A 72,089-nucleotide genomic window follows, 5' to 3' on the forward strand; every position below is an offset into this window, starting at 1 on the left:
CAGTCAGTATAGTAACGCACGCTGCACTTTACAGTCAGTATAGTAACGCACGCTGCACTTTACAGTCAGTATAGTAACGCACGCGGCACTTTACAGTCAGTATAGTAACGCACGCTGCACTTTACAGTCAGTATAGTAACGCACGCTGCACTTTACAGTCAGTATAGTAACGCACGCTGCACTTTACAGTCAGTATAGTAACGCACGCTGCACTTTACAGTCAGTATAGTAACGCACGCTGCACTTTACAGTCAGTATAGTAACGCACGCTGCACTTTACAGTCAGTATAGTAACGCACGCTGCACTTTACAGTCAGTATAGTAACGCACGCTGCACTTTACAGTCAGTATAGTAACGCACGCTGCACTTTACAGTCAGTATAGTAACGCACGCAGCACTTTACAGTCAGTATAGTAGCACATGCGGCACTTTACAGTCAGTATAGTAACGCACGCTGCTCTTTACAGTCAGTATAGTAACGCACGCTGCACTTTAAAGTCAGTATAGTAACGCACGCTGCACTTTACAGTCAGTATAGTAACGCACGCGGCACTTTACATTCCGTATAGTAACGCACGCTGCACTTTACAGTCAGTATAGTAACGCACGCTGCACTTTACAGTCAGTATAGTAACGCACGCTGCACTTTACAGTCAGTATAGTAATGCACGCTGCACTTTACAGTCAGTATAGTAACGCATGCGGCACTTTACAGTCAGTATAGTAACGCATGCGGCACTTTACAGTCAGTATAGTAACACATGCGGCACTTTACAGTCAGTATAGTAACACATGCGGCACTTTACAGTCAGTATAGTAACACATGCGGCACTTTACAGTCAGTATAGTAACACATGCGGCACTTTACAGTCAGTATAGTAACACATGCGGCACTTTACAGTCAGTATAGTAACGCACGCTGCACTTTACAGTCAGTATAGTAACGCACGCAGCACTTTACATTCAGTATAGTAACGCACGCTGCACTTTACAGTCAGTATAGTAACGCACGCTGCACTTTACAGTCAGTATAGTAACGCACGCTGCACTTTACAGTCAGTATAGTAACGCACGCTGCACTTTACAGTCAGTATAGTAACGCACGCTGCACTTTACAGTCAGTATAGTAACGCACGCTGCACTTTACAGTCAGTATAGTAACGCACGCTGCACTTTACAGTCAGTATAGTAACGCACGCTGCACTTTACAGTCAGTATAGTAACGCACGCTGCACTTTACAGTCAGTATAGTAACACATGCAGCACTTTACAGTCAGTATAGTAGCACATGCGGCACTTTACAGTCAGTATAGTAACACATGCGGCACTTTACAGTCAGTATAGTAACACATGCGGCTCTTTACAGTCAGTATAGTAACGCACGCTGCACTTTAAAGTCAGTATAGTAACGCACGCTGCACTTTACAGTCAGTATAGTAACGCACGCGGCACTTTACATTCCGTATAGTAACGCACGCTGCACTTTACAGTCAGTATAGTAACGCACGCTGCACTTTACAGTCAGTATAGTAACGCACGCTGCACTTTACAGTCAGTATAGTAACGCACGCGGCACTTTACAGTCAGTATAGTAACGCACGCTGCACTTTACAGTCAGTATAGTAACGCACGCTGCACTTTACAGTCAGTATAGTAACGCACGCGGCACTTTACAGTCAGTATAGTAACACATGCGGCACTTTACAGTCAGTATAGTAACACATGCGGCACTTTACAGTCAGTATAGTAACACATGCGGCACTTTACAGTCAGTATAGTAACGCATGCGGCACTTTACAGTCAGTATAGTAACGCATGCGGCACTTTACAGTCAGTATAGTAACGCACGCTGCACTTTACAGTCAGTATAGTAACGCACGCAGCACTTTACATTCAGTATAGTAACGCACGCAGCACTTTACATTCAGTATAGTAACGCACGCTGCACTTTACAGTCAGTATAGTAACGCACGCTGCACTTTACAGTCAGTATAGTAACGCACGCTGCACTTTACAGTCAGTATAGTAACGCACGCTGCACTTTACAGTCAGTATAGTAACGCACGCTGCACTTTACAGTCAGTATAGTAACGCACGCGGCACTTTACAGTCAGTATAGTAACACATGCGGCACTTTACAGTCAGTATAGTAACGCACGCTGCAGTCAGTATAGTAACACATGCAGCACTTTACAGTCAGTATAGTAACACATGCGGCACTTTACAGTCAGTATAGTAACACATGCGGCACTTTACAGTCAGTATAGTAACGCACGCTGCAGTCAGTATAGTAACGCATGCGGCACTTTACAGTCAGTATAGTAACGCATGCGGCACTTTACAGTCAGTATAGTAACGCACGCTGCACTTTACAGTCAGTATAGTAACGCACGCTGCACTTTACAGTCAGTATAGTAACGTACGCTGCACTTTACAGTCAGTATAGTAACACATGCGGCACTTTACAGTCAGTATAGTAACACACGCGGCACTTTACAGTCAGTATAGTAACACATGCAGCACTTTACAGTCAGTATAGTAACGCACGCTGCACTTTACAGTCAGTATAGTAACGCACGCTGCACTTTACACTCAGTATAGTAACCCACGCTGCACTTTACAGTCAGTATAGTAATGCACGCTGCACTTTACAGTCAGTATAGTAACGCACGCTGCACTTTACAGTCAGTATAGTAACACATGCGGCACTTTACAGTCAGTATAGTAAGAGCACACTGCACTTTACAGTCAGTATAGTAACACACGCTGCACTTTACAGTCAGTATAGTAACACATGCGGCACTTTACAGTCAGTATAGTAACATGCTGCACTTTACAGTCAGTATAGTAACGCACGCTGCACTTTACAGTCAGTATAGTAACACATGCGGCACTTTACAGTCAGTATAGTAACGCACACTGCACTTTACAGTCAGTATAGTAACACATGCGGCACTTTACAGTCAGTATAGTAACGCACACTGCACTTTACAGTCAGTATAGTAACACATGCGGCACTTTACAGTCAGTATAGTAACGCACACTGCACTTTACAGTCAGTATAGTAACACATGCGGCACTTTACAGTCAGTATAGTAACACATGCAGCACTTTACAGTCAGTATAGTAACACGCTGCACTTTACAGTCAGTATAGTAACGTCAGTATAGTAACGCACGCTGCACTTTACAGTCAGTATAGTAACACATGCGGCACTTTACAGTCAGTATAGTAACGCATGCGGCACTTTACAGTCAGTATAGTAACACATGCGGCACTTTACAGTCAGTATAGTAACGCACGCTGCAGTCAGTATAGTAACACATGCGGCACTTTACAGTCAGTATAGTAACACATGCGGCACTTTACAGTCAGTATAGTAACACATGCGGCACTTTACAGTCAGTATAGTAACGCATGCTGCACTTTACAGTCAGTATAGTAACGTACGCTGCACTTTACAGTCAGTATAGTAACACATGCGGCACTTTACAGTCAGTATAGTAACGCACGCGGCACTTTACAGTCAGTATAGTAACGCACGCTGCACTTTACAGTCAGTATAGTAACCCACGCTGCACTTTCCAGTCAGTATAGTAACACATGCAGCACTTTACAGTCAGTATAGTAACGCACGCTGCACTTTACAGTCAGTATAGTAACGCACGCTGCACTTTACAGTCAGTATAGTAATGCACGCTGCACTTTACAGTCAGTATAGTAACGCACGCTGCACTTTACAGTCAGTATAGTAACCCATGCTGCACTTTACAGTCAGTATAGTAACGCACGCTGCACTTTACAGTCAGTATAGTAACGCACGCTGCACTTTACAGTCAGTATAGTAACCCACGCTGCACTTTGCAGTCAGTATAGTAACACATGCGGCACTTTACAGTCAGTATAGTAACACATGCGGCACTTTACAGTCAGTATAGTAACACATGCGGCACTTTACAGTCAGTATAGTAACACTCGCGGCACTTTACAGTCAGTATAGTAACGCACGCTGCACTTTACAGTCAGTATAGTAACGCACGCAGCACTTTACATTCAGTATAGTAACGCACGCTGCACTTTACAGTCAGTATAGTAACGCACGCTGCACTTTACAGTCAGTATAGTAACGCACGCTGCACTTTACAGTCAGTATAGTAACGCACGCTGCACTTTACAGTCAGTATAGTAACGCACGCTGCACTTTACAGTCAGTATAGTAACGCATGCTGCACTTTACAGTCAGTATAGTAACGCATGCTGCACTTTACAGTCAGTATAGTAACGCATGCGGCACTTTACAGACAGTATAGTAATGCACGCTGCACTTTACAGTCAGTATAGTAACGCACGCTGCACTTTACAGTCAGTATAGTAACACATGCTGCACTTTACAGTCAGTATAGTAACACATGCGGCACTTTACAGTCAGTATAGTAACACATGCGGCACTTTACAGTCAGTATAGTAACACATGCAGCACTTTACAGTCAGTATAGTAACGCACGCTGCACTTTACAGTCAGTATAGTAACGTACGCTGCACTTTACAGTCAGTATAGTAACACATGCGGCACTTTACAGTCAGTATAGTAACACACGCGGCACTTTACAGTCAGTATAGTAACACATGCAGCACTTTACAGTCAGTATAGTAACGCACGCTGCACTTTACAGTCAGTATAGTAACGTACGCTGCACTTTACAGTCAGTATAGTAACACATGCGGCACTTTACAGTCAGTATAGTAACACACGCGGCACTTTACAGTCAGTATAGTAATGCACGCTGCACTTTACAGTCAGTATAGTAACCCACGCTGCACTTTGCAGTCAGTATAGTAACGCACGCTTCACTTTACAGTCAGTATAGTAACACATGCGGCACTTTACAGTCAGTATAGTAACGCACACTGCACTTTACAGTCAGTATAGTAACACACGCTGCACTTTACAGTCAGTATAGTAACACACGCTGCACTTTACAGTCAGTATAGTAACACATGCGGCACTTTACAGTCAGTATAGTAACACATGCGGCACTTTACAGTCAGTATAGTAACACATGCGGCACTTTACAGTCAGTATAGTAACACATGCGGCACTTTACAGTCAGTATAGTAACACATGCGGCACTTTACAGTCAGTATAGTAACGCACGCTGCACTTTACAGTCAGTATAGTAACGCACGCTGCACTTTACAGTCAGTATAGTAACGCACGCTGCACTTTACAGTCAGTATAGTAATGCACGCTGCACTTTACAGTCAGTATAGTAACGCACGCTGCACTTTACAGTCAGTATAGTAACGCATGCGGCACTTTACAGTCAGTATAGTAACGCATGCGGCACTTTACAGTCAGTATAGTAACGCACGCTGCAGTCAGTATAGTAACACATGCGGCACTTTACAGTCAGTATAGTAACGCATGCGGCACTTTACAGTCAGTATAGTAACGCACGCTGCACTTTACAGTCAGTATAGTAACGCATGCGGCACTTTACAGTCAGTATAGTAACGCATGCTGCACTTTACAGTCAGTATAGTAACGCACGCTGCACTTTACAGTCAGTATAGTAACGTACGCTGCACTTTACAGTCAGTATAGTAACACATGCTGCACTTTACAGTCAGTATAGTAACACTCGCGGCACTTTACAGTCAGTATAGTAACGCACGCTGCACTTTACAGTCAGTATAGTAACACATGCGGCACTTTACAGTCAGTATAGTAACGCACGCAGCACTTTACATTCAGTATAGTAACGCACGCTGCACTTTACAGTCAGTATAGTAACGCACGCTGCACTTTACAGTCAGTATAGTAACGCACGCTGCACTTTACAGTCAGTATAGTAACGCACGCTGCACTTTACAGTCAGTATAGTAACACATGCGGCACTTTACAGTCAGTATAGTAACACATGCGGCACTTTACAGTCAGTATAGTAACGCATGCTGCACTTTACAGTCAGTATAGTAACGTACGCTGCACTTTACAGTCAGTATAGTAACACATGCTGCACTTTACAGTCAGTATAGTAACACTCGCGGCACTTTACAGTCAGTATAGTAACGCACGCTGCACTTTAAAGTCAGTATAGTAACGCACGCAGCACTTTACATTCAGTATAGTAACGCACGCTGCACTTTACAGTCAGTATAGTAACGCACGCTGCACTTTACAGTCAGTATAGTAACGCACGCTGCACTTTACAGTCAGTATAGTAACGCACGCGGCACTTTACAGTCAGTATAGTAACGCATGCGGCACTTTACAGTCAGTATAGTAACGCACGCTGCACTTTACAGTCAGTATAGTAACACATGCGGCACTTTACAGTCAGTATAGTAACACATGCGGCACTTTACAGTCAGTATAGTAACACATGCAGCACTTTACAGTCAGTATAGTAACGCACGCTGCACTTTACAGTCAGTATAGTAACGTACGCTGCACTTTACAGTCAGTATAGTAACACATGCGGCACTTTACAGTCAGTATAGTAACACACGCGGCACTTTACAGTCAGTATAGTAACACATGCAGCACTTTACAGTCAGTATAGTAACGCACGCTGCACTTTACAGTCAGTATAGTAACGCACGCTGCACTTTACACTCAGTATAGTAACCCACGCTGCACTTTACAGTCAGTATAGTAACACATGCAGCACTTTACAGTCAGTATAGTAACGCACGCTGCACTTTACAGTCAGTATAGTAACGTACGCTGCACTTTACAGTCAGTATAGTAACACATGCGGCACTTTACAGTCAGTATAGTAACGCACACTGCACTTTACAGTCAGTATAGTAACACATGCGGCACTTTACAGTCAGTATAGTAACGCACACTGCACTTTACAGTCAGTATAGTAACACATGCGGCACTTTACAGTCAGTATAGTAACGCACACTGCACTTTACAGTCAGTATAGTAACACATGCGGCACTTTACAGTCAGTATAGTAACGCACACTGCACTTTACAGTCAGTATAGTAACACATGCGGCACTTTACAGTCAGTATAGTAACACGCTGCACTTTACAGTCAGTATAGTAACGCACGCTGCACTTTACAGTCAGTATAGTAACACATGCGCCACTTTACAGTCAGTATAGTAACACATGCGGCACTTTACAGTCAGTATAGTAACACACGCTGCTCTTCACAGTCAGTATAGTAACGCATGCTGCACTTTACAGTCAGTATAGTAACACATGCGGCACTTTACAGTGAGTATAGTAACACATGCTGCTCTTTACAGTCAGTATAGTAACGCATGCTGCACTTTACAGTCAGTATAGTAACACATGCCGCACTTTCCAGTCAGTATAGTAATGCACGCTGCACTTTACAGTCAGTATAGTAACGCACGCTGCACTTTACAGTCAGTATAGTAACGCATGCTGCACTTTACAGTCAGTATAGTAACACATGCGGCACTTTACAGTCAGTATAGTAACACATGCGGCACTTTACAGTCAGTATAGTAACACATGCGACACTTTACAGTCAGTATAGTAACGCACGCTGCACTTTACAGTCAGTATAGTAACACATGCGGCACTTTACAGTCAGTATAGTAGCACATGCGGCACTTTACAGTCAGTATAGTAACACTCGCGGCACTTTACAGTCAGTATAGTAACGCACGCTGCACTTTACAGTCAGTATAGTAACGCACGCAGCACTTTACATTCAGTATAGTAACGCACGCTGCACTTTACAGTCAGTATAGTAACGCACGCTGCACTTTACAGTCAGTATAGTAACGCACGCTGCACTTTACAGTCAGTATAGTAACGCACGCTGCACTTTACAGTCAGTATAGTAACGCATGCTGCACTTTACAGTCAGTATAGTAACGCATGCGGCACTTTACAGACAGTATAGTAACGCACGCTGCACTTTACAGTCAGTATAGTAACGCACGCTGCACTTTACAGTCAGTATAGTAACACATGCTGCACTTTACAGTCAGTATAGTAACACATGCGGCACTTTACAGTCAGTATAGTAACACATGCGGCACTTTACAGTCAGTATAGTAACACATGCAGCACTTTACAGTCAGTATAGTAACGCACGCTGCACTTTACAGTCAGTATAGTAACGTACGCTGCACTTTACAGTCAGTATAGTAACACATGCGGCACTTTACAGTCAGTATAGTAACACACGCGGCACTTTACAGTCAGTATAGTAACACACGCAGCACTTTACAGTCAGTATAGTAACGCACGCTGCACTTTACAGTCAGTATAGTAACGTACGCTGCACTTTACAGTCAGTATAGTAACACATGCGGCACTTTACAGTCAGTATAGTAACACACGCGGCACTTTACAGTCAGTATAGTAATGCACGCTGCACTTTACAGTCAGTATAGTAACCCACGCTGCACTTTGCAGTCAGTATAGTAACGCACGCTTCACTTTACAGTCAGTATAGTAACACATGCGGCACTTTACAGTCAGTATAGTAACGCACACTGCACTTTACAGTCAGTATAGTAACACACGCTGCACTTTACAGTCAGTATAGTAACACATGCGGCACTTTACAGTCAGTATAGTAACACGCTGCACTTTACAGTCAGTATAGTAACGCACGCTGCACTTTACAGTCAGTATAGTAACACATGCGGCACTTTACAGTCAGTATAGTAACGCACACTGCACTTTACAGTCAGTATAGTAACACATGCGGCACTTTACAGTCAGTATAGTAACGCACACTGCACTTTACAGTCAGTATAGTAACACACGCTGCACTTTACAGTCAGTATAGTAACACATGCGGCACTTTACAGTCAGTATAGTAACACGCTGCACTTTACAGTCAGTATAGTAACGTCAGTATAGTAACGCACGCTGCACTTTACAGTCAGTATAGTAACACATGCGGCACTTTACAGTCAGTATAGTAACGCATGCGGCACTTTACAGTCAGTATAGTAACACATGCGGCACTTTACAGTCAGTATAGTAACGCACGCTGCAGTCAGTATAGTAACACATGCGGCACTTTACAGTCAGTATAGTAACACATGCGGCACTTTACAGTCAGTATAGTAACACATGCGGCACTTTACAGTCAGTATAGTAACGCATGCTGCACTTTACAGTCAGTATAGTAACGTACGCTGCACTTTACAGTCAGTATAGTAACACATGCGGCACTTTACAGTCAGTATAGTAACACACGCGGCACTTTACAGTCAGTATAGTAACGCACGCTGCAATTTACAGTCAGTATAGTAACGCACGCTGCACTTTACAGTCAGTATAGTAACCCACGCTGCACTTTACAGTCAGTATAGTAACCCACGCTGCACTTTACAGTCAGTATAGTAACACATGCGGCACTTTACAGTCAGTATAGTAACACATGCGGCACTTTACAGTCAGTATAGTAACACATGCGGCACTTTACAGTCAGTATAGTAACACATGCGGCACTTTACAGTCAGTATAGTAACACTCGCGGCACTTTACAGTCAGTATAGTAACGCACGCTGCACTTTACAGTCAGTATAGTAACGCACGCAGCACTTTACATTCAGTATAGTAACGCACGCAGCACTTTACAGTCAGTATAGTAACGCACGCTGCACTTTACAGTCAGTATAGTAACGCACGCTGCACTTTACAGTCAGTATAGTAATGCACGCTGCACTTTACAGTCAGTATAGTAACGCACGCTGCACTTTACAGTCAGTATAGTAACGCACGCTGCACTTTACAGTCAGTATAGTAATGCACGCTGCACTTTACAGTCAGTATAGTAACGCACGCTGCACTTTACAGTCAGTATAGTAACGCATGCGGCACTTTACAGTCAGTATAGTAACGCACGCTGCACTTTACACTCAGTATAGTAACACACGCGGCACTTTACAGTCAGTATAGTAACACATGCGGCATTTTACAGTCAGTATAGTAACACATGCAGCACTTTACAGTCAGTATAGTAACGCACGCTGCACTTTACAGTCAGTATAGTAACGTACGCTGCACTTTACAGTCAGTATAGTAACACATGCGGCACTTTACAGTCAGTATAGTAACACACGCGGCACTTTACAGTCAGTATAGTAACACACGCGGCACTTTACAGTCAGTATAGTAACGCACGCTGCACTTTACAGTCAGTATAGTAACGCACGCTGCACTTTACACTCAGTATAGTAACCCACGCTGCACTTTGCAGTCAGTATAGTAACGCACGCGGCACTTTACAGTCAGTATAGTAACACACGCGGCACTTTACAGTCAGTATAGTAACGCACGCTGCACTTTACAGTCAGTATAGTAACGCACGCTGCACTTTACACTCAGTATAGTAACCCACGCTGCACTTTGCAGTCAGTATAGTAACGCACGCTGCACTTTACAGTCAGTATAGTAACACATGCGGCACTTTACAGTCAGTATAGTAACGCACACTGCGCTTTACAGTCAGTATAGTAACACACGCTGCACTTTACAGTCAGTATAGTAACACTTGCGGCACTTTACAGTCAGTATAGTAACGCACGCTGCACTTTACAGTCAGTATAGTAACACGCTGCACTTTACAGTCAGTATAGTAACGCACACTGCACTTTACAGTCAGTATAGTAACACACACTGCACTTTACAGTCAGTATAGTAACACATGCGGCACTTTACAGTCAGTATAGTAACACGCTGCACTTTACAGTCAGTATAGTAACGCACGCTGCACTTTACAGTCAGTATAGTAACACATGCGGCACTTTACAGTCAGTATAGTAACACATGCGGCACTTTACAGTCAGTATAGTAACACACGCTGCTCTTCACAGTCAGTATAGTAACGCATGCTGCACTTTACAGTCAGTATAGTAACGCATGCGGCACTTTACAGTGAGTATAGTAACACATGCTGCTCTTTACAGTCAGTATAGTAACGCATGCTGCACTTTACAGTCAGTATAGTAACACACGCCGCACTTTCCAGTCAGTATAGTAACGCACGCTGCACTTTACAGTCAGTATAGTAACACACGCTGCTCTTCACAGTCAGTATAGTAACGCATGCTGCACTTTACAGTCAGTATAGTAACACATGCTGCTCTTTACAGTCAGTATAGTAACACATGCGGCACTTTACAGTCAGTATAGTAACACATGCTGCTCTTTACAGTCAGTATAGTAACGCATGCTGCACTTTACAGTCAGTATAGTAACACATGCCGCACTTTCCAGTCAGTTTAGTAACGCACGCTGCACTTTACAGTCAGTATAGTAACGCACGCTGCACTTTACAGTCAGTATAGTAACGCATGCTGCACTTTACAGTCAGTATAGTAACGCACGCTGCACTTTACAGTCAGTATAGTAACGCACGCTGCACTTTACAGTCAGTATAGTAACGCACGCTGCACTTTACAGTCAGTATAGTAACGCATGCTGCACTTTACAGTCAGTATAGTAACGCATGCTGCACTTTACAGTCAGTATAGTAACACATGCGGCACTTTACAGTCAGTATAGTAACACATGCAGCACTTTACAGTCAGTATAGTAACACATGCGCCACTTTACAGCCAGTATAGTAACACATGCGCCACTTTACAGCCAGTATAGTAACACATGCGGCACTTTACAGTCAGTATAGTAACACATGCGGCACTTTACAGTCAGTATAGTAACACATGCGGCACTTTACAGTCAGTATAGTAACACATACGGCACTTTACAGTCAGTATAGTAATGCACGCTGCACTTTACAGTCAGTATAGTAACGCACGCTGCACTTTACAGTCAGTATAGTAACACATGCAGCACTTTACAGTCAGTATAGAAACACACGCTGCACTTTACAGTCAGTATAGTAACACATGCGGCACTTTACAGTCAGTATAGTAATGCACGCTGCACTTTACAGTCAGTATAGTAACACATACGGCACTTTACAGTCAGTATAGTAACGCATGCGGTACTTTACAGTCAGTATAGTAACACATGCGGCACTTTACAGTCAGTATAGTAACGCACACTGCACTTTACAGTCAGTATAGTAACACACGCTGCACTTTACAGTCAGTATAGTAACACACGCTGCACTTTACAGTCATTATAGTAACACATGCTGCACTTTACAGTCATTATAGTAACACATGCTGCACTTTACAGTCAGTATAGTAACACATGCTGCACTTTACAGTCAGTATAGTAACACATGCTGCTCTTTACAGTCAGTATAGTAAAACATGCGGCACTTTACAGTCAGTATAGTAACGCACGCTGCACTTTACAGTCAGTATAGTAATGCACGCTGCACTTTACAGTCAGTATAGTAACACATGCGGCACTTTACAGTCAGTATAGTAACACATGCGGCACTTTACAGTCAGTATAGTAACGCATGCTGCACTTTACAGTCAGTATAGTAACGCACGCTGCACTTTACAGTCAGTATAGTAACGCACGCTGCACTTTACAGTCAGTATAGTAACACACGCGGCACTTTACAGTCAGTATAGTAACGCACGCTGCACTTTACAGTCAGTATAGTAACACATGCGGCACTTTACAGTCAGTATAGTAACACATGCGGCACTTTACAGTCAGTATAGTAACGCACGCTGCACCTTACAGTCAGTATAGTAACACATGCAGCACTTTACAGTCAGTATAGTAACACATGCGGCACTTTACAGTCAGTATAGTAACGCACGCTGCACTTTACAGTCAGTATAGTAACACATGCGGCACTTTACAGTCAGTATAGTAACACACGCGGCACTTTACAGTCAGTATAGTAACGCACGCTGCACTTTACAGTCAGTATAGTAACACATGCGGCACTTTACAGTCAGTATAGTAACACATGCGGCACTTTACAGTCAGTATAGTAACACATGCGGCACTTTACAGTCAGTATAGTAACGCACGCTGCACTTTACAGTCAGTATAGTAACACATGCGGCACTTTACAGTCAGTATAGTAACGCATGCGGCACTTTACAGTCAGTATAGTAACACACGCTGCTCTTCACAGTCAGTATAGTAACGCATGCTGCACTTTACAGTCAGTATAGTAACACACGCTGCTCTTCACAGTCAGTATAGTAACGCATGCTGCACTTTACAGTCAGTATAGTAACACATGCTGCTCTTTACAGTCAGTATAGTAACACATGCGGCACTTTACAGTCAGTATAGTAACACATGCTGCTCTTTACAGTCAGTATAGTAACGCATGCTGCACTTTACAGTCAGTATAGTAACACATGCGGCACTTTACAGTCAGTATAGTAACACATGCTGCTCTTTACAGTCAGTATAGTAACGCATGCTGCACTTTACAGTCAGTATAGTAACGCATGCTGCACTTTACAGTCAGTATAGTAACGCATGCCGCACTTTCCAGTCAGTTTAGTAATGCACGCTGCACTTTACAGTCAGTATAGTAACGCACGCTGCACTTTACAGTCAGTATAGTAACGCACGCTGCACTTTACAGTCAGTATAGTAACGCACGCTGCACTTTACAGTCAGTATAGTAACGCACGCTGCACTTTACAGTCAGTATAGTAACGCACGCTGCACTTTACAGTCAGTATAGTAACGCACGCTGCACTTTACAGTCAGTATAGTAACGCACGCTGCACTTTACAGTCAGTATAGTAACGCATGCTGCACTTTACAGTCAGTATAGTAACACATGCGGCACTTTACAGTCAGTATAGTAACACATGCAGCACTTTACAGTCAGTATAGTAACACATGCGCCACTTTACAGCCAGTATAGTAACACATGCGGCACTTTACAGCCAGTATAGTAACACATGCGGCACTTTACAGTCAGTATAGTAACACATGCGGCACTTTACAGTCAGTATAGTAACACATGCGGCACTTTACAGTCAGTATAGTAACACATACGGCACTTTACAGTCAGTATAGTAATGCACGCTGCACTTTACAGTCAGTATAGTAACGCACGCTGCACTTTACAGTCAGTATAGTAACACATGCAGCACTTTACAGTCAGTATAGAAACACACGCTGCACTTTACAGTCAGTATAGTAACACATGCGGCACTTTACAGTCAGTATAGTAATGCACGCTGCACTTTACAGTCAGTATAGTAACACATACGGCACTTTACAGTCAGTATAGTAACGCATGCGGTACTTTACAGTCAGTATAGTAACACATGCGGCACTTTACAGTCAGTATAGTAACGCACGCTGCACTTTAGTCAGTATAGTAACGCACGCTGCACTTTACAGTCAGTATAGTAACACATGCGGCACTTTACAGTCAGTATAGTAACACATGCGGCACTTTACAGTCAGTATAGTAACACATGCTGCACTTTACAGTCAGTATAGTAACGCATGCTGCACTTTACAGTCAGTATAGTAACACACGCGGCACTTTACAGTCAGTATAGTAACGCACGCTGCACTTTACAGTCAGTATAGTAACGCACGCGGCACTTTACAGTCAGTATAGTAACACATGCGGCACTTTACAGTCAGTATAGTAACGCACGCTGCACCTTACAGTCAGTATAGTAACACATGCAGCACTTTACAGTCAGTATAATAACACATGCGGCACTTTACAGTCAGTATAGTAACGCACGCTGCACTTTACAGTCAGTATAGTAACACATGCGGCACTTTACAGTCAGTATAGTAACACACGCGGCACTTTACAGTCAGTATAGTAACGCACGCTGCACTTTACAGTCAGTATAGTAACACATGCGGCACTTTACAGTCAGTATAGTAACACATGCGGCACTTTACAGTCAGTATAGTAACACATGCGGCACTTTACAGTCAGTATAGTAACGCATGCTGCACTTTACAGTCAGTATAGTAACACATGCTGCTCTTTACAGTCAGTATAGTAACACATGCTGCTCTTTACAGTCAGTATAGTAACACATGCGGCACTTTACAGTCAGTATAGTAACACATGCTGCTCTTTACAGTCAGTATAGTAACGCATGCTGCACTTTACAGTCAGTATAGTAACACATGCGGCACTTTACAGTCAGTATAGTAACACATGCGGCACTTTACAGTCAGTATAGTAACACATGCTGCACTTTACAGTCAGTATAGTAACACATGCGGCACTTTACAGTCAGTATAGTAACACATGCGGCACTTTACAGTCAGTATAGTAACACATGCGGCACTTTCCAGTCAGTATAGTAACACATGCGGCACTTTCCAGTCAGTATAGTAACACATGAGGCACTTTACAGTCAGTATAGTAACACATGCAGCACTTTACAGTCAGTATAGTAACGCATGCGGCACTTTACAGTCAGTATAGTAACGCACGCTGCACTTTACAGTCAGTATAGTAACACATGCAGCACTTTACAGTCAGTATAGAAACGCACGCTGCACTTTACAGTCAGTATAGTAACACATGCGGCACTTTACAGTCAGTATAGTAATGCACGCTGCACTTTACAGTCAGTATAGTAACACATACGGCACTTTACAGTCAGTATAGTAACGCATGCGGTACTTTACAGTCAGTATAGTAACACATGCGGCACTTTAGTCAGTATAGTAACGCACGCTGCACTTTACAGTCAGTATAGTAACGCACGCTGCACTTTACAGTCAGTATAGTAACACACGCTGCACTTTACAGTCAGTATAGTAACGCATGCGGCACTTTAGTCAGTATAGTAACGCACGCTGCACTTTACAGTCAGTATAGTAACGCACGCTGCACTTTACAGTCAGTATAGTAACACACGCTGCACTTTACAGTCAGTATAGTAACGCATGCGGCACTTTACAGTCAGTATAGTAACGCACGCTGCACTTTACAGTCAGTATAGTAAAGAACGCTGCACTTTACAGTCAGTATAGTAACACATGCAGCACTTTACAGTCAGTATAGTAGCACATGCGGCACTTTACAGTCAGTATAGTAACACACGCTGCTCTTTACAGTCAGTATAGTAATGCACGCTGCACTTTAAAGTCAGTATAGTAACGCACGCTGCACTTTACAGTCAGTATAGTAAAGCACGCTGCACTTTACAGTCAGTATAGTAACACATGCGGCACTTTACAGTCAGTATAGTAACGCACGCTGCACTTTACAGTCAGTATAGTAACGCACGCTGCACTTTACAGTCAGTATAGTAACGCACGCTGCACTTTACAGTCAGTATAGTAACACATGCTGCTCTTTACAGTCAGTATAGTAACACATGCTGCTCTTTACAGTCAGTATAGTAACACATGCGGCACTTTACAGTCAGTATAGTAACGCATGCTGCACTTCACAGTCAGTATAGTAACACATGCGGCACTTTACAGTCAGTATAGTAACACATGCGGCACTTTACAGTCAGTATAGTAACACATGCGGCACTTTACAGTCAGTATAGTAACACATGCGGCACTTTACAGTCAGTATAGTAACACATGCGGCACTTTACAGTCAGTATAGTGTGATCGCAATGAGGTCACGTTACGCCTTGATCTCCATGCAGGTTCAAATCAGGTGGGGGGGGGGGTGCGAGCTCGGAGAAGCAAAGACACACTGAGACGTTTCTCAAGGCAAAAATACTTCTGACTTTATTTAACCGTAGTGGTCGCTTTTATAGCATCACACAAAAACATTCCATAACATATGAGTCATCTGTATATTCAATAAAACCCATTGGTGGAACACAAGGTATTCCCTTTTATGCTTAGGGGGGTTGGTCAAGTGATTGACCGCCATCTGTTCGCAATTTCAAAAGAGACAGCAGAGCAGCTGCAAACTATTTCTTCTCTTACCCTTTCTAAAATACCCATTCACATGCTCTCCTCTATAACATTTCACTCCTTGGGGCCCCAGATACATTATACATATATTTATTCCATAACAATCCCTCCTTTTGTGATTTTACCAACACCTAAATTCCAATGCTACTTCTATCTCCTGATAGCAAGGCTTCGATCCATTTCTTCACTTGATTCACACAGGTATGTAGGTGGGGTAATCTCACAACACTCTTTCATCATAATGTATAGGCCTCTGATTGAATGCTTCCCTTATTTTGCAAAATGTATAACAATTGAAACATGTAAGCAATATAAACAATATTATGAAACATATCAAGGGTTGGAATAACACGTGCAGTATCTTAGTGGCAGTGGGGAAAATCCTGTAAATATGTCATACCAGTGATGGGCACTAGAATCTTTTATTGCTGACGATAAATTTATTACTTCCTTAGCTGCTATTGTAGCCAATACTTTCACTTTACTTAGAGTTACATTATGGGCTGCTATCAATTTCTTTACGTCTTTAGACTTTTGTAACACTTGTTTTAACTCTTCCAGTGGCAAACTAAAATTTCCATAGGGCAAAGGTTCAGGTACCCATACAGTGGACATTATTTCTTCTAAAGTAGGCAGGAACACTATAGTTTGGTTCCCCCAAGTCAAATGCGTCACATTGTATAGACATCCTGAAAATGGTCCTATGAGATTAAACTGGCTAAGGGTCTGCTTGTCGTTAATTATTAAACATACATGCTGTGGACCTACTTCAATATAAACCTGTAGGTTAGCTTGTGGGATTATAGTGAGTGCGCATACATTATCCTGGTGCTGCATTAGACAGGGTTCATATATCCCTGACTGTTCATTACATACATATCCTTGCTCTGTTAACTGGCACAAATCTATATTCCTGGTCTTATTTTGAGAGTCTATGTGTGTTCCTTTTATTTCTGGCATCCAATATTGTCCTAATAATGTCACCGGATCAATCATTACCATTGGCATAACAATAAATTGAATGCTATTAGTCTTCCTGCGCACCATCTAAGTGTACACTCAGTATACTCAGGCTGGAACAATAACCACGTATCATTTCTCTCTCCTACGGGCAGAATGTCTGTCCATTGCCTAACATGACTACTAAACAATTTATTCTTACAATTATTCATCTGTTCTTGTTGCCACATCGTTTTAAGCGTACATACTGTCCAATTTACAAAAGTTGATACATTCTGTAATGTTCTATATTCGGTTAGCATACTTTCATTGAAAACATTTAGAAACAGTTCATCTATAGTTAACCCTTTCTGTTGTATGGCAAAGGTAGTAGGTAACCATGAGGCACCTATCCTTAATGCAGTACATGTGTCATCTCCCACTGAGTTTAATTTGTTCATAACTGTTTCTAACTGTATCCCATTCAATACTCCTAATCCCGTTCCTACCCCTCCTAATAGCGTGTCATACCATTCTCTTTTTTGTCTATGACAGCTGGGGGATTCAGGGAAGGAAATATTGAAGTGTACATTCTCTTTCTGCTGTTGGGTTACAGCGCTCTTACAAGTGTGTGGGATTCTTTCCAGACTTTGTACTGTTATATGTGGCTTAAAACTATCTCTTAAAATTGTTATCAAGAATACAAAATATCTTCTATTTCTTATTTGGCTATTATTCATACATAATATCATCCCATCAGTTTCTTTTATTACAATCGTAGAGTTGAGCCTCTCCTTGTTGCATCTTTCATAAATCTTATTTATCATTTCATTTCTATTTTTACTGGTTGTATATTTCTGTCGATACTGTAAATCTGGTTCATAACAACAAAACAACAGCCGTCTCTTCTTGTATGCTAATGTTGGCTGTTTTGTCTATGTGAAGGTACACAGTCCCTCCATGTGGTCCTTTTCTCCAAGTCCCTTCGGTTGTAGTCACATTTGTAGTATAACACGGGTCATTGGCCTTACAGGTGTAGTTACCCTGCTTTCTATCCACTGTGGCATTCGCCCACCCTGTCCTGAACTGTTCCAGTGATTCTGTACTGATTACGTGTACAGGAGTAGCAGTTCTGCCTTTTTGTATAAGAGCACACGCAACAACCGCCGCAACAACCGCAAAGATCTTCATTCTTCTGGCTGAAGAACCTTTTTACAATGACTGGCGTGAATCCAGCTTGCCTTTCCTTCGAGCTTCATTGAGGTGCTTGTAACGAGTAGGACTTGAAAAGGACCATCAAACCGTGGCTCAAGGCTCTTCCTCACGTGTCTTTTGACAACGACCCAATCTCCTGGTTCTAGCTTATACGTCAACTGAATCAGGACCTGGAATGGAAGCAAAGACTTGTGCATGCACCTTGGTCAATTGTTTGTTCAGCGTTTATACATAATCTGTTAGTCTACCATACTGCATTTGGAGCACCTGTGGAAAATAACATCCTAATCTGGGAGCCGACCCAAATAAGATCTCATATGGGCTGAGACCTGTTCTTTTTGTGGGCGTGTATCTTACTGAGAACAAGGCTAATGGTAGACACTCGGTCAATGGTTTCCCGGTTTCTACCATTACTTTTTGAATTTTCAATTTGAGAGTCCCATTTAGTCTCTCAACCTTCCCACTACTTTGTGGATGGTATGGTGTATGTAGGGCTTGACTTATGCCTAGAGCTGACAACACATAGTTCATGATTTCACCCGTAAAATGAGTTCCTCTGTCGCTCTCGATCACCTCTGGAACTCCATATCTGCACACCACCTCGTTGATCAGTTTCTTTGCTGTGGCTACGGCTGTAGCTTTGGTTACTGGAAAAGCTTCTGGCCATCCTGAAAAGAGATCAATACAAACAAGCACATACTCCTAGGTACCGACTTTTGGTAATTGAATATAGTCTATCTGTAGTCTCTGGAACGGATATATTGGTCTGGGTGTGTGCTTCTGTGGTACTTTTACAGTTCTTCCAATATTATGTGTTGCACAGATCATGCATCCTTGTGTAAAACTGCTGGCCATCACACTAAACCCTGGGGCATACCACACCTTGTTTACCAAGTCCATCATTGCCGTTTTTGACTGGTGTGTCTCTCCATGTGTTATCTGGGCCATCATTGGGAACATTGTCTTAGGCAGGCACAGTTTATTCTGGCACTGCCAGAGGCCATCTTTTCGTAGCGTTGCTCCTTGGGCCGTCCACTTGTCTTTTTCTTCTTCTGTTGCTTGTCCTTGAAGTTTTTGCAGTAGTTCCGGGCTTACAGCTGGTCTTGTTTCCTCTGGATCTTTTATCTGATATACGGCTGCTAACACGGGTAGCTTCTGTGCTGCTTGCTTTGCCGCTTCGTCTGCCGGGCATTTCCCCTTTTGTCTCTGGTGAACTCACCTTAGTGTGAGCTTTAATTTTTACTACTGCTACTTCTGTAGGTAACATCAGGGTCTCCATCAAGTATTTTACAAAGTCTGCATTCTTTACAGGTGTACCTGCAGAGGTCAAAAATTGTCTTGCCCTCCATATGGGGCCATAATCGTGTGCAATCCCAAAAGCATAACGAGAGTCAGTGTATATATTTGCTGTCTTTCCTTCTGCATGTTGGCATGCTGCTGCCAGGGCCTTAAGCTCCGCTTCTTGTGCTGAGCGGGACGCTGGTAAGGAGGCTGCTTCTAGGACTACATCTTCGGTGGTTACTGCATATCCTGTAAGAAAAGATCCTTCTACACAATACCTTGAACCATCCACAAAGAGTATTAGGTCTGGGTTTTGGAGTGGGGTATCTTTTACATGTGCGAACCCCACTGTTTCCTGGGCCATAAGGGCCATACAATCATGTTCATCAGTTTCAGGCAAAAATTGTGACCATACTTTACCTACGTCTTCTCCCCCTTGCTCCAAAGGCAGTAAGGTAGCTGGGTTCAATGTAGTACAGCTATGGAGTGTGACCTGCTCAGGGAGAAGGAGTGCACAGGTTAATCTCAAATGTCTTGCAGTTGACAAATGCTTAGGTTGTACTTGAGTTAGAATAGCAGTAATATACAAGTTTTGTTTTGCCTTCTCCCTCATCTAAATCCATAAAAACTCGTGTGAGTGATGTCACATCACCTCCTGTGTAACTTTGCTGGAGGGGGATGGTCTCTTACACATAAACCAAAATTGTACCTAATCAGTTCCTTCACCCTTCCCCCCTTTGTGGACTCTGCGAGAGTAATGTAGCAGAGTTCAAAACTACATCTCAACATAACACTAGTTTAACCCCTTGTAATGTACAACAGCCTGAAACAAAAATGACTTTTTCCTGACAAACATGTTATCTTTACAATGACATAATTTCTATGTGAAATCAAAAATAGATCAATTGTAGTTAGTTATTGAATAAAACAGAAAATATTATCTCTGATAACATTAATTACTGCAAACCAATAAACAGTATAACGGTGGGGGGCACATACATTTTCAAAACCCCGTGTCTCACAGTATCTGTAGTTTAATACATCTGAATTATCAAAACACATGAAATCTGATCACATCATAACACATAAATATCGTAACTTTTATAACCAACAGCGCTTGCGCAAAAGAGAAGAAATTTATTTCGGTTTGTAGACATTACTGATATATATATATCTCAGCAGTGCATATTGAAATCCCTTTGTCCCATCAGCACTGCAGACTGCACCCAGTCAGCCCCCCCTCCTCCTCCTCCTCCTCCCAAACACAGCACACTTTAGAGGGGAGGGAGGGGGGTCACAAACTCACAGCTTCTCACAATCTTAACACTTTCAATGCCGGCAAAACAACATACGTATCTGCAATCATTCATCACACCATTGTATAGGAATTATCTACGTTAATGTTTAACCGTACAATCTGTCGGCCACCATCTCTATATTATGATGACGTGTTTCATCAGTGAACTAAAACTGGAACTTCTGTAAATAGAAAAAAAACACTACAAATGACAAAATTAACAAGGTGATTATTTCATACTGATTTGGTTGGGCCGGGCGTGGCCACATCAGGGGCAGGGGGGGGGGCAGCCTCTCCCATTGGAAACACAGTACGCAGGGGGTTTCCCACCAACAATGAGGACACACTCAACATGAGGTACGGACGCCATTACCGGGCGTCGGCTGGTCCTGTTTTCTAATACATACAATATGACACAAAGTCATACAAAATATCTATATCAGCATTTAATGTTGTGTCCATTCATTTCAAGAATAAGATTACATTTCTTATCTCACCAGCAGCTGTTCTTCACCTCCCCCTTCTCTTGTCACACTAGTTGATTCTAAATTATACCATATGGGAATTTACTATAAGGTCATTTGCAACATTAAAACAGCTACTACTTCTATAGCTCCCTTTGCTTTAAACTTTACTTTATAAAATATGAATTTCCTCTGACAACCTCCTGCACTTTTACTTCAGTGTATTAACATTACATACATTTGTAGGCTCTTTGTTGCTTTCTAAAAGATGCTACAATCCATCTACTCCAATCTGCTTTGTCATTTGACTCTGTGTGGTTCTGGATTTACAATCCCCTAATAAATTTACACCATTTTAACAGGTGCTTGCTAATTCACTATCCAACTGAGCCAAATTACAACCAACTAAACAATAATCCCACAAAGGATCTGCTCATTATATCATCTATATTTTTCCCGATCTAATCTTCCCGCTTTTCCCATTCCACATGCCTTCATTAACTGATTCGTTCCTTGCGTTGCCTTTTTACCTTCTCTTTCTGCTACTACCTGTCTGGCTGTCAGTCCTTGTGGGTGCTCATCTCGTAATAGGAACACCAAGTTCCCCATCACTAGTTATAAGTGGTCGCCTATGGGCAGACCCTAAGTTACGTAGGGGGTAATTTTCCTGATAGGTGAATTTCTTTCTCACCTATTTTAGACAGTTACTTATCCCCTCGAAACTCCTTAATAGGAACACCAAGTTCCTCATCTTGTGACTGTAAGTGGTGGCCTTTTTTGGCACACCCTAAGTAATTCAAGGGGTAAGTTTCCTGATAGGCAAATTTCTTTCTTGCCTATTTTCGACAGTTACTTATCCACTTGATACTTCTTAATAGGAACACCAAGTTCCTCATACTCTTCTACTCTGGCCAGAGAATCTTCCCTTTCACAGTCCTTTTATAACTCTCCTCGTCTGAGACACCACTCAAGTACGTGCCCTCCGCACCATGACAAATATTCCTAATCCAAATAACAAGGCAAACGTAAAATCAAGCTGTTCTTTTGACATGCCGGATTATCAGATTGCACAAAATTCTGGAATTTTGAGCTGAAAATCAGTGCATGATAATCCCCGCAAGTACCTCAATGCTGTACACACATTTTCGGCATTTTTCCGGATTATCAGATTGCACAAAATTTTCGATTTCCGGGCTAAAATTTAGCCTATCATAATCCCCGTAGTCACCTGAAGCATGTACACATGTTTCTGGTAATTTGCCGGATTATCGGAAGTTTTTTTTTCCAAAAACAATTTCCTTATTCTAAAATGCATTTGTGACACAAAACTGGGTTTCTACAACATTCATACAAATACTGCCATGGAGATCAGGCACTTTATCCTGAGGGTAGGATTACATATAGACTTGACCAGATTTTTACACTAAAAATACCCTCATGTGGCCCCTCTATCCCTCAGGAGTACTACCGGGAAGGTGACCTACCAGACAGGAAGGTGCAGAGCAGAGTTTGTAAGAATTAAGTCTTCTTACCTTGCTGCAGCAGTGGTCTGCACGTTCCTTCGTCCGGGTGGTCGCCATTCAAGTCCCGGGAGATCCCCTAGGTGGGGTGCCGTCCTTCTGGTCAAGTCCCTGGTTCGGGCGCCAATTTCTGTGATCGCAATGAGGTCACGTTACGCCTTGATCTCCATGCAGGTTCAAATCAGGTGGGGGGGGGGTGCGAGCTCGGAGAAGCAAAGACACACTGAGACGTTTCTCAAGGCAAAAATACTTCTGACTTTATTTAACCGTAGTGGTCGCTTTTATAGCATCACACAAAAACATTCCATAACATATGAGTCATCTGTATATTCAATAAAACCCATTGGTGGAACACAAGGTATTCCCTTTTATGCTTAGGGGGGTTGGTCAAGTGATTGACCGCCATCTGTTCGCAATTTCAAAAGAGACAGCAGAGCAGCTGCAAACTATTTCTTCTCTTACCCTTTCTAAAATACCCATTCACATGCTCTCCTCTATAACATTTCACTCCTTGGGGCCCCAGATACATTATACATATATTTATTCCATAACAATAGTAACACATGTGGCACTTTACAGTCAGTATAGTAACACATGCGGCACTTTACAGTCAGTATAGTAACACATGCGGCACTTTACAGTCAGTATAGTAACGCACGCTGCACTTTACAGTCAGTATAGTAACGCACGCGGCACTTTACAGTCAGTATAGTAACCCACGCTGCACTTTACAGTCAGTATAGTAACGCACGCTGCACTTTACAGTCAGTATAGTAACGCACGCTGCACTTTACAGTCAGTATAGTAACGCACGCTGCACTTTACAGTCAGTATAGTAACGCACGCTGCACTTTACAGTCAGTATAGTAACACATGCGGCACTTTACAGTCAGTATAGTAACACACGCTGCACTTTACAGTCAGTATAGTAACACACGCTGCACTTTACAGTCAGTATAGTAACAAATGCGGCACTTTACAGTCAGTATAGTAACGCACGCTGCACTTTACAGTCAGTATAGTAACGCACGCTGCACTTTACAGTCAGTATAGTAACACATGCGGCACTTTACAGTAAGTATAGTAACACATGCGGTACTTTACAGTCAGTATAGTAACACATGCGGCACTTTACTTTCAGTATAGTAACGCACGCTGCACTTTACAGTCAGTATAGTAACGCACGCTGCACTTTACAGTCAGTATAGTAACGCACACTGCACTTTACAGTCAGTATAGTAACACACGCTGCACTTTACAGTCAGTATAGTAACGCACGCTGCACTTTACAGTCAGTACAGTAACACACGCTGCACTTTACAGTCAGTATAGTAACGCACGCTGCACTTTACAGTCAGTATAGTAAGGCACGCTGCACTTTACAGTCAGTACAGTAACACACGCTGCACTTTACAGTCAGTATAGTAACGCATGCTGCACTTTACAGTCAGTATAGTAACACATGCGGCACTTTACAGTCAGTATAGTAACGCACGCTGCACTTTACAGTCAGTATAGTAACGCACGCTGCACTTTACAGTCAGTATAGTAACACACGCTGCACTTTACAGTCAGTATAGTAACACACGCTGCACTTTACAGTCATTATAGTAACACATGCTGCACTTTACAGTCAGTATAGTAACGCATGCTGCACTTTACAGTCAGTATAGTAACACATGCTGCTCTTTACAGTCAGTATAGTAAAACATGCGGCACTTTACAGTCAGTATAGTAACGCACGCTGCACTTTACAGTCAGTATAGTAATGCATGCTGCACTTTACAGTCAGTATAGTAACACATGCGGCACTTTACAGTCAGTATAGTAACACATGCGGCACTTTACAGTCAGTATAGTAACACATGCTGCACTTTACAGTCAGTATAGTAACGCACGCTGCACTTTACAGTCAGTATAGTAACACACGCGGCACTTTACAGTCAGTATAGTAACGCACGCTGCACTTTACAGTCAGTATAGTAACACATGCGGCACTTTACAGTCAGTATAGTAACACATGCGGCACTTTACAGTCAGTATAGTAACGCACGCTGCACCTTACAGTCAGTATAGTAACGCACGCTGCACTTTACAGTCAGTATAGTAACACGTGCGGCACTTTACAGTCAGTATAGTAACGCACGCTGCACTTTACAGTCAGTATAGTAACACATGCGGCACTTTACAGTCAGTATAGTAACACACGCGGCACTTTACAGTCAGTATAGTAACGCACGCTGCACTTTACAGTCAGTATAGTAACACATGCGGCACTTTACAGTCAGTATAGTAACACATGCGGCACTTTACAGTCAGTATAGTAACACATGCGGCACTTTACAGTCAGTATAGTAACACGCTGCACTTTACAGTCAGTATAGTAACACATGCGGCACTTTACAGTCAGTATAGTAACACATGCGGCACTTTACAGTCAGTATAGTAACACACGCTGCTCTTCACAGTCAGTATAGTAACGCATGCTGCACTTTACAGTCAGTATAGTAACACACGCTGCTCTTCACAGTCAGTATAGTAACGCATGCTGCACTTTACAGTCAGTATAGTAACACACGCTGCACTTCACAGTCAGTATAGTAACGCATGCTGCACTTTACAGTCAGTATAGTAACACACGCTGCTCTTCACAGTCAGTATAGTAACGCATGCTGCACTTTACAGTCAGTATAGTAACACATGCCGCACTTTCCAGTCAGTTTAGTAATGCACGCTGCACTTTACAGTCAGTATAGTAACGCACGCTGCACTTTACAGTCAGTATAGTAACGCACGCTGCACTTTACAGTCAGTATAGTAACGCACGCTGCACTTTACAGTCAGTATAGTAACGCACGCTGCACTTTACAGTCAGTATAGTAACGCACGCTGCACTTTACAGTCAGTATAGTAACGCATGCTGCACTTTACAGTCAGTATAGTAACACATGCGGCACTTTACAGTCAGTATAGTAACACATGCAGCACTTTACAGTCAGTATAGTAACACATGCGGCACTTTACAGCCAGTATAGTAACACATGCGGCACTTTACAGCCAGTATAGTAACACATGCGGCACTTTACAGTCAGTATAGTAACACATGCGGCACTTTACAGTCAGTATAGTAACACAGGCGGCACTTTACAGTCAGTATAGTAACACATACGGCACTTTACAGTCAGTATAGTAATGCACGCTGCACTTTACAGTCAGTATAGTAACGCACGCTGCACTTTACAGTCAGTATAGTAACACATGCAGCACTTTACAGTCAGTATAGAAACACACGCTGCACTTTACAGTCAGTATAGTAACACATGCGGCACTTTACAGTCAGTATAGTAATGCACGCTGCACTTTACAGTCAGTATAGTAACACATACGGCACTTTACAGTCAGTATAGTAACACATGCGGCACTTTACAGTCAGTATAGTAACGCACACTGCACTTTACAGTCAGTATAGTAACGCACGCTGCACTTTAGTCAGTATAGTAACACATGCGGCACTTTACAGTCAGTATAGTAACACATGCGGCACTTTACAGTCAGTATAGTAACACATGCTGCACTTTACAGTCAGTATAGTAACGCATGCTGCACTTTACAGTCAGTATAGTAACACACGCGGCACTTTACAGTCAGTATAGTAACGCACGCTGCACTTTACAGTCAGTATAGTAACACATGCGGCACTTTACAGTCAGTATAGTAACACATGCGGCACTTTACAGTCAGTATAGTAACGCACGCTGCACCTTACAGTCAGTATAGTAACACATGCAGCACTTTACAGTCAGTATAATAACACATGCGGCACTTTACAGTCAGTATAGTAACGCACGCTGCACTTTACAGTCAGTATAGTAACACATGCGGCACTTTACAGTCAGTATAGTAACACACGCGGCACTTTACAGTCAGTATAGTAACGCACGCTGCACTTTACAGTCAGTATAGTAACACATGCTGCACTTTACAGTCAGTATAGTAACACATGCAGCACTTTACAGTCAGTATAGTAATGCACGCTGCACTTTACATTCAGTATAGTAACACACGCTGCACTTTACAGTCAGTATAGTAACACACGCGGCACTTTACAGTCAGTATAGTAACGCACGCTGCACTTTACAGTCAGTATAGTAACACATGCGGCACTTTACAGTCAGTATAGTAACACATGCGGCACTTTACAGTCAGTATAGTAACACGCTGCACTTTACAGTCAGTATAGTAACGCACGCTGCACTTTACAGTCAGTATACTAACACATGCGGCACTTTACAGTCAGTATAGTAACACATGCGGCACTTTACAGTCAGTATAGTAACACACGCTGCTCTTCACAGTCAGTATAGTAACGCATGCTGCACTTTACAGTCAGTATAGTAACACACGCTGCTCTTCACAGTCAGTATAGTAACGCATGCTGCACTTTACAGTCAGTATAGTAACACATGCTGCTCTTTACAGTCAGTATAGTAACACATGCTGCTCTTTACAGTCAGTATAGTAACACATGCGGCACTTTACAGTCAGTATAGTAACACATGCTGCTCTTTACAGTCAGTATAGTAACGCATGCTGCACTTTACAGTCAGTATAGTAACACATGCGGCACTTTACAGTCAGTATAGTAACACATGCGGCACTTTACAGTCAGTATAGTAACACATGCTGCACTTTACAGTCAGTATAGTAACACATGCGGCACTTTACAGTCAGTATAGTAACACATGCGGCACTTTACAGTCAGTATAGTAACACATGCGGCACTTTACAGTCAGTATAGTAACGCACGCTGCACTTTACAGTCAGTATAGTAACACATGCGGTACTTTACAGTCAGTATAGAAACGCACGCTGCACTTTACAGTCAGTATAGTAACACATGCGGCACTTTACAGTCAGTATAGTAACGCACGCTGCACTTTACAGTCAGTATAGTAACGCATGCTGCACTTTACAGTCAGTATAGTAACGCATGCGGCACTTTACAGTCAGTATAGTAATGCACGCTGCACTTTACAGTCAGTATAGTAATGCACGCTGCACTTTACAGTCACTATAGTAACGCACACTGCACTTTACAGTCAGTATAGTAACACACGCTGCACTTTACAGTCAGTATAGTAACACATGCGGCACTTTACAGTCAGTATAGTAACACACGCTGCACTTTACAGTCAGTATAGTAACGCACGCTGCACTTTACAGTCAGTATAGTAACAAATGCGGCACTTTACAGTCAGTATAGTAACGCACGCTGCACTTTACAGTCAGTATAGTAACGCACGCTGCACTTTACAGTCAGTATAGTAACACATGCGGCACTTTACAGTAAGTATAGTAACACATGCGGTACTTTACAGTCAGTATAGTAACACATGCGGCACTTTACAGTCAGTATAGTAACGCACGCTGCACTTTACAGTCAGTATAGTAACGCACGCTGCACTTTACAGTCAGTATAGTAACGCACGCTGCACTTTACAGTCAGTACAGTAACACACGCTGCACTTTACAGTCAGTATAGTAACGCACGCTGCACTTTACAGTCAGTATAGTAAGGCACGCTGCACTTTACAGTCAGTACAGTAACACACGCTGCACTTTACAGTCAGTATAGTAACGCACGCTGCACTTTACAGTCAGTATAGTAACGCACGCTGCACTTTACAGTCAGTATAGTAACGCATGCTGCACTTTACAGTCAGTATAGTAACACATGCGGCACTTTACAGTCAGTATAGTAACGCACGCTGCACTTTACAGTCAGTATAGTAACGCACGCTGCACTTTACAGTCAGTATAGTAATGCACGCTGCACTTTACAGTCAGTATAGTAACACATGCGGCACTTTACAGTCAGTATAGTAACACATGCGGCACTTTACAGTCAGTATAGTAACACATGCTGCACTTTACAGTCAGTATAGTAACGCACGCTGCACTTTACAGTCAGTATAGTAACGCACGCGGCACTTTACAGTCAGTATAGTAACGCACGCTGCACTTTACAGTCAGTATAGTAACGCATGCGGCACTTTACAGTCAGTATAGTAACACATGCGGCACTTTACAGTCAGTATAGTAACGCACGCTGCACCTTACAGTCAGTATAGTAACACATGCAGCACTTTACAGTCAGTATAGTAACACATGCGGCACTTTACAGTCAGTATAGTAACGCACGCTGCACTTTACAGTCAGTATAGTAACGCATGCGGCACTTTACAGTCAGTATAGTAACACATGCGGCACTTTACAGTCAGTATAGTAACACACTGCACTTTACAGTCAGTATAGTAACGCACGCTGCATTTTACAGTCAGTATAGTAACACATGCGGCACTTTACAGTCAGTATAGTAACACATGCGGCACTTTACAGTCAGTATAGTAACACACGCTGCTCTTCACAGTCAGTATAGTAACGCATGCTGCACTTTACATTCAGTATAGTAACACACGCTGCTCTTCACAGTCAGTATAGTAACGCATGCTGCACTTTACAGTCAGTATAGTAACACATGCTGCTCTTTACAGTCAGTATAGTAACACATGCGGCACTTTACAGTCAGTATAGTAACACATGCTGCTCTTTACAGTCAGTATAGTAACGCATGCTGCACTTTACAGTCAGTATAGTAACGCATGCTGCACTTTACAGTCAGTATAGTAACACATGCTGCTCTTTACAGTCAGTATAGTAACACATGCGGCACTTTACAGTCAGTATAGTAACACACGCTGCACTTTACAGTCAGTATAGTAACGCACGCTGCACTTTACAGTCAGTATAGTAACACATGCGGCACTTTACAGTAAGTATAGTTACACATGCGGTACTTTACAGTCAGTATAGTAACACATGCGGCACTTTACAGTCAGTATAGTAATGCACGCTGCACTTTACAGTCAGTATAGTAACGCACGCTGCACTTTACAGTCAGTATAGTAACGCACACTGCACTTTACAGTCAGTATAGTAACACATGCTGCACTTTACAGTCAGTATAGTAACACACGCTGCACTTTACAGTCAGTATAGTAACACATGCGGCACTTTACAGTCAGTATAGTAACACACGCTGCACTTTACAGTCAGTATAGTAACGCACGCTGCACTTTACAGTCAGTATAGTAACAAATGCGGCACTTTACAGTCAGTATAGTAACGCACGCTGCACTTTACAGTCAGTATAGTAACGCACGCTGCACTTTACAGTCAGTATAGTAACGCACGCTGCACTTTACAGTCAGTATAGTAACGCATGCGGTACTTTACAGTCAGTATAGTAACACATGCGGCACTTTACAGTCAGTATAGTAACGCACGCTGCACTTTACAGTCAGTATAGTAACGCACGCTGCACTTTACAGTCAGTATAGTAACGCACGCTGCACTTTACAGTCAGTATAGTAACACACGCTGCACTTTACAGTCAGTATAGTAACACATGCGGCACTTTACAGTCAGTATAGTAACACACGCTGCACTTTACAGTCAGTATAGTAACGCACGCTGCACTTTACAGTCAGTATAGTAACGCACGCTGCACTTTACAGTCAGTATAGTAACACACGCTGCACTTTACAGTCAGTATAGTAACACACGCTGCACTTTACAGTCAGTATAGTAACACATGCGGCACTTTACAGTCAGTATAGTAACACACGCTGCACTTTACAGTCAGTATAGTAACGCACGCTGCACTTTACAGTCAGTATAGTAACAAATGCGGCACTTTACAGTAAGTATAGTAACACATGCGGTACTTTACAGTCAGTATAGTAACGCATGCGGCACTTTACAGTCAGTATAGTAACGCACGCTGCACTTTACAGTCAGTATAGTAACGCACGCTGCACTTTACAGTCAGTATAGTAACACATGCAGCACTTTACAGTCAGTATAGTAGCACATGCGGCACTTTACAGTCAGTATAGTAACACACGCTGCTCTTTACAGTCAGTATAGTAACGCACGCTGCACTTTAAAGTCAGTATAGTAACGCACGCTGCACTTTACAGTCAGTATAGTAACGCATGCGGCACTTTACATTCCGTATAGTAACGCACGCTGCACTTTACAGTCAGTATAGTAACGCACGCTGCACTTTAAAGTCAGTATAGTAACGCACGCTGCACTTTACAGTCAGTATAGTAACGCATGCGGCACTTTACATTCCGTATAGTAACGCACGCTGCACTTTACAGTCAGTATAGTAACGCACGCTGCACTTTACAGTCAGTATAGTAACGCACGCTGCACTTTACAGTCAGTATAGTAACGCACGCTGCACTTTACAGTCAGTATAGTAACGCATGCGGCACTTTACAGTCAGTATAGTAACGCATGCGGCACTTTACAGTCAGTATAGTAACACATGCGGCACTTTACAGTCAGTATAGTAACGCACGCTGCACTTTACAGTCAGTATAGTAACGCACGCGGCACTTTACAGTCAGTATAGTAACACATGCGGCACTTTACAGTCAGTATAGTAACACATGCGGCACTTTACAGTCAGTATAGTAACACATGCGGCACTTTACAGTCAGTATAGTAACACATGCGGCACTTTACAGTCAGTATAGTAACACATGCGGCACTTTACAGTCAGTATAGTAACACATGCGGCACTTTACAGTCAGTATAGTAACGCATGCGGCACTTTACAGTCAGTATAGTAACGCACGCTGCACTTTACAGTCAGTATAGTAACGCACGCAGCACTTTACAGTCAGTATAGTAACGCACGCTGCACTTTACAGTCAGTATAGTAACGCACGCTGCACTTTACAGTCAGTATAGTAACGCACGCTGCACTTTACAGTCAGTATAGTAATGCACGCTGCACTTTACAGTCAGTATAGTAACGCACGCTGCACTTTACAGTCAGTATAGTAACACATGCGGCACTTTACAGTCAGTATAGTAACGCACACTGCACTTTACAGTCAGTATAGTAACGCACACTGCACTTTACAGTCAGTATAGTAACACATGCGGCACTTTACAGTCAGTATAGTAACGCACACTGCACTTTACAGTCAGTATAGTAACACATGCGGCACTTTACAGTCAGTATAGTAACGCACACTGCACTTTACAGTCAGTATAGTAACACATGCGGCACTTTACAGTCAGTATAGTAACACATGCAGCACTTTACAGTCAGTATAGTAACACGCTGCACTTTACAGTCAGTATAGTAACGTCAGTATAGTAACGCACGCTGCACTTTACAGTCAGTATAGTAACACATGCGGCACTTTTCAGTCAGTATAGTAACGCATGCGGCACTTTACAGTCAGTATAGTAACACATGCGGCACTTTACAGTCAGTATAGTAACGCACGCTGCAGTCAGTATAGTAACACATGCGGCACTTTACAGTCAGTATAGTAACACATGCGGCACTTTACAGTCAGTATAGTAACACACGCGGCACTTTACAGTCAGTATAGTAACGCACGCTGCACTTTACAGTCAGTATAGTAACCCACGCTGCACTTTACAGTCAGTATAGTAACACATGCGGCACTTTACAGTCAGTATAGTAACGCATGCAGCACTTTACAGTCAGTATAGTAACACATGCGGCACTTTACAGTCAGTATAGTAACACATGCGGCACTTTACAGTCAGTATAGTAACACATGCAGCACTTTACAGTCAGTATAGTAACGCACGCTGCACTTTACAGTCAGTATAGTAACGTACGCTGCACTTTACAGTCAGTATAGTAACACATGCGGCACTTTACAGTCAGTATAGTAACACACGCGGCACTTTACAGTCAGTATAGTAACACACGCAGCACTTTACAGTCAGTATAGTAACGCAGGCTGCACTTTACAGTCAGTATAGTAACGTACGCTGCACTTTACAGTCAGTATAGTAACACATGCGGCACTTTACAGTCAGTATAGTAACACACGCTGCACTTTACAGTCAGTATAGTAATGCACGCTGCACTTTACAGTCAGTATAGTAACCCACGCTGCACTTTGCAGTCAGTATAGTAACGCACGCTTCACTTTACAGTCAGTATAGTAACACATGCGGCACTTTACAGTCAGTATAGTAACGCACACTGCACTTTACAGTCAGTATAGTAACACACGCTGCACTTTACAGTCAGTATAGTAACACACGCTGCACTTTACAGTCAGTATAGTAACGCACGCTGCACTTTACAGTCAGTATAGTAACGCACACTGCACTTTACAGTCAGTATAGTAACACATGCGGCACTTTACAGTCAGTATAGTAACGCACACTGCACTTTACAGTCAGTATAGTAACACATGCGGCACTTTACAGTCAGTATAGTAACGCACACTGCACTTTACAGTCAGTATAGTAACACACGCTGCACTTTACAGTCAGTATAGTAACACATGCGGCACTTTACAGTCAGTATAGTAACACGCTGCACTTTACAGTCAGTATAGTAACGTCAGTATAGTAACGCACGCTGCACTTTACAGTCAGTATAGTAACACATGCGGCACTTTACAGTCAGTATAGTAACGCATGCGGCACTTTACAGTCAGTATAGTAACACATGCGGCACTTTACAGTCAGTATAGTAACGCACGCTGCAGTCAGTATAGTAACACATGCGGCACTTTACAGTCAGTATAGTAACACATGCGGCACTTTACAGTCAGTATAGTAACACATGCGGCACTTTACAGTCAATATAGTAACGCATGCTGCACTTTACAGTCACTATAGTAACGTACGCTGCACTTTACAGTCAGTATAGTAACACATGCGGCACTTTACAGTCAGTATAGTAACACACGCGGCACTTTACAGTCAGTATAGTAACGCACGCTGCAATTTACAGTCAGTATAGTAACGCACGCTGCACTTTACAGTCAGTATAGTAACCCACGCTGCACTTTGCAGTCAGTATAGTAACGCACGCTGCACTTTAGAGTCAGTATAGTAACACATGCGGCACTTTACAGTCAGTATAGTAACACATGCGGCACTTTACAGTCAGTATAGTAACACATGCGGCACTTTACAGTCAGTATAGTAACACTCGCGGCACTTTACAGTCAGTATAGTAACGCACGCTGCACTTTACAGTCAGTATAGTAACGCACGCAGCACTTTACATTCAGTATAGTAACGCACGCAGCACTTTACAGTCAGTATAGTAACGCACGCTGCACTTTACAGTCAGTATAGTAACACATGCGGCACTTTACAGTCAGTATAGTAACACACGCGGCACTTTACAGTCAGTATAGTAACGCACGCTGCAATTTACAGTCAGTATAGTAACGCACGCTGCACTTTACAGTCAGTATAGTAACCCACGCTGCACTTTGCAGTCAGTATAGTAACGCACGCTGCACTTTAGAGTCAGTATAGTAACACATGCGGCACTTTACAGTCAGTATAGTAACACATGCGGCACTTTACAGTCAGTATAGTAACACATGCGGCACTTTACAGTCAGTATAGTAACACTCGCGGCACTTTACAGTCAGTATAGTAACGCACGCTGCACTTTACAGTCAGTATAGTAACGCACACAGCACTTTACATTCAGTATAGTAACGCACGCAGCACTTTACAGTCAGTATAGTAACGCACGCTGCACTTTACAGTCAGTATAGTAACGCACGCTGCACTTTACAGTCAGTATAGTAACGCACGCTGCACTTTACAGTCAGTATAGTAACGCACGCTGCACTTTACAGTCAGTATAGTAACGCACGCTGCACTTTACAGTCAGTATAGTAATGCACGCTGCACTTTACAGTCAGTATAGTAACGCACGCTGCACTTTACAGTCAGTATAGTAACACATGCGGCACTTTACAGTCAGTATAGTAACACATGCGGCATTTTACAGTCAGTATAGTAACACATGCAGCACTTTACAGTCAGTATAGTAACGCACGCTGCACTTTACAGTCAGTATAGTAACGTACGCTGCACTTTACAGTCAGTATAGTAACACATGCGGCACTTTACAGTCAGTATAGTAACACACGCGGCACTTTACAGTCAGTATAGTAATGCACGCTGCACTTTACAGTCAGTATAGTAACGCACGCTGCACTTTACACTCAGTATAGTAACCCACGCTGCACTTTGCAGTCAGTATAGTAACGCACGCTGCACTTTACAGTCAGTATAGTAACACATGCGGCACTTTACAGTCAGTATAGTAACGCACACTGCGCTTTACAGTCAGTATAGTAACACACGCTGCACTTTACAGTCAGTATAGTAACACTCGCGGCACTTTACAGTCAGTATAGTAACACGCTGCACTTTACAGTCAGTATAGTAACGCACGCTGCACTTTACAGTCAGTATAGTAACACATGCGGCACTTTACAGTCAGTATAGTAACGCACACTGCACTTTACAGTCAGTATAGTAACACATGCGGCACTTTACAGTCAGTATAGTAACGCACACTGCACTTTACAGTCAGTATAGTAACGCACGCGGCACTTTACAGTCAGTATAGTAACCCACGCTGCACTTTACAGTCAGTATAGTAACGCACGCTGCACTTTACAGTCAGTATAGTAACGCACGCTGCACTTTACAGTCAGTATAGTAACGCACGCTGCACTTTACAGTCAGTATAGTAACGCACGCTGCACTTTACAGTCAGTATAGTAACACATGCGGCACTTTACAGTCAGTATAGTAACACACGCTGCACTTTACAGTCAGTATAGTAACACACGCTGCACTTTACAGTCAGTATAGTAACAAATGCGGCACTTTACAGTCAGTATAGTAACGCACGCTGCACTTTACAGTCAGTATAGTAACGCACGCTGCACTTTACAGTCAGTATAGTAACACATGCGGCACTTTACAGTAAGTATAGTAACACATGCGGTACTTTACAGTCAGTATAGTAACACATGCGGCACTTTACTTTCAGTATAGTAACGCACGCTGCACTTTACAGTCAGTATAGTAACGCACGCTGCACTTTACAGTCAGTATAGTAACGCACACTGCACTTTACAGTCAGTATAGTAACACACGCTGCACTTTACAGTCAGTATAGTAACGCACGCTGCACTTTACAGTCAGTACAGTAACACACGCTGCACTTTACAGTCAGTATAGTAACGCACGCTGCACTTTACAGTCAGTATAGTAAGGCACGCTGCACTTTACAGTCAGTACAGTAACACACGCTGCACTTTACAGTCAGTATAGTAACGCATGCTGCACTTTACAGTCAGTATAGTAACACATGCGGCACTTTACAGTCAGTATAGTAACGCACGCTGCACTTTACAGTCAGTATAGTAACGCACGCTGCACTTTACAGTCAGTATAGTAACACACGCTGCACTTTACAGTCAGTATAGTAACACACGCTGCACTTTACAGTCATTATAGTAACACATGCTGCACTTTACAGTCAGTATAGTAACGCATGCTGCACTTTACAGTCAGTATAGTAACACATGCTGCTCTTTACAGTCAGTATAGTAAAACATGCGGCACTTTACAGTCAGTATAGTAACGCACGCTGCACTTTACAGTCAGTATAGTAATGCACGCTGCACTTTACAGTCAGTATAGTAACACATGCGGCACTTTACAGTCAGTATAGTAACACATGCGGCACTTTACAGTCAGTATAGTAACACATGCTGCACTTTACAGTCAGTATAGTAACGCACGCTGCACTTTACAGTCAGTATAGTAACACACGCGGCACTTTACAGTCAGTATAGTAACGCACGCTGCACTTTACAGTCAGTATAGTAACACATGCGGCACTTTACAGTCAGTATAGTAACACATGCGGCACTTTACAGTCAGTATAGTAACGCACGCTGCACCTTACAGTCAGTATAGTAACGCACGCTGCACTTTACAGTCAGTATAGTAACACGTGCGGCACTTTACAGTCAGTATAGTAACGCACGCTGCACTTTACAGTCAGTATAGTAACACATGCGGCACTTTACAGTCAGTATAGTAACACACGCGGCACTTTACAGTCAGTATAGTAACGCACGCTGCACTTTACAGTCAGTATAGTAACACATGCGGCACTTTACAGTCAGTATAGTAACACATGCGGCACTTTACAGTCAGTATAGTAACACATGCGGCACTTTACAGTCAGTATAGTAACACGCTGCACTTTACAGTCAGTATAGTAACACATGCGGCACTTTACAGTCAGTATAGTAACACATGCGGCACTTTACAGTCAGTATAGTAACACACGCTGCTCTTCACAGTCAGTATAGTAACGCATGCTGCACTTTACAGTCAGTATAGTAACACACGCTGCTCTTCACAGTCAGTATAGTAACGCATGCTGCACTTTACAGTCAGTATAGTAACACACGCTGCACTTCACAGTCAGTATAGTAACGCATGCTGCACTTTACAGTCAGTATAGTAACACACGCTGCTCTTCACAGTCAGTATAGTAACGCATGCTGCACTTTACAGTCAGTATAGTAACACATGCCGCACTTTCCAGTCAGTTTAGTAATGCACGCTGCACTTTACAGTCAGTATAGTAACGCACGCTGCACTTTACAGTCAGTATAGTAACGCACGCTGCACTTTACAGTCAGTATAGTAACGCACGCTGCACTTTACAGTCAGTATAGTAACGCACGCTGCACTTTACAGTCAGTATAGTAACGCACGCTGCACTTTACAGTCAGTATAGTAACGCATGCTGCACTTTACAGTCAGTATAGTAACACATGCGGCACTTTACAGTCAGTATAGTAACACATGCAGCACTTTACAGTCAGTATAGTAACACATGCGGCACTTTACAGCCAGTATAGTAACACATGCGGCACTTTACAGCCAGTATAGTAACACATGCGGCACTTTACAGTCAGTATAGTAACACATGCGGCACTTTACAGTCAGTATAGTAACACAGGCGGCACTTTACAGTCAGTATAGTAACACATACGGCACTTTACAGTCAGTATAGTAATGCACGCTGCACTTTACAGTCAGTATAGTAACGCACGCTGCACTTTACAGTCAGTATAGTAACACATGCAGCACTTTACAGTCAGTATAGAAACACACGCTGCACTTTACAGTCAGTATAGTAACACATGCGGCACTTTACAGTCAGTATAGTAATGCACGCTGCACTTTACAGTCAGTATAGTAACACATACGGCACTTTACAGTCAGTATAGTAACACATGCGGCACTTTACAGTCAGTATAGTAACGCACACTGCACTTTACAGTCAGTATAGTAACGCACGCTGCACTTTAGTCAGTATAGTAACACATGCGGCACTTTACAGTCAGTATAGTAACACATGCGGCACTTTACAGTCAGTATAGTAACACATGCTGCACTTTACAGTCAGTATAGTAACGCATGCTGCACTTTACAGTCAGTATAGTAACACACGCGGCACTTTACAGTCAGTATAGTAACGCACGCTGCACTTTACAGTCAGTATAGTAACACATGCGGCACTTTACAGTCAGTATAGTAACACATGCGGCACTTTACAGTCAGTATAGTAACGCACGCTGCACCTTACAGTCAGTATAGTAACACATGCAGCACTTTACAGTCAGTATAATAACACATGCGGCACTTTACAGTCAGTATAGTAACGCACGCTGCACTTTACAGTCAGTATAGTAACACATGCGGCACTTTACAGTCAGTATAGTAACACACGCGGCACTTTACAGTCAGTATAGTAACGCACGCTGCACTTTACAGTCAGTATAGTAACACATGCTGCACTTTACAGTCAGTATAGTAACACATGCAGCACTTTACAGTCAGTATAGTAATGCACGCTGCACTTTACATTCAGTATAGTAACACACGCTGCACTTTACAGTCAGTATAGTAACACACGCGGCACTTTACAGTCAGTATAGTAACGCACGCTGCACTTTACAGTCAGTATAGTAACACATGCGGCACTTTACAGTCAGTATAGTAACACATGCGGCACTTTACAGTCAGTATAGTAACACGCTGCACTTTACAGTCAGTATAGTAACGCACGCTGCACTTTACAGTCAGTATACTAACACATGCGGCACTTTACAGTCAGTATAGTAACACATGCGGCACTTTACAGTCAGTATAGTAACACACGCTGCTCTTCACAGTCAGTATAGTAACGCATGCTGCACTTTACAGTCAGTATAGTAACACACGCTGCTCTTCACAGTCAGTATAGTAACGCATGCTGCACTTTACAGTCAGTATAGTAACACATGCTGCTCTTTACAGTCAGTATAGTAACACATGCTGCTCTTTACAGTCAGTATAGTAACACATGCGGCACTTTACAGTCAGTATAGTAACACATGCTGCTCTTTACAGTCAGTATAGTAACGCATGCTGCACTTTACAGTCAGTATAGTAACACATGCGGCACTTTACAGTCAGTATAGTAACACATGCGGCACTTTACAGTCAGTATAGTAACACATGCTGCACTTTACAGTCAGTATAGTAACACATGCGGCACTTTACAGTCAGTATAGTAACACATGCGGCACTTTACAGTCAGTATAGTAACACATGCAGCACTTTACAGTCAGTATAGTAACGCACGCTGCACTTTACAGTCAGTATAGTAACACATGCGGTACTTTACAGTCAGTATAGAAACGCACGCTGCACTTTACAGTCAGTATAGTAACACATGCGGCACTTTACAGTCAGTATAGTAACGCACGCTGCACTTTACAGTCAGTATAGTAACGCATGCTGCACTTTACAGTCAGTATAGTAACGCATGCGGCACTTTACAGTCAGTATAGTAATGCACGCTGCACTTTACAGTCAGTATAGTAATGCACGCTGCACTTTACAGTCACTATAGTAACGCACACTGCACTTTACAGTCAGTATAGTAACACACGCTGCACTTTACAGTCAGTATAGTAACACATGCGGCACTTTACAGTCAGTATAGTAACACACGCTGCACTTTACAGTCAGTATAGTAACGCACGCTGCACTTTACAGTCAGTATAGTAACAAATGCGGCACTTTACAGTCAGTATAGTAACGCACGCTGCACTTTACAGTCAGTATAGTAACGCACGCTGCACTTTACAGTCAGTATAGTAACACATGCGGCACTTTACAGTAAGTATAGTAACACATGCGGTACTTTACAGTCAGTATAGTAACACATGCGGCACTTTACAGTCAGTATAGTAACGCACGCTGCACTTTACAGTCAGTATAGTAACGCACGCTGCACTTTACAGTCAGTATAGTAACGCACGCTGCACTTTACAGTCAGTACAGTAACACACGCTGCACTTTACAGTCAGTATAGTAACGCACGCTGCACTTTACAGTCAGTATAGTAAGGCACGCTGCACTTTACAGTCAGTACAGTAACACACGCTGCACTTTACAGTCAGTATAGTAACGCACGCTGCACTTTACAGTCAGTATAGTAACGCACGCTGCACTTTACAGTCAGTATAGTAACGCATGCTGCACTTTACAGTCAGTATAGTAACACATGCGGCACTTTACAGTCAGTATAGTAACGCACGCTGCACTTTACAGTCAGTATAGTAACGCACGCTGCACTTTACAGTCAGTATAGTAATGCACGCTGCACTTTACAGTCAGTATAGTAACACATGCGGCACTTTACAGTCAGTATAGTAACACATGCGGCACTTTACAGTCAGTATAGTAACACATGCTGCACTTTACAGTCAGTATAGTAACGCACGCTGCACTTTACAGTCAGTATAGTAACGCACGCGGCACTTTACAGTCAGTATAGTAACGCACGCTGCACTTTACAGTCAGTATAGTAACGCATGCGGCACTTTACAGTCAGTATAGTAACACATGCGGCACTTTACAGTCAGTATAGTAACGCACGCTGCACCTTACAGTCAGTATAGTAACACATGCAGCACTTTACAGTCAGTATAGTAACACATGCGGCACTTTACAGTCAGTATAGTAACGCACGCTGCACTTTACAGTCAGTATAGTAACACATGCGGCACTTTACAGTCAGTATAGTAACACACGCGGCACTTTACAGTCAGTATAGTAACGCACGCTGCACTTTACAGTCAGTATAGTAACGCATGCGGCACTTTACAGTCAGTATAGTAACACATGCGGCACTTTACAGTCAGTATAGTAACACACTGCACTTTACAGTCAGTATAGTAACGCACGCTGCATTTTACAGTCAGTATAGTAACACATGCGGCACTTTACAGTCAGTATAGTAACACATGCGGCACTTTACAGTCAGTATAGTAACACACGCTGCTCTTCACAGTCAGTATAGTAACGCATGCTGCACTTTACAGTCAGTATAGTAACACACGCTGCTCTTCACAGTCAGTATAGTAACGCATGCTGCACTTTACAGTCAGTATAGTAACACATGCTGCTCTTTACAGTCAGTATAGTAACACATGCGGCACTTTACAGTCAGTATAGTAACACATGCTGCTCTTTACAGTCAGTATAGTAACGCATGCTGCACTTTACAGTCAGTATAGTAACGCATGCTGCACTTTACAGTCAGTATAGTAACACATGCTGCTCTTTACAGTCAGTATAGTAACACATGCGGCACTTTACAGTCAGTATAGTAACACACGCTGCACTTTACAGTCAGTATAGTAACGCACGCTGCACTTTACAGTCAGTATAGTAACACATGCGGCACTTTACAGTAAGTATAGTTACACATGCGGTACTTTACAGTCAGTATAGTAACACATGCGGCACTTTACAGTCAGTATAGTAATGCACGCTGCACTTTACAGTCAGTATAGTAACGCACGCTGCACTTTACAGTCAGTATAGTAACGCACACTGCACTTTACAGTCAGTATAGTAACACATGCTGCACTTTACAGTCAGTATAGTAACACACGCTGCACTTTACAGTCAGTATAGTAACACATGCGGCACTTTACAGTCAGTATAGTAACACACGCTGCACTTTACAGTCAGTATAGTAACGCACGCTGCACTTTACAGTCAGTATAGTAACAAATGCGGCACTTTACAGTCAGTATAGTAACGCACGCTGCACTTTACAGTCAGTATAGTAACGCACGCTGCACTTTACAGTCAGTATAGTAACGCACGCTGCACTTTACAGTCAGTATAGTAACGCATGCGGTACTTTACAGTCAGTATAGTAACACATGCGGCACTTTACAGTCAGTATAGTAACGCACGCTGCACTTTACAGTCAGTATAGTAACGCACGCTGCACTTTACAGTCAGTATAGTAACGCACGCTGCACTTTACAGTCAGTATAGTAACGCACGCTGCACTTTACAGTCAGTATAGTAACACACGCTGCACTTTACAGTCAGTATAGTAACGCACGCTGCACTTTACAGTCAGTATAGTAACGCACGCTGCACTTTACAGTCAGTATAGTAACACACGCTGCACTTTACAGTCAGTATAGTAACACACGCTGCACTTTACAGTCAGTATAGTAACACATGCGGCACTTTACAGTCAGTATAGTAACACACGCTGCACTTTACAGTCAGTATAGTAACGCACGCTGCACTTTACAGTCAGTATAGTAACAAATGCGGCACTTTACAGTAAGTATAGTAACACATGCGGTACTTTACAGTCAGTATAGTAACGCATGCGGCACTTTACAGTCAGTATAGTAACGCACGCTGCACTTTACAGTCAGTATAGTAACGCACGCTGCACTTTACAGTCAGTATAGTAACACATGCAGCACTTTACAGTCAGTATAGTAGCACATGCGGCACTTTACAGTCAGTATAGTAACACACGCTGCTCTTTACAGTCAGTATAGTAACGCACGCTGCACTTTAAAGTCAGTATAGTAACGCACGCTGCACTTTACAGTCAGTATAGTAACGCATGCGGCACTTTACATTCCGTATAGTAACGCACGCTGCACTTTACAGTCAGTATAGTAACGCACGCTGCACTTTAAAGTCAGTATAGTAACGCACGCTGCACTTTACAGTCAGTATAGTAACGCATGCGGCACTTTACATTCCGTATAGTAACGCACGCTGCACTTTACAGTCAGTATAGTAACGCACGCTGCACTTTACAGTCAGTATAGTAACGCACGCTGCACTTTACAGTCAGTATAGTAACGCACGCTGCACTTTACAGTCAGTATAGTAACGCATGCGGCACTTTACAGTCAGTATAGTAACGCATGCGGCACTTTACAGTCAGTATAGTAACGCATGCGGCACTTTACAGTCAGTATAGTAACGCACGCTGCACTTTACAGTCAGTATAGTAACGCACGCGGCACTTTACAGTCAGTATAGTAACACATGCGGCACTTTACAGTCAGTATAGTAACACATGCGGCACTTTACAGTCAGTATAGTAACACATGCGGCACTTTACAGTCAGTATAGTAACACATGCGGCACTTTACAGTCAGTATAGTAACACATGCGGCACTTTACAGTCAGTATAGTAACACATGCGGCACTTTACAGTCAGTATAGTAACGCATGCGGCACTTTACAGTCAGTATAGTAACGCACGCTGCACTTTACAGTCAGTATAGTAACGCACGCAGCACTTTACAGTCAGTATAGTAACGCACGCTGCACTTTACAGTCAGTATAGTAACGCACGCTGCACTTTACAGTCAGTATAGTAACGCACGCTGCACTTTACAGTCAGTATAGTAATGCACGCTGCACTTTACAGTCAGTATAGTAACGCACGCTGCACTTTACAGTCAGTATAGTAACACATGCGGCACTTTACAGTCAGTATAGTAACGCACACTGCACTTTACAGTCAGTATAGTAACGCACACTGCACTTTACAGTCAGTATAGTAACACATGCGGCACTTTACAGTCAGTATAGTAACGCACACTGCACTTTACAGTCAGTATAGTAACACATGCGGCACTTTACAGTCAGTATAGTAACGCACACTGCACTTTACAGTCAGTATAGTAACACATGCGGCACTTTACAGTCAGTATAGTAACACATGCAGCACTTTACAGTCAGTATAGTAACACGCTGCACTTTACAGTCAGTATAGTAACGTCAGTATAGTAACGCACGCTGCACTTTACAGTCAGTATAGTAACACATGCGGCACTTTTCAGTCAGTATAGTAACGCATGCGGCACTTTACAGTCAGTATAGTAACACATGCGGCACTTTACAGTCAGTATAGTAACGCACGCTGCAGTCAGTATAGTAACACATGCGGCACTTTACAGTCAGTATAGTAACACATGCGGCACTTTACAGTCAGTATAGTAACACACGCGGCACTTTACAGTCAGTATAGTAACGCACGCTGCACTTTACAGTCAGTATAGTAACCCACGCTGCACTTTACAGTCAGTATAGTAACACATGCGGCACTTTACAGTCAGTATAGTAACGCATGCAGCACTTTACAGTCAGTATAGTAACACATGCGGCACTTTACAGTCAGTATAGTAACACATGCGGCACTTTACAGTCAGTATAGTAACACATGCAGCACTTTACAGTCAGTATAGTAACGCACGCTGCACTTTACAGTCAGTATAGTAACGTACGCTGCACTTTACAGTCAGTATAGTAACACATGCGGCACTTTACAGTCAGTATAGTAACACACGCGGCACTTTACAGTCAGTATAGTAACACACGCAGCACTTTACAGTCAGTATAGTAACGCAGGCTGCACTTTACAGTCAGTATAGTAACGTACGCTGCACTTTACAGTCAGTATAGTAACACATGCGGCACTTTACAGTCAGTATAGTAACACACGCTGCACTTTACAGTCAGTATAGTAATGCACGCTGCACTTTACAGTCAGTATAGTAACCCACGCTGCACTTTGCAGTCAGTATAGTAACGCACGCTTCACTTTACAGTCAGTATAGTAACACATGCGGCACTTTACAGTCAGTATAGTAACGCACACTGCACTTTACAGTCAGTATAGTAACACACGCTGCACTTTACAGTCAGTATAGTAACACACGCTGCACTTTACAGTCAGTATAGTAACGCACGCTGCACTTTACAGTCAGTATAGTAACGCACGCTGCACTTTACAGTCAGTATAGTAACGCACGCTGCACTTTACAGTCAGTATAGTAACACATGCGGCACTTTACAGTCAGTATAGTAACGCACACTGCACTTTACAGTCAGTATAGTAACACATGCGGCACTTTACAGTCAGTATAGTAACGCACACTGCACTTTACAGTCAGTATAGTAACACACGCTGCACTTTACAGTCAGTATAGTAACACATGCGGCACTTTACAGTCAGTATAGTAACACGCTGCACTTTACAGTCAGTATAGTAACGTCAGTATAGTAACGCACGCTGCACTTTACAGTCAGTATAGTAACACATGCGGCACTTTACAGTCAGTATAGTAACGCATGCGGCACTTTACAGTCAGTATAGTAACACATGCGGCACTTTACAGTCAGTATAGTAACGCACGCTGCAGTCAGTATAGTAACACATGCGGCACTTTACAGTCAGTATAGTAACACATGCGGCACTTTACAGTCAGTATAGTAACACATGCGGCACTTTACAGTCAATATAGTAACGCATGCTGCACTTTACAGTCACTATAGTAACGTACGCTGCACTTTACAGTCAGTATAGTAACACATGCGGCACTTTACAGTCAGTATAGTAACACACGCGGCACTTTACAGTCAGTATAGTAACGCACGCTGCAATTTACAGTCAGTATAGTAACGCACGCTGCACTTTACAGTCAGTATAGTAACCCACGCTGCACTTTGCAGTCAGTATAGTAACGCACGCTGCACTTTAGAGTCAGTATAGTAACACATGCGGCACTTTACAGTCAGTATAGTAACACATGCGGCACTTTACAGTCAGTATAGTAACACATGCGGCACTTTACAGTCAGTATAGTAACACTCGCGGCACTTTACAGTCAGTATAGTAACGCACGCTGCACTTTACAGTCAGTATAGTAACGCACGCAGCACTTTACATTCAGTATAGTAACGCACGCAGCACTTTACAGTCAGTATAGTAACGCACGCTGCACTTTACAGTCAGTATAGTAACACATGCGGCACTTTACAGTCAGTATAGTAACACACGCGGCACTTTACAGTCAGTATAGTAACGCACGCTGCAATTTACAGTCAGTATAGTAACGCACGCTGCACTTTACAGTCAGTATAGTAACCCACGCTGCACTTTGCAGTCAGTATAGTAACGCACGCTGCACTTTAGAGTCAGTATAGTAACACATGCGGCACTTTACAGTCAGTATAGTAACACATGCGGCACTTTACAGTCAGTATAGTAACACATGCGGCACTTTACAGTCAGTATAGTAACACTCGCGGCACTTTACAGTCAGTATAGTAACGCACGCTGCACTTTACAGTCAGTATAGTAACGCACGCAGCACTTTACATTCAGTATAGTAACGCACGCAGCACTTTACAGTCAGTATAGTAACGCACGCTGCACTTTACAGTCAGTATAGTAACGCACGCTGCACTTTACAGTCAGTATAGTAACGCACGCTGCACTTTACAGTCAGTATAGTAACGCACGCTGCACTTTACAGTCAGTATAGTAATGCACGCTGCACTTTACAGTCAGTATAGTAACGCACGCTGCACTTTACAGTCAGTATAGTAACACATGCGGCACTTTACAGTCAGTATAGTAACACATGCGGCATTTTACAGTCAGTATAGTAACACATGCAGCACTTTACAGTCAGTATAGTAACGCACGCTGCACTTTACAGTCAGTATAGTAACGTACGCTGCACTTTACAGTCAGTATAGTAACACATGCGGCACTTTACAGTCAGTATAGTAACACACGCGGCACTTTACAGTCAGTATAGTAATGCACGCTGCACTTTACAGTCAGTATAGTAACGCACGCTGCACTTTACACTCAGTATAGTAACCCACGCTGCACTTTGCAGTCAGTATAGTAACGCACGCTGCACTTTACAGTCAGTATAGTAACACATGCGGCACTTTACAGTCAGTATAGTAACGCACACTGCGCTTTACAGTCAGTATAGTAACACACGCTGCACTTTACAGTCAGTATAGTAACACTTGCGGCACTTTACAGTCAGTATAGTAACACGCTGCACTTTACAGTCAGTATAGTAACGCACGCTGCACTTTACAGTCAGTATAGTAACACATGCGGCACTTTACAGTCAGTATAGTAACGCACACTGCACTTTACAGTCAGTATAGTAACACATGCGGCACTTTACAGTCAGTATAGTAACGCACACTGCACTTTACAGTCAGTATAGTAACACACACTGCACTTTACAGTCAGTATAGTAACACATGCGGCACTTTACAGTCAGTATAGTAACACGCTGCACTTTACAGTCAGTATAGTAACGCACGCTGCACTTTACAGTCAGTATAGTAACACATGCGGCACTTTACAGTCAGTATAGTAACACATGCGGCACTTTACAGTCAGTATAGTAACACACGCTGCTCTTCACAGTCAGTATAGTAACGCATGCTGCACTTTACAGTCAGTATAGTAACACATGCGGCACTTTACAGTGAGTATAGTAACACATGCTGCTCTTTACAGTCAGTATAGTAACGCATGCTGCACTTTACAGTCAGTATAGTAACACATGCCGCACTTTCCAGTCAGTATAGTAATGCACGCTGCACTTTACAGTCAGTATAGTAACGCACGCTGCACTTTACAGTCAGTATAGTAACGCACGCTGCACTTTACATTCAGTATAGTAACGCATGCTGCACTTTACAGTCAGTATAGTAACACATGCGGCACTTTACAGTCAGTATAGTAACACATGCGGCACTTTACAGTCAGTATAGTAACACATGCGACACTTTACAGTCAGTATAGTAACGCACGCTGCACTTTACAGTCAGTATAGTAACACATGCGGCACTTTACAGTCAGTATAGTAACACATGCGGCACTTTACAGTCAGTATAGTAACACACGCGGCACTTTACAGTCAGTATAGTAACACACGCTGCTCTTTACAGTCAGTATAGTAACGCACGCTGCACTTTAAAGTCAGTATAGTAACGCACGCTGCACTTTACAGTCAGTATAGTAACGCACGCTGCACTTTACAGTCAGTATAGTAACGCACGCTGCACTTTACAGTCAGTATAGTAACACACGCGGCACTTTACATTCCGTATAGTAACGCACGCTGCACTTTACAGTCAGTATAGTAACGCACGCTGCACTTTACAGTCAGTATAGTAACGCACGCTGCACTTTACAGTCAGTATAGTAACGCACGCTGCACTTTACAGTCAGTATAGTAACCCATGCTGCACTTTACAGTCAGTATAGTAACACATGCGGCACTTTACAGTCAGTATAGTAACGCACGCTGCACTTTACAGTCAGTATAGTAACGCACGCTGCACTTTACAGTCAGTATAGTAACGCACGCTGCACTTTACAGTCATTATAGTAACGCATGCTGCACTTTACAGTCAGTATAGTAACGCATGCTGCACTTTACAGTCAGTATAGTAACGCACGCTGCACTTTACAGTCAGTATAGTAACACATGCGGCACTTTACAGTCAGTATAGTAACACATGCAGCACTTTACAGTCAGTATAGTAACACATGCGGCACTTTACAGTCAGTATAGTAACACATGCGGCACTTTACAGTCAGTATAGTAACACATGCGGCACTTTACAGTCAGTATAGTAACACATGCGGCACTTTACAGTCAGTATAGTAACGCACGCTGCACTTTACAGTCAGTATAGTAACGCACGCTGCACTTTACAGTCAGTATAGTAACGCATGCGGCACTTTACAGTCAGTATAGTAACACACGCGGCACTTTACAGTCAGTATAGTAACGCACGCTGCACTTTACAGTCAGTATAGTAACGCACGCTGCACTTTACAGTCAGTATAGTAACACATGCGGCACTTTACAGTCAGTATAGTAACACACGCTGCACTTTACAGTCAGTATAGTAACGCACGCTGCACTTTACAGTCAGTATAGTAACACATGCAGCACTTTACAGTCAGTATAGTAACACATGCAGCACTTTACAGTCAGTATAGTAATACATGCGGCACTTTACAGTCAGTATAGTAACGCACGCTGCACTTTACAGTCAGTATAGTAACACATGCAGCACTTTACAGTCAGTATAGTAACACATGCGGCACTTTACAGTCAGTATAGTAACACATGCGGCACTTTACAGTCAGTATAGTAACACATGCGCCACTTTACATTCAGTATAGTAACGCATGCACCACTTTACATTCAGTATAGTAACCCACGCTGCACTTTACAGTCAGCATAGTAATGCACGCTGCACTTTACAGTCAGCATAGTAATGCACGCTGCACTTTACAGTCAGCATAGTAATGCACGCTGCACTTTACAGTCAGTATAGTAACGCATGCGGCACTTTACATTCCGTATAGTAACGCACGCTGCACTTTACAGTCAGTATAGTAACGCACGCTGCACTTTACAGTCAGTATAGTAACACATGCGGCACTTTACAGTCAGTATAGTAACACATGCGGCACTTTACAGTCAGTATAGTAACACACGCTGCTCTTTACAGTCAGTATAGTAACGCACGCTGCACTTTACAGTCAGTATAGTAACGCACGCGGCACTTTACATTCCGTATAGTAACGCACGCTGCACTTTACAGTCAGTATAGTAACGCACGCTGCACTTTACAGTCAGTATAGTAACGCACGCTGCACTTTACAGTCAGTATAGTAACGCACGCTGCACTTTACAGTCAGTATAGTAACGCACGCTGCACTTTACAGTCAGTATAGTAACGCATGCGGCACTTTACAGTCAGTATAGTAACGCACGCTGCACTTTACAGTCAGTATAGTAACGCATGCTGCACTTTACAGTCAGTATAGTAACACATGCGGCACTTTACAGTCAGTATAGTAACGCACGCTGCACTTTACAGTCAGTATAGTAACGCACGCTGCACTTTACAGTCAGTATAGTAACACACGCTGCACTTTACAGTCAGTATAGTAACACACGCTGCACTTTACAGTCATTATAGTAACACATGCTGCACTTTACAGTCAGTATAGTAACGCATGCTGCACTTTACAGTCAGTATAGTAACGCATGCTGCACTTTACAGTCAGTATAGTAACACATGCTGCTCTTTACAGTCAGTATAGTAAAACACGCGGCACTTTACAGTCAGTATAGTAACGCACGCTGCACTTTACAGTCAGTATAGTAATGCACGCTGCACTTTACAGTCAGTATAGTAATGCACGCTGCACTTTACAGTCAGTATAGTAACACATGCGGCACTTTACAGTCAGTATAGTAACACATGCGGCACTTTACAGTCAGTATAGTAACACATGCTGCACTTTACAGTCAGTATAGTAACGCACGCTGCACTTTACAGTCAGTATAGTAACACACGCGGCACTTTACAGTCAGTATAGTAACGCACGCTGCACTTTACAGTCAGTATAGTAACACATGCGGCACTTTACAGTCAGTATAGTAACACATGCGGCACTTTACAGTCAGTATAGTAACGCACGCTGCACCTTACAGTCAGTATAGTAACACATGCAGCACTTTACAGTCAGTATAGTAACACATGCGGCACTTTACAGTCAGTATAGTAACGCATGCGGCACTTTACAGTCAGTATAGTAACGCACGCTGCACTTTACAGTCAGTATAGTAAAGAACGCTGCACTTTACAGTCAGTATAGTAACACATGCAGCACTTTACAGTCAGTATAGTAGCACATGCGGCACTTTACAGTCAGTATAGTAACACACGCTGCTCTTTACAGTCAGTATAGTAATGCACGCTGCACTTTAAAGTCAGTATAGTAACGCACGCTGCACTTTACAGTCAGTATAGTAAAGCACGCTGCACTTTACAGTCAGTATAGTAACGCACGCTGCACTTTACAGTCAGTATAGTAACGCACGCTGCACTTTACAGTCAGTATAGTAACGCACGCTGCACTTTACAGTCAGTATAGTAACGCACGCTGCTCTTTACAGTCAGTATAGTAACACATGCTGCTCTTTACAGTCAGTATAGTAACACATGCGGCACTTTACAGTCAGTATAGTAACACATGCGGCACTTTACAGTCAGTATAGTAACACATGCGGAACTTTACAGTCAGTATAGTAACACATACGGCACTTTACAGTCAGTATAGTAACACATGCTGCTCTTTACAGTCAGTATAGTAACACATGCGGCACTTTACAGTCAGTATAGTAACACATGCTGCTCTTTACAGTCAGTATAGTAACGCATGCTGCACTTTACAGTCAGTATAGTAACACATGCCGCACTTTCCAGTCAGTATAGTAACACATGCGGCACTTTACAGTCAGTATAGTAACACATGCTGCACTTTACAGTCAGTATAGTAACGCATGCTGCACTTTACAGTCAGTATAGTAACACACGCAGCACTTTACAGTCAGTATAGTAACGCACGCTGCACTTTACAGTCAGTATAGTAACACATGCGGCACTTTACAGTCAGTATAGTAACACATGCGGCACTTTACAGTCAGTATAGTAACGCACGCTGCACCTTACAGTCAGTATAGTAACACATGCAGCACTTTACAGTCAGTATAATAACACATGCGGCACTTTACAGTCAGTATAGTAACGCACGCTGCACTTTACAGTCAGTATAGTAACACATGCGGCACTTTACAGTCAGTATAGTAACACACGCGGCACTTTACAGTCAGTATAGTAACGCACGCTGCACTTTACAGTCAGTATAGTAACACATGCGGCACTTTACAGTCAGTATAGTAACACATGCGGCACTTTACAGTCAGTATAGTAACACGCTGCACTTTACAGTCAGTATAGTAACGCACGCTGCACTTTACAGTCAGTATACTAACGCATGCGGCACTTTACAGTCAGTATAGTAACACATGCGGCACTTTACAGTCAGTATAGTAACACACGCTGCTCTTCACAGTCAGTATAGTAACGCATGCTGCACTTTACAGTCAGTATAGTAACACACGCTGCTCTTCACAGTCAGTATAGTAACGCATGCTGCACTTTACAGTCAGTATAGTAACACATGCTGCTCTTTACAGTCAGTATAGTAACACATGCGGCACTTTACAGTCAGTATAGTAACACATGCTGCTCTTTACAGTCAGTATAGTAACGCATGCTGCACTTTACAGTCAGTATAGTAACACATGCGGCACTTTACAGTCAGTATAGTAACACATGCGGCACTTTACAGTCAGTATAGTAACACATGCTGCACTTTACAGTCAGTATAGTAACACATGCGGCACTTTACAGTCAGTATAGTAACACATGCGGCACTTTACAGTCAGTATAGTAACACATGCGGCACTTTACAGTCAGTATAGTAACGCACGCTGCACTTTACAGTCAGTATAGTAACGCACGCTGCACTTTACAGTCAGTATAGTAACACATGCGGCACTTTACAGTCAGTATAGTAACACATGCGGCACTTTCCAGTCAGTATAGTAACACATGAGGCACTTTCCAGTCAGTATAGTAACACATGCAGCACTTTCCAGTCAGTATAGTAACACATGCGGCACTTTACAGTCAGTATAGTAACGCACGCTGCACTTTACAGTCAGTATAGTAACACATGCAGCACTTTACAGTCAGTATAGAAACGCACGCTGCACTTTACAGTCAGTATAGTAACGCATGCGGCACTTTACAGTCAGTATAGTAATGCACGCTGCACTTTACAGTCAGTATAGTAACACATACGGCACTTTACAGTCAGTATAGTAACGCATGCGGTACTTTACAGTCAGTATAGTAACACATGCGGCACTTTACAGTCAGTATAGTAACGCACGCTGCACTTTACAGTCAGTATAGTAACGCACGCTGCACTTTACAGTCAGTATAGTAACACATGCTGCACTTTACAGTCAGTATAGTAACACACGCTGCACTTTACAGTCAGTATAGTAACGCACGCGGCACTTTAGAGTCAGTATAGTAACGCACGCTGCACTTTACAGTCAGTATAGTAAAGAACGCTGCACTTTACAGTCAGTATAGTAACACATGCAGCACTTTACAGTCAGTATAGTAGCACATGCGGCACTTTACAGTCAGTATAGTAACACACGCTGCTCTTTACAGTCAGTATAGTAATGCACGCTGCACTTTAAAGTCAGTATAGTAACGCACGCTACACTTTACAGTCAGTATAGTAAAGCACGCTGCACTTTACAGTCAGTATAGTAACGCACGCTGCACTTTACAGTCAGTATAGTAACGCATGCTGCACTTTACAGTCAGTATAGTAACGCACGCTGCACTTTACAGTCAGTATAGTAACACATGCTGCTCTTTACAGTCAGTATAGTAACACATGCTGCTCTTTACAGTCAGTATAGTAACACATGCGGCACTTTACAGTCAGTATAGTAACACATGCGGCACTTTACAGTCAGTATAGTAACACATGCGGAACTTTACAGTCAGTATAGTAACACATACGGCACTTTACAGTCAGTATAGTAATGCACACTGCATTTTACAGTCAGTATAGTAACACATGCAGCACTTTACAGTCAGTATAGAAACGCACGCTGCACTTTACAGTCAGTATAGTAACACATGCGGCACTTTACAGTCAGTATAGTAATGCACGCTGCACTTTACAGTCAGTATAGTAACACATACGGCACTTTACAGTCAGTATAGTAACGCATGCGGTACTTTACAGTCAGTATAGTAACACATGCGGCACTTTACAGTCAGTATAGTAACGCACACTGCACTTTACAGTCAGTATAGTAACGCACGCTGCACTTTACAGTCAGTATAGTAATGCATGCTGCACTTTACAGTCAGTATAGTAACGCACGCTGCACTTTACATTCAGTATAGTAACGCACGCTGCACTTTACAGTCAGTATAGTAACACATGCGGCACTTTACAGTCAGTATAGTAACACATGCGGCACTTTACAGTCAGTATAGTAACACATGCGGCACTTTACAGTCAGTATAGTAATGCACGCTGCACTTTACAGTCAGTATAGAAACACATGCAGCTCTTTACAGTCAGTATAGTAACACACGCTGCACTTTACAGTCAGTATAGTAACGCACGCTGCACTTTACAGTCAGTATAGTAACGCATGCGGCACTTTACAGTCAGTATAGTAACGCATGCGGCACTTTACAGTCAGTATAGTAACGCATGCGGCACTTTACAGTCAGTATAGTAACGCATGCGGCACTTTACAGTCAGTATAGTAACACATGCGGCACTTTACAGTCAGTATAGTAACACATGCGGCACTTTACAGTCAGTATAGTAACACATGCTGCACTTTACAGTCAGTATAGTAACACATGCTGCTCTTTACAGTCAGTATAGTAAAACATGCGGCACTTTACAGTCAGTATAGTAACGCACGCTGCACTTTACAGTCAGTATAGTAACGCATGCTGCTCTTTACAGTCAGTATAGTAACACATGCTGCTCTTTACAGTCAGTATAGTAACACATGCGGCACTTTACAGTCAGTATAGTAACACATGCGGCACTTTACAGTCAGTATAGTAACACATGCGGCACTTTACAGTCAGTATAGTAACGCACGCTGCACTTTACAGTCAGTATAGTAACGCACGCTGCACTTTACAGTCAGTATAGTAACACATGCGGCACTTTACAGTCAGTATAGTAACACATGCGGCACTTTACAGTCAGTATAGTAACACATGCGGCACTTTACAGTCAGTATAGTAACACATGCGGCACTTTACAGTCAGTATAGTAACACATGCGGCACTTTACAGTCAGTATAGTAACACATGCGGCACTTTACAGTCAGTATAGTAACACATGCGGCACTTTACAGTCAGTATAGTAACACATGCGGCACTTTACAGTCAATATAGTAACACATGCGGCACTTTACAGTCAGTATAGTAACACATGCGGCACTTTACAGTCAGTATAGTAACGCATGCGGCACTTTACAGTCAGTATAGTAACGCACGCTGCACTTTACAGTCAGTATAGTAACGCACGCGGCACTTTACAGTCAGTATAGTAACCCACGCTGCACTTTACAGTCAGTATAGTAACGCACGCTGCACTTTACAGTCAGTATAGTAACGCACGCTGCACTTTACAGTCAGTATAGTAACGCACGCTGCACTTTACAGTCAGTATAGTAACGCACGCGGCACTTTACAGTCAGTATAGTAACACATGCGGCACTTTACAGTCAGTATAGTAACGCACGCTGCACTTTACAGTCAGTATAGTAACACATGCGGCACTTTACAGTCAGTATAGTAACGCATGCGGCACTTTACAGTCAGTATAGTAACGCATGCTACACTTTACAGTCAGTATAGTAACACATGCGGCACTTTACAGTCAGTATAGTAACGCATGCGGCACTTTACAGTCAGTATAGTAACACACGCGGCACTTTACAGTCAGTATAGTAACACATGCGGCACTTTACAGTCAGTATAGTAACACATGCGGCACTTTACAGTCAGTATAGTAACACATGCGCCACTTTACAGTCAGTATAGTAACGCACGCTGCACTTTACAGTCAGTATAGTAACACATACGGCACTTTACAGTCAGTATAGAAACGCACGCTGCACTTTACAGTCAGTATAGTAACACATGCGGCACTTTACAGTCAGTATAGTAACAAATGCGGCACTTTACAGTAAGTATAGTTACACATGCGGTACTTTACAGTCAGTATAGTAACACATGCGGCACTTTACAGTCAGTATAGTAATGCACGCTGCACTTTACAGTCAGTATAGTAACGCACGCTGCACTTTACAGTCAGTATAGTAACACATGCGGCACTTTACAGTCAGTATAGTTACACATGCGGTACTTTACAGTCAGTATAGTAACACATGCGGCACTTTACAGTCAGTATAGTAATGCACGCTGCACTTTACAGTCAGTATAGTAACGCACGCTGCACTTTACAGTCAGTATAGTAACGCACGCTGCACTTTACAGTCAGTATAGTAACGCACACTGCACTTTACAGTCAGTATAGTAACACATGCTGCACTTTACAGTCAGTATAGTAACACACGCTGCACTTTACAGTCAGTATAGTAACACATGCGGCACTTTACAGTCAGTATAGTAACACACGCTGCACTTTACAGTCAGTATAGTAACGCACGCTGCACTTTACAGTCAGTATAGTAACAAATGCGGCACTTTACAGTCAGTATAGTAACGCACGCTGCTCTTTAAAGTCAGTATAGTAACGCACGCTGCACTTTAAAGTCAGTATAGTAACGCACGCTGCACTTTACAGTCAGTATAGTAACGCATGCGGCACTTTACATTCCGTATAGTAACGCACGCTGCACTTTACAGTCAGTATAGTAACGCACGCTGCACTTTACAGTCAGTATAGTAACGCACGCTGCACTTTACAGTCAGTATAGTAACGCACGCTGCACTTTACAGTCAGTATAGTAACGCACGCTGCACTTTACAGTCAGTATAGTAACGCACGCTGCACTTTACAGTCAGTATAGTAACGCACGCGGCACTTTACAGTCAGTATAGTAACGCACGCTGCACTTTACAGTCAGTATAGTAACGCACGCTGCACTTTACAGTCAGTATAGTAACGCATGCGGCACTTTACAGTCAGTATAGTAACGCACGCTGCACTTTACACTCAGTATAGTAACCCACGCTGCACTTTACAGTCAGTATAGTAACGCACGCTGCACTTTACAGTCAGTATAGTAACGCACGCTGCACTTTACAGTCAGTATAGTAACACATGCGGCACTTTACAGTCAGTATAGTAACGCATGCTGCACTTTACAGTCAGTATAGTAACGCACGCTGCACTTTACAGTCAGTATAGTAACGCACGCTGCACTTTACAGTCAGTATAGTAACGCACGCTGCACTTTACAGTCAGTATAGTAACGCACGCTGCACTTTACAGTCAGTATAGTAACGCACGCTGCACTTTACAGTCAGTATAGTAACGCATGCGGCACTTTACAGTCAGTATAGTAAGCCCAGCGTAATGTAGGCGCAGCCGTAATGAAGCAAGCGCATGACTAGGTGTTTGGGAGTTCTAGGCTATTATGTTCTAGGTATTATGTTTTAGGCTATATTTATAGGGATGGGAGGGTTATGTGAAAGGGGGCATGGGGCAAAATGTATCTATATGTGGTGGGTGGAGAATAAAGTATATAAGTCCATGCGGGGAAGAGGCAGCCCTCTTTCCCGCTGGACAACAGGAGAAAGTTTTGTCCTGTTATTATATTTAAAAGACAAATATACAGATTAATATTTCTACTTACCTGATGGAAGCGGCGATGGAGACAACGATGGCCAGGATCCGGGATGCAGCGATGCAGCACGGCGTGGGATGGCTGGATGCGCTGATTGCCGGGGCTCTTCCTCCGGTTCCAGCGGCTGGAGAGGAGAGTGAGGGACGCAGCAGCAGGCGTTCCAGGCCTCAGGAGAGGCCTTCATCTGCAGAGACGCCTCGGTCTGGTCGGCGCCGAGGGAGCCCCTCCAGGGACCCTCCTCCTCCTGCTGGTCCGGAGCTGCACCCTGGCGTCGGTCCACGGAGGTCTGGGAGGAATCCCATCAGGCGGGCGAGACCGGAGGTGACAGGAGGGGGGGGGCCGCGGCGGCCATCTTCCTCCCTCCTGTCTTCAACAACAACGCCGGAAGTGGAGGCGGGACCGGATGCGCGCGCAAGACCGGATGCGCGCACAGGACCGGATGTGCGCGCGGGGCCGGATGCGCGCGCAGGTCCGGAAGTGACGGCTTTCTCCGGCGCCGATGCTCCAGGTGCCGGAGGAGCTCAGCGGACAGACATCAGGACACCAGCGCCGACCCGCAGGAAGAGGCGGGCGGCATCTAGATGGGGAGCGAGATCGCCTCCTGCAGGAGCAGGGAGGCGTGCGGCGGCGACAGCGACCGGAGGTACCCGGGCAACTTCTTGGAATGACGCCGGGCCCCATCCGGACGAGGGGGGGCAGCGGTCTGCTATACAGGCAGCGACGACTACAAGAAGATTTTATTTTGACAGCCCTGCAGAAGGACTGGATCGGCAGGGCTGTCGTTCTGAATATGCCACGCCACCAGGGGGTGGCAGGATCGTGGACGGGCCGCATTCCGCGGAGCCTAGAGCAGCAGCGACTGGAAGTGTGGGGAGCTACGGGGAGCGTGGGGTGCAGGAGCACCACTCCCTAGGATCGTCACGACCGACGCCTGGATTATCTGGAGTGATGGACGCGTCCGCTGGGAGGTCACCTCAGGGACGTACGGGTGAGTCTACCACTGATGTGGTGCCGGGGATGTGTGGGGGGGATGTGGGGGGGATATTGTCAATGTCACAGATGCAATTGTTGTTTAGAGGGATGCAGGAGTATTTTATGAGAATTGTGCCAGGCGTAGAGCAGTCGCCAGCGAGGGTATGGGGCGCTGCTAGTGAGGCGTCTGCTAGTGCGGCAGGGAGTGCAGTTGCTAATGAGGCGATTTCTGGTGCAGCTGCGGCAGTGATTGCGGGTGTTAGTGAAGTGGCGCCGGTTGTGGGTGCCGTAGTGGCTGTGGGAAAAGCAGTTGACGAGGCGGCTAGTACAGCTAAGAAGGTGGTGGAGGATGTGCGTTTGGCTGACGCCGCTAAAGGTGAGGTTTATGTGTGTTTTGAGGGCCCGCTGGGGGCACATTTGAAGGTGGAGATTAGGGAAAAGATATGGAAAGATGAATATGTTGAGATTTTTTCTTTGCTGCCGTTAGAGAAGTTTAATTTGGACCGGTGGAAACCGGATGAAAGTAAGAAGGAGGAGGAGGAGCGGCGGCGGTATCGTTTGATTCCACGGACTTTTGCGAATTGGCTGCAGGCCTTCGCTATCTTGGCTAGTGTGGTGGGTGAGAAGGCGCCGGAGAACTGTTCGGCGTTATTCTGTTATATGGATTCGGTAGGGGAGGCGTATCGTGTATACGGTGGTAATGCGTGGTTGCGGTATGACGAACAGTTTCGTCAGCGGAAGTCGGTGCGCCCGTCGTTGCGATGGGATCACAAGGATATCAGTTTATGGATGCGTCTGATGTCTGCGCCAAAACAGGGGCAGCAGCCCTTTCGTGATGCGGCCGGCGGTCAGGGGTCAGCAGCGGGTCGGTCAGGATCCTCAGGAAAGGGGTGTTGCTGGCAGTATAATGAGGGGCATTGCAAGTTCGGCCCAGATTGTAGGTACAAGCACGAGTGCTCCGGTTGCGGAGGCGCCCATGGTTTGTCCAGATGCTTCAAGAAGCATAAGGGCAGGCAGGGAGATGCTGAGCAGAAGAGGGGCGACGCCGGTGAGGGTGGAAAGGATGCTCCCGTTTTTAAGGGGCTATCCAAATAAGAAAGTGGCGGATTTGTTGTGGTTAGGATTTTCAGAAGGTTTTCGGATTCCTTGTACGTCGGTTGGACGTGACGGGGTAGTCCGTAATTTGTCGTCTGCTTTGGCGCGGCCTGATCTGGTTACGGATAAGCTGCTGAAGGAGGTGGCTTTGGGCCGCATGGCGGGGCCGTTTTCCTCCCCGCCTGTTCAGAATTTGCGTGTTTCCCCGTTAGGTTTGGTTCCAAAAAAGGAGGTGAATAAATTCCGCCTTATTCATCACTTGTCTTATCCGGAAGGCGAGTCGGTGAATGACGGCATTGATCCGGCCCTGTGCGCGGTCAGTTACACTAACTTTGATGCGGCGGTTGTTTGGGTTCGGAAATACGGGAAGGGCTCTCTGTTAGCGAAAACTGACATTGAGGCCGCTTTTCGTTTATTGCCGGTGCATCCGGATAGTTTTTGTTTGCTGGGATGTTATTGGCAGGAGGAATATTTTGTGGATTGTTGCCTCCCGATGGGCTGCTCCATTTCATGCGCTTATTTTGAGATGTTTAGCACGTTTTTGGAGTGGGTGGTCCGTCGGGAGGCGCAGGTGCAATCTGCGCTGCATTATCTGGATGATTTCCTGTTTATCGGGCCGCCGGGTACCTATGTGTGTGCAGGATTGCTACACACTATGGAGAGAGTGGCAATGGATTTTGGGGTACCTTTGGCGCCTGAGAAAACTGAGGGACCCACGACGGTCATTAAGTTTTTGGGAATCATGATTGATTCAGATAACATGGAGTGTCGGTTGCCTGATGATAAGTTGCTGGAGATGAGAGAGTTGGTGGCGAGTGCGCTGCGCAGGAAGAAGATACTGTTGCGGGACTTGCAATCCTTGTTGGGGCATTTGAATTTCGCTTGTAGGATTATGCCCATGGGGCGGGTGTTTTGCAGGCGGTTGGCGAGTGCTACCGCAGGGGTGCATTCCCCTCATCATTTCATTAGGTTGTCGGCGGAGTTGAAAGCTGACTTGTTGGTGTGGGGGGAGTTTTTGCAGACCTATAATGGGCGGTCGGTGCTCATGTATCAGCCGGTGTCTAGTGTGGACTTGGAGCTGTATACTGATGCATCAGGTGCATGCGGATTTGGGGCTTATTTCCAGGGGCAGTGGTGTGCAGGAGTTTGGCCTGATACATGGCATGAATGTGGTTTTGTCCGTAACTTGGCTCTGCTGGAATTGTTCCCGATTGTGGTGGCTGCGGAGTTGTGGGGGGATTGTCTGCGGGACCGGAGAGTGCGTTTCGTATGTGACAATCTAGGTGTCGTTCAGGCTGTTAATGCCCAGACGGCTAATTCTCCGCCAGTCGTGCGGCTATTGCGACATTTAGTTTTGAGAGGTTTGATGTTAAATGCGCATTTTGTGGCAGTGCATATTCCTGGGGTGCTGAATTCTGTGGCTGATTCCCTTTCTCGTCAACAGTGGGACAGGTTTCGTCTGCTGGCGCCGGGGGCGGAGTCTCATGGCCTGCCTTGTCCAGAGCATCTGTGGAAGGTGGTGTGACAATGGCGATGTCGCTTGTGGAAAGGTCGGTTAGTGCGGTCACGTGGCAGAGGTACAGTGCGGTGTGGCAGGTATGGGAGACGTTGTTGGAAAATGCGCAGGCAGGTATTGCAGATCGGCAGGCGTGTTTGCTGTATTTTATAGGAAATGCGTACAGTGAGGGGTCGTCTGCAGCAATGGTCGCTCGCAGTTTGTCGGCCTTGGCTTTTTGGTTTAAGAAGAAAGGTGAGGAGGACGTGACTAAGTCCTTTCTGGTGCGGCAGGCAATGAAGGGTTTCAGGAGGGGTTCCGCAGTTAGGGATCTCAGGAAGCCGGTGTCATTTGAGCTGTTGGTAGCGATTTGTGAATTGTTGAGGGAGGTTTGTGTTTCAGCATTTGAAGTGCGGCTATTTACACTGGCCTTTTCTTTGGCTTTCTTTGGGGCGTTCCGGATATCGGAGTTGGTGTCGGCCAGTAAGATTGTGGCAGGGGGTTTATTGTACGCTGATGTGGATTTGGATGGCTCCTGCCTTTCTTGTTTGCTCCGTAGATCTAAGACAGATCAGGAGGGGAGAGGTTTTGTGGTGCGCTTGTATGAGTTACCAGGGTCGCGGGTGTGCCCGGTCCACTGTTTTCGGGAGTTTGTTGCGGTGAGGCCTGAGGGCCCGGCATCCTTGTTGGTTCATGCAGACGGGCTGTCTCTGTCAAAATTCCAGTTTTCACAGGTGTTCAAAAAATGTATCCTGTTGTCCGGCAGAGGTGGAGCAGGTTTTAGCTCTCATTCCTTTAGAATTGGCGCAGCTACGGAAGCAGCTCGGTGGGGTTTATCCCCGGCGATGGTTAAGAAGATTGGTAGGTGGGAGTCAGACAGATACAGGTTGTATGTGCGGCCTCACTTGCTTTGAGGCGGTGGTGATAAGATGTGCTGGAGGTGGATATGGAGTAGTTACGTTGTTGTTTTGTGTTGTTTTAGGTGCAGGTCCCTGCTTGATTTGGATCATGGGGCACTCCTACGTACACTGGGGAGGTGTGCGTGCTGATGTTCGTCCGGCCGGACGGCAGTTGGGCATGGATCACGCAGAAGTGCAGGTCAGATGGTTGGGCCTGCGGGGCATGCTGTGGTGTAGGCTGTTACCAGAGGTACAATTTTATGCGGGATTGGACAGGGCGCCGGATATCTTAGTGGTGCACCTTGGCGGCAATGATTTGGGCATTCGGTCGTCCAGGGATTTAGTGAGGGATGTGAAGATTGACCTTTTGCGGTTGTGGTCGGCGTTCCCAGGAGTGGTTATTGTATGGTCTGATATTGTGGCTCGCAAGGTGTGGCGGCAGGCACGTTCCGTACATAGCTTAAACAAAGCGCGAGCAAAGGTCAACAAGGTAGTTGGCAGGTTTGTGGCACGCAATGGCGGTGTTGTGGTGCGGCATAAGGAGTTGGAGGGTAGAGAGGTAGGTTTCCTCAGGGCGGATGGTGTTCATCTAAACGAGGTGGGTCTGGATATGTGGACCTTGGACATTAAGGAGGGCATGGAGAAAGCCCTGCAGTTGTGGAGGGACAATCATGTGTAAGGGGTCACACATGATTGTCGTGGCGGTAGGAGGAGGGGTCTTTGGAGGCACGGAATGAGAAGGAGAAGCAACAATGGAGATTGTTGCAAGAGAACTCGGGGCGTTTAACCCGGGATAGTATTGGAGGGGCTGGGGAGTGGTTACCCAGCTCATATATATTCCTGATGGGCAGGGTCCCCAGGAAGGGAGAGAGAGGTCTTGGACATGGTTGGTGCCCTCGGGTCAGGTGCAGAACGGCTGTAGGGTAAGGGGTCCAGACCTAATAAGGAAACGATGGAGTTTAATGATTGAAGTGCCTTCAAGGATCCTTTATCTGGAGTTGGGAAATAGAGCAGGATGTTATCATGGAGTTATGATGTGTTTATGGTTATGCTCTTTTTCAGAAAAAAGGTGTGTTTAATAAATGGCTGCTGTGGCCTTTACACCAAAATTCATGTGTGGTCTCTTATTGGGGTTTGGGGTGTAAGGTCGTAGATAGCGGAAGCATCAAACATACCTTAAGTCAAGTAAGCCCAGCGTAATGTAGGCGCAGCCGTAATGAAGCAAGCGCATGACTAGGTGTTTGGGAGTTCTAGGCTATTATGTTCTAGGTATTATGTTTTAGGCTATATTTATAGGGATGGGAGGGTTATGTGAAAGGGGGCATGGGGCAAAATGTATCTATATGTGGTGGGTGGAGAATAAAGTATATAAGTCCATGCGGGGAAGAGGCAGCCCTCTTTCCCGCTGGACAACAGGAGAAAGTTTTGTCCCGCCCGCCCTCCCAGTATTTTCTCCTGTTTATGGGAATTTGTCGGTTGGGGTTTTGTTTTGTCACAGTAGCAATGGCGGTAGGAGGAGGGGTCTTTGGAGGCACGGAATGAGAAGGAGAAGCAACAATGGAGATTGTTGCAAGAGAACTCGGGGCGTTTAACCCGGGATAGTATTGGAGGGGCTGGGGAGTGGTTACCCAGCTCATATATATTCCTGATGGGCAGGGTCCCCAGGAAGGGAGAGAGAGGTCTTGGACATGGTTGGTGCCCTCGGGTCAGGTGCAGAACGGCTGTAGGGTAAGGGGTCCAGACCTAATAAGGAAACGATGGAGTTTAATGATTGAAGTGCCTTCAAGGATCCTTTATCTGGAGTTGGGAAATAGAGCAGGATGTTATCATGGAGTTATGATGTGTTTATGGTTATGCTCTTTTTCAGAAAAAAGGTGTGTTTAATAAATGGCTGCTGTGGCCTTTACACCAAAATTCATGTGTGGTCTCTTATTGGGGTTTGGGGTGTAAGGTCGTAGATAGCGGAAGCATCAAACATACCTTAAGTCAAGTAACACATGCGGCACTTTACAGTCAGTATAGTAACGCACGCTGCAGTCAGTATAGTAACGCATGCGGCACTTTACAGTCAGTATAGTAACGCATGCGGCACTTTACAGTCAGTATAGTAACGCATGCTGCACTTTACAGTCAGTATAGTAACGTACGCTGCACTTTACAGTCAGTATAGTAACACATGCTGCACTTTACAGTCAGTATAGTAACACTCGCGGCACTTTACAGTCAGTATAGTAACGCACGCTGCACTTTACAGTCAGTATAGTAACGCATGCGGCACTTTACAGTCAGTATAGTAACGCACGCTGCACTTTACAGTCAGTATAGTAACGCACGCAGCACTTTACATTCAGTATAGTAACGCACGCTGCACTTTACAGTCAGTATAGTAACGCACGCTGCACTTTACAGTCAGTATAGTAACGCACGCAGCACTTTACATTCAGTATAGTAACGCACGCTGCACTTTACAGTCAGTATAGTAACGCACGCTGCACTTTACAGTCAGTATAGTAACGCACGCTGCACTTTACAGTCAGTATAGTAACGCACGCTGCACTTTACAGTCAGTATAGTAACACATGCTGCACTTTACAGTCAGTATAGTAACGTACGCTGCACTTTACAGTCAGTATAGTAACACATGCTGCACTTTACAGTCAGTATAGTAACACTCGCGGCACTTTACAGTCAGTATAGTAACGCACGCTGCACTTTAAAGTCAGTATAGTAACGCACGCAGCACTTTACATTCAGTATAGTAACGCACGCTGCACTTTACAGTCAGTATAGTAACGCACGCTGCACTTTACAGTCAGTATAGTAACGCACGCTGCACTTTACAGTCAGTATAGTAACGCACGCTGCACTTTACAGTCAGTATAGTAACGCACGCGGCACTTTACAGTCAGTATAGTAACGCATGCGGCACTTTACAGTCAGTATAGTAACGCACGCTGCACTTTACAGTCAGTATAGTAACACATGCGGCACTTTACAGTCAGTATAGTAACACATGCAGCACTTTACAGTCAGTATAGTAACGCACGCTGCACTTTACAGTCAGTATAGTAACGTACGCTGCACTTTACAGTCAGTATAGTAACACATGCGGCACTTTACAGTCAGTATAGTAACACACGCGGCACTTTACAGTCAGTATAGTAACACATGCAGCACTTTACAGTCAGTATAGTAACGCACGCTGCACTTTACAGTCAGTATAGTAACGCACGCTGCACTTTACACTCAGTATAGTAACCCACGCTGCACTTTACAGTCAGTATAGTAACGCACGCTGCACTTTACAGTCAGTATAGTAACGCACGCTGCACTTTACAGTCAGTATAGTAACACATGCGGCACTTTACAGTCAGTATAGTAAGAGCACACTGCACTTTACAGTCAGTATAGTAACACACGCTGCACTTTACAGTCAGTATAGTAACACATGCGGCACTTTACAGTCAGTATAGTAACACGCTGCACTTTACAGTCAGTATAGTAACGCACGCTGCACTTTACAGTCAGTATAGTAACACATGCGGCACTTTACAGTCAGTATAGTAACGCACACTGCACTTTACAGTCAGTATAGTAACACATGCGGCACTTTACAGTCAGTATAGTAACGCACACTGCACTTTACAGTCAGTATAGTAACACATGCGGCACTTTACAGTCAGTATAGTAACGCACACTGCACTTTACAGTCAGTATAGTAACACATGCGGCACTTTACAGTCAGTATAGTAACACATGCAGCACTTTACAGTCAGTATAGTAACACGCTGCACTTTACAGTCAGTATAGTAACGTCAGTATAGTAACGCACGCTGCACTTTACAGTCAGTATAGTAACACATGCGGCACTTTACAGTCAGTATAGTAACGCATGCGGCACTTTACAGTCAGTATAGTAACACATGCGGCACTTTACAGTCAGTATAGTAACGCACGCTGCAGTCAGTATAGTAACACATGCGGCACTTTACAGTCAGTATAGTAACACATGCGGCACTTTACAGTCAGTATAGTAACACATGCGGCACTTTACAGTCAGTATAGTAACGCATGCTGCACTTTACAGTCAGTATAGTAACGTACGCTGCACTTTACAGTCAGTATAGTAACACATGCGGCACTTTACAGTCAGTATAGTAACACACGCGGCACTTTACAGTCAGTATAGTAACGCACGCTGCACTTTACAGTCAGTATAGTAACCCACGCTGCACTTTGCAGTCAGTATAGTAACGCACGCTGCACTTTAGAGTCAGTATAGTAACACATGCGGCACTTTACAGTCAGTATAGTAACACATGCAGCACTTTACAGTCAGTATAGTAACGCACGCTGCACTTTACAGTCAGTATAGTAACGCACGCTGCACTTTACAGTCAGTATAGTAATGCACGCTGCACTTTACAGTCAGTATAGTAACGCACGCTGCACTTTACAGTCAGTATAGTAATGCACGCTGCACTTTACAGTCAGTATAGTAACGCACGCTGCACTTTACAGTCAGTATAGTAACGCATGCGGCACTTTACAGTCAGTATAGTAACGCATGCGGCACTTTACAGTCAGTATAGTAACACATGCGGCACTTTACAGTCAGTATAGTAATACATGCGGCATTTTACAGTCAGTATAGTAACACATGCAGCACTTTACAGTCAGTATAGTAACGCACGCTGCACTTTACAGTCAGTATAGTAACGTACGCTGCACTTTACAGTCAGTATAGTAACACATGCGGCACTTTACAGACAGTATAGTAACACACGCGGCACTTTACAGTCAGTATAGTAATGCACGCTGCACTTTACAGTCAGTATAGTAACGCACGCTGCACTTTACACTCAGTATAGTAACCCACGCTGCACTTTGCAGTCAGTATAGTAACGCACGCTGCACTTTACAGTCAGTATAGTAACACATGCGGCACTTTACAGTCAGTATAGTAACGCACACTGCACTTTACAGTCAGTATAGTAACACATGCGGCACTTTACAGTCAGTATAGTAACGCACACTGCACTTTACAGTCAGTATAGTAACACACGCTGCACTTTACAGTCAGTATAGTAACACTTGCGGCACTTTACAGTCAGTATAGTAACACGCTGCACTTTACAGTCAGTATAGTAACGCACGCTGCACTTTACAGTCAGTATAGTAACACATGCGGCACTTTACAGTCAGTATAGTAACGCACACTGCACTTTACAGTCAGTATAGTAACACATGCGGCACTTTACAGTCAGTATAGTAACGCACACTGCACTTTACAGTCAGTATAGTAACACACACTGCACTTTACAGTCAGTATAGTAACACATGCGGCACTTTACAGTCAGTATAGTAACACGCTGCACTTTACAGTCAGTATAGTAACGCACGCTGCACTTTACAGTCAGTATAGTAACGCATGCGGCACTTTACAGTCAGTATAGTAACACATGCGGCACTTTACAGTCAGTATAGTAACACACGCTGCTCTTCACAGTCAGTATAGTAACGCATGCTGCACTTTACAGTCAGTATAGTAACACATGCGGCACTTTACAGTGAGTATAGTAACACATGCTGCTCTTTACAGTCAGTATAGTAACGCATGCTGCACTTTACAGTCAGTATAGTAACACATGCCGCACTTTCCAGTCAGTATAGTAATGCACGCTGCACTTTACAGTCAGTATAGTAACGCACGCTGCACTTTACAGTCAGTATAGTAACGCACGCTGCACTTTACATTCAGTATAGTAACGCATGCTGCACTTTACAGTCAGTATAGTAACACATGCGGCACTTTACAGTCAGTATAGTAACACATGCGGCACTTTACAGTCAGTATAGTAACACATGCGACACTTTACAGTCAGTATAGTAACGCACGCTGCACTTTACAGTCAGTATAGTAACACATGCGGCACTTTACAGTCAGTATAGTAGCACATGCGGCACTTTACAGTCAGTATAGTAACACACGCTGCTCTTTACAGTCAGTATAGTAACGCACGCTGCACTTTAAAGTCAGTATAGTAACGCACGCTGCACTTTACAGTCAGTATAGTAACGCACGCTGCACTTTACAGTCAGTATAGTAACGCACGCTGCACTTTACAGTCAGTATAGTAACGCACGCTGCACTTTACAGTCAGTATAGTAACCCATGCTGCACTTTACAGTCAGTATAGTAACGCACGCTGCACTTTACAGTCAGTATAGTAACGCACGCTGCACTTTACAGTCAGTATAGTAACCCACGCTGCACTTTGCAGTCAGTATAGTAACCCACGCTGCACTTTGCAGTCAGTATAGTAACACATGCGGCACTTTACAGTCAGTATAGTAACACATGCGGCACTTTACAGTCAGTATAGTAACACTCGCGGCACTTTACAGTCAGTATAGTAACGCACGCTGCACTTTACAGTCAGTATAGTAACGCACGCAGCACTTTACATTCAGTATAGTAACGCACGCTGCACTTTACAGTCAGTATAGTAACGCACGCTGCACTTTACAGTCAGTATAGTAACGCACGCTGCACTTTACAGTCAGTATAGTAACGCACGCTGCACTTTACAGTCAGTATAGTAACGCACGCGGCACTTTACAGTCAGTATAGTAACACATGCGGCACTTTACAGTCAGTATAGTAACGCACGCTGCACTTTACAGTCAGTATAGTAACACATGCTGCACTTTACAGTCAGTATAGTAACACATGCTGCACTTTACAGTCAGTATAGTAACACATGCGGCACTTTACAGTCAGTATAGTAACACATGCGGCACTTTACAGTCAGTATAGTAACACATGCAGCACTTTACAGTCAGTATAGTAACGCACGCTGCACTTTACAGTCAGTATAGTAACGTACGCTGCACTTTACAGTCAGTATAGTAACACATGCGGCACTTTACAGTCAGTATAGTAACACACGCGGCACTTTACAGTCAGTATAGTAACACACGCTGCACTTTACAGTCAGTATAGTAACACATGCGGCACTTTACAGTCAGTATAGTAACACGCTGCACTTTACAGTCAGTATAGTAACACACGCTGCACTTTACAGTCAGTATAGTAACACATGCGGCACTTTACAGTCAGTATAGTAACACGCTGCACTTTACAGTCAGTATAGTAACGTCAGTATAGTAACGCACGCTGCACTTTACAGTCAGTATAGTAACACATGCGGCACTTTACAGTCAGTATAGTAACGCATGCGGCACTTTACAGTCAGTATAGTAACACATGCGGCACTTTACAGTCAGTATAGTAACGCACGCTGCAGTCAGTATAGTAACACATGCGGCACTTTACAGTCAGTATAGTAACACATGCGGCACTTTACAGTCAGTATAGTAACACATGCGGCACTTTACAGTCAGTATAGTAACGCATGCTGCACTTTACAGTCAGTATAGTAACGCACGCTGCAGTCAGTATAGTAACACATGCGGCACTTTACAGTCAGTATAGTAACACATGCGGCACTTTACAGTCAGTATAGTAACACACGCGGCACTTTACAGTCAGTATAGTAACGCACGCTGCAATTTACAGTCAGTATAGTAACGCACGCTGCACTTTACAGTCAGTATAGTAACCCACGCTGCACTTTGCAGTCAGTATAGTAACGCACGCTGCACTTTACAGTCAGTATAGTAACACATGCGGCACTTTACAGTCAGTATAGTAACACATGCGGCACTTTACAGTCAGTATAGTAACACTCGCGGCACTTTACAGTCAGTATAGTAACGCACGCTGCACTTTACAGTCAGTATAGTAACGCACGCAGCACTTTACATTCAGTATAGTAACGCACGCAGCACTTTACAGTCAGTATAGTAACGCACGCTGCACTTTACAGTCAGTATAGTAACGCACGCTGCACTTTACAGTCAGTATAGTAACGCACGCTGCACTTTACAGTCAGTATAGTAATGCACGCTGCACTTTACAGTCAGTATAGTAACGCACGCTGCACTTTACAGTCAGTATAGTAATGCACGCTGCACTTTACAGTCAGTATAGTAACGCATGCGGCACTTTACAGTCAGTATAGTAACGCACGCTGCACTTTACAGTCAGTATAGTAACACATGCGGCACTTTACAGTCAGTATAGTAACACATGCGGCATTTTACAGTCAGTATAGTAACACATGCAGCACTTTACAGTCAGTATAGTAACGCACGCTGCACTTTACAGTCAGTATAGTAACGTACGCTGCACTTTACAGTCAGTATAGTAACACATGCGGCACTTTACAGTCAGTATAGTAACACACGCGGCACTTTACAGTCAGTATAGTAATGCACGCTGCACTTTACAGTCAGTATAGTAACGCACGCTGCACTTTACACTCAGTATAGTAACCCACGCTGCACTTTGCAGTCAGTATAGTAACGCACGCTGCACTTTACAGTCAGTATAGTAACACATGCGGCACTTTACAGTCAGTATAGTAACACTTGCGGCACTTTACAGTCAGTATAGTAACACGCTGCACTTTACAGTCAGTATAGTAACGCACGCTGCACTTTACAGTCAGTATAGTAACACATGCGGCACTTTACAGTCAGTATAGTAACGCACACTGCACTTTACAGTCAGTATAGTAACACATGCGGCACTTTACAGTCAGTATAGTAACGCACACTGCACTTTACAGTCAGTATAGTAACACACACTGCACTTTACAGTCAGTATAGTAACACATGCGGCACTTTACAGTCAGTATAGTAACACGCTGCACTTTACAGTCAGTATAGTAACGCACGCTGCACTTTACAGTCAGTATAGTAACACATGCGGCACTTTACAGTCAGTATAGTAACACATGCGGCACTTTACAGTCAGTATAGTAACACACGCTGCTCTTCACAGTCAGTATAGTAACGCATGCTGCACTTTACAGTCAGTATAGTAACACATGCGGCACTTTACAGTGAGTATAGTAACACATGCTGCTCTTTACAGTCAGTATAGTAACGCATGCTGCACTTTACAGTCAGTATAGTAACACATGCCGCACTTTCCAGTCAGTATAGTAATGCACGCTGCACTTTACAGTCAGTATAGTAACGCACGCTGCACTTTACAGTCAGTATAGTAACGCACGCTGCACTTTACATTCAGTATAGTAACGCATGCTGCACTTTACAGTCAGTATAGTAACACATGCGGCACTTTACAGTCAGTATAGTAACACATGCGGCACTTTACAGTCAGTATAGTAACACATGCGACACTTTACAGTCAGTATAGTAACGCACGCTGCACTTTACAGTCAGTATAGTAACACATGCGGCACTTTACAGTCAGTATAGTAACACATGCGGCACTTTACAGTCAGTATAGTAATATATGCGGCACATTACAGTCAGTATAGTAACACATGCGGCACTTTACAGTCAGTATAGTAACACATGCGGCACTTTACAGTCAGTATAGTAACACACGCTGCTCTTTACAGTCAGTATAGTAACGCACGCTGCACTTTAAAGTCAGTATAGTAACGCACGCTGCACTTTACAGTCAGTATAGTAACGCACGCTGCACTTTACAGTCAGTATAGTAACGCACGCTGCACTTTACAGTCAGTATAGTAACACACG

This window comes from Rhinoderma darwinii, unplaced genomic scaffold (genome assembly GCF_050947455.1).
Source record: "Rhinoderma darwinii isolate aRhiDar2 unplaced genomic scaffold, aRhiDar2.hap1 Scaffold_84, whole genome shotgun sequence".
In the NCBI taxonomy this organism is placed as follows: domain Eukaryota; kingdom Metazoa; phylum Chordata; class Amphibia; order Anura; family Rhinodermatidae; genus Rhinoderma; species Rhinoderma darwinii.